Source organism: Haemaphysalis longicornis, unplaced genomic scaffold (assembly GCF_048455015.1).
Source record: "Haemaphysalis longicornis isolate Haplotype H1 unplaced genomic scaffold, Haemaphysalis longicornis Haplotype H1 scaffold_1, whole genome shotgun sequence".
NCBI lineage: Eukaryota > Metazoa > Arthropoda > Arachnida > Ixodida > Ixodidae > Haemaphysalis > Haemaphysalis longicornis.
The window spans coordinates 37078503-37150591 of NW_027526203.1; positions in this window are offsets into that span (position 1 = coordinate 37078503).

Below are 72089 nucleotides of genomic sequence, written 5' to 3' on the forward strand. Positions count from 1 at the left end.
GTGTACAGTGTGGAGTCCTGACATATTAGCTGCATTATCTGAAACATTATGCCGCCATGAAGTTCGATTTTACCTTTGTGGCACTACTAGCACAGAGCAAGGAGGGCGGGTCGAAAAGATGTGGTAATGATTAGTGCGATGTACTTTTCTCTTTTCTTGGCATATTGGGAATGACGAATTTACAGCTCTTCCGTGGCTTATAATAATGGTCCTGTACAAGCGTGGTGCTTTGGCTACCTGGTACTAAGGAACAATAAAGCTATTCATTGAAATTATTGGTTGGGGCTTCCAGAGTTCTTTTTATTATTGTGCTCTAGGCGCTTACTAAGAATGTGTTAAGAGGTGAAGTACAGGGGTTCTGGGAGTTTCAGCGCCAGCTGCAATTAAATTTTAAATCTATGGCTCAACATACTAAAATATCAGCCAGGTCATCTAGCTTAGACCAGTGCACCACTTTATATCGCCTGCGCATACGAGTGCCACATATTACTTTTCCGTAATCTTACGCGACGGCAAGATTGGAGCTATTTTCGCATCGACCGCCTAAAATAGGAGGTGCACAATATCCAATTTTCTTTTATTTGTCATTGCAATGAAGTGTAAGTATAGGTTTGGCTCCGTCTTAATAAAACTCCTTGGCTGCGCAGCAGCCCAGCGGCTAGCGGAGGCTCACGCTACGGTGGCGGGTTACCGGGACCCGACCGTGCATGCCCGCGCGGGTAGGGTGAGGAGGTTGCCCCTCAGTGGAGACAATGCGCGGGCATGGCGAAGGCCGGCCCGCGGAACTAATCCTCCCACCGGAACGAATTTTCACGTTCCCAGTCGGGCCCCGCTACCCGCCTCCGTAGCGTTAGCGGACGGTACCCGGTATGCTGAAACCGCTTATGGTCACTAGATCCAACAGGTCATTAGATCCAACGAGTCAGGAGATCCACCAGGTCACGTGATGCCCGAGTCAGAAGATCCAACTTGTCAAGAGATCCAACCGTGTCACTAGATCCAACGCGTCAATAGATCCAACGCGTCACTAGATCCAACCGAGTCACTAGATCCAACGCGTCAATAGATCCAAAGCGTCACTAGATCCAACCGAGTCACTAGATCCAACGAGACTTTACATCCAACGAGAAAACCTGCACTGCCCGTCTTTCTTGGGGTTCAAATCAATACAACATGATAGCGGAGCCATCTTTAATACACAATTACTGTAGAAATCGTTTCGAAGAAATTGAGTGCCCTTATAATTATTAAAAATGAACATGAAAAAATCTAATTCATTGCAACTCCACTATGTAGCCGTGCGGTACCTAACTGTGCGTGTAATGGTATGTTGATGCACCGAAAAGGCCTTCTATTCTATTTTCTTTTTTTGTTGTTGTTGTTTTTGTTGTTGTATAGCAAATTTTGGATTCTGGATCCCGATGGGCGTTCTCCCCAAGGGTCAGCGACTTGTCCCTCCCCGAATTTCTCTCGGCAAGTGAAGCACAGGTTTTCTTTTTTTTCTCTCTTTGCGGCCCGTACCCTCTGGGAAAGTTCAGCAAAGAATTCAACCCAGAGTGGGCATGTAGGGTGGCGTGTGTTGATAACTTCCCACTTCACGGCCTCAATAAAATGTGTTTTACTCACTTACACTCAACTATCGACAGGAGTTCACAACCCTAGACAGAAAAGTGAGGCGGGGACGTAGCGTAATAAAGTTCTTGGAAGACGGGCTACAACGAAGAACGCGGGCCCCCCTTTTCTGTGTTTTCGACCGGCTGCTTAGGGAGCGGCTATAATCTGCACGTTTTCTTTTTTTTTTTCTCTTTGGACTCCTCGTGGTGGGTTCCTAGGTGCATACAATAATGGCTTTCTAAGAAAAGGGGCGAAGACGCTTGAGCTTGAGACTGACCATGCTCCAGCACATGGCTGCCAGTGAGGGGGTTACGAAAATGAAAAAAAAAAAAAGGGGGGGGGGGCGCTTCGAACACGCCAGATTAGTCACGAGAACGTTCGCCCGCTACCGTAACATTCATATGAAAGGTGCGGGTGACGGGTCAGTGCGGGAGCGGCAGCAGGACCAGGATATTTTGTGCACGAGTTCTCCGAAAGCCAAAATTTCTTGGGGGTGTGCCTTACTGCCATTTTTACTTCGCCGTGGCGGCCGGTAAAGGGACCGGTACTGGAAAAAGGTCCATTGCGGGAATCACGTAATTTGTGAGAACAACACGTACAAATTAGTTACAATTACACTTTCTCACCCAGCAACCATTATGCAAGATGTACGAAAGATAATGAGTGATGCCTTATCACCACTTACGTCTAAAAACACACCGCAAATGTTGTTATACCGTTCCTGTGACGAACTTCCCTAAGTGACAAAATGTCCTATGACGAATGATCCTATGTGACCAAACGGCCTATTACGAGCCGGCCTATGACGAAACGCCATGTGACGAACGGGCCTACACCCGGAGGGATGGGATACGCAATGGTGTAGGTGAAAATACTTCCCCGCGAGTGGACGAATATTTCAGTATTTTTGTGTAGGGTGGGCAGCCCAATCTACTTCGCCGAACGGGTTTGTTCCCATGTCGTCAATCCGGATGATTTCCCCTCTTTTACCATCTTTCACAAATGTAAATAAGCATACGTAAATCTCGTTATTTTACTTCAAACTTCGTCTTCCTGGCCCTCATTTACTTTGGCAACGAGTTTGGCGCGCAAAGTCACCCCAACCTCCAGTTGGCGTGCAAGACGGAAGATCAACGAACAATCACTCATTTATAATTGATTCACCCCCAGCTTTCCTGCTCAAAAATATAACTGGGCAGGAGCTTAGTTAATCCGCAAGAGAAAAGTGATATTTCGCACTGAACAAGAAGTGGACTTGGATATGAAACTCCGAATAATTTGCGTGTCATTAAATATCAAAAATTACTGTTCAGACACCTATAAGGGATATTTTAATGGCCATGAAGCCTGGTAGAACAAAGTTATAAACTTGAAACTGCGCAAAAAGCAAGCTTTTGTCCCCAATATAGGCTGCGCAAAAATTCATTGCACTGCGCTCAATAACTTCATAGTAATCACATCTGGAAGAACTGCGGTAAGCCGGAAAGCGTCACCTGGTCTTGCTTTATTCAACCATTTGTTATACCCAATTTTTTCCCGAGTAGGTGGCAATAAAGTTATTTATTTTACAGCGCAGCTCGAAGTCGCTCGCTCGTGTGCATTCCTACTTTACCGTGCTATGTCAGCAGGATCGTTCAGCAGAATACGCTTTGCGACAAAGCCCCAACTTTTCAGGAAGCTGCTGTAGCGTAGACATCCCGGGAAAAACTATAGTGCGGCTTGACAGGTATTTTATTACTGATTCATTTACTTGTCGTAATTAGGTGATCCACAGTGAAATGGTTGAAGTCGAGGAATTGTCGTTTGTTGTAAACATTTGAACATGTACGGGATAAAAATGGTTGCAGAAAATGGCTGTAACGTTTGTTTTGCTGAAGAGACCCCGAAACGGGATCCGGACAGTTTATCGAACGCCGTTTTATCGAGCGCCATTTTATCGAACCCAGAAACATAAAACTAACTCTGACTACTCGCAGGGAGTTTTATAGACTATATCACGGGTAATTACCAGGCGCAGTTTTAATACAAAGAACATGAAGCAGCTGCTCCTAGGACATTCCATTAGCGTCTCGAAAACAACGTAAAACAGGCAGCGTCATGTTCACCTGTTGGAATAAAACTGCAGCAGTTTCAGATTTGATTACTACATTGAACTGAAAAATAGCTTAAGTCGAAAATAACAATAGTGTCGTGTTCCTTGCGCTCGTTCGGACTACGTCCGGTCAATGCGCTCGCAAACAAGATTGAACCGACTCTCGATAATTAAAAGTGGCTTAATTAGAATTTTCGGTTAACTTGAAGTGATGTTCTGGTCCCGGCAAATATACGTGCAATTAGGTGAAAAAATTACCCGATAATTTGAAGCCAAAACCAAGCAAGTCGGTTAATTGGGAGACATTTTGAGTAAAAAACATACAGGGGGCCGTCATTTCTCGATGAAATTCGATTTTTTTCGGCGCCAAAACAGCACCGTGAACTGTGTTGTGTCGGCGCCATCGCAACTGAGGCCACGCGCAGCCATTTCAGTTGAAACTCGCGCCAGCGAACGCATCTCTACGTACTTTCCACGTTTTTTGTTGCACACAACTCCATGTAAGCAGTTTACGTGCTTGGACGCTTCAGGCTTCAAATTTAACGATGAGTCTTGACACTCAGGACAAACCATGTCGTGCGCTTGAATTGGCGAGGAAAGACAAGGCTGTGACCAACATGAAAAATAAAGAAGTTTAGCGTAGTTATGGCAATGCTGTCTTTGTGCTATGTTTAATTGATTGATTGATTATGAGGTTTAACGCGCCGAAGCTACACAGGCGACGCGGCACGCTGCAGTGGAGGGCTTCGGATTAAGTTGAACCACCTGGAAATTTTTAATGTGCGCCGAAATCTCGAACACACGGGTGTTTTCGCTTTACGCCTCCATCCGAAAAGCGGCTGTCGCGGCCGGGAATCGAACCCTCGTCCTTGGACAACAGCACAACGCCTTAACCACAGAGCTACCACAGCGGTATTCAGTTTATTTCAAAGTTGTGTTGGTTCCAAGCTTTTTACGGTCCCCATGGAGTTCGTATCAATAAAAGTCAACTATATTGTTAAATTGCAATTCAAAGCGCTTTTGTATTTCATTTCGTAACATCATTTTCATTGGTGTCTAACAGCTCCACTGTCCAATCAGCTGAGCAGGACTGATGCTCAGTTTTTATGCGAAGCTTCCGTATTTTGGTACAAACTGTGCGCATCGCTACTGAAGTAGTTTGTTTTGGCTTTCCGCGTTTTTAAAGCGAAGCTTCCGGAAGGTTCAAATATTCCAGAAAAGATTCAACGAATAAACATATGTTTTTGCCGATGCCGCATAACCATCCGCTGGGCAAAAAATAACGCATAATTGCGAACAAGGACATCTGTAATGAATAGGTTTGATTAAATAGGTTCGAGTCAAAACGTCCGCGCACCGCGTGTTTCGGACCCCCGCTGCAGAGGAATCGATCAGGAGCCCGGCGGGCCGGGAACGGCTAGCGGGGCTTCGGCCGCGGTTGGGGTCAAGAAGACGACGTAGGCCACGTCTGAAGCCTGAATGCAGACTTTACTGTGGCACCAATAAATGTTTTTTTTACAAAACAATCGGAGATATTAAAAAAAAACGTAAAGAGAATAAAACGTGATCGAGGAACTATTCTCAATTAATAATTACACGAGAAATCGTTTCAATGAAGTCGAGTGCGTTTATATTAGGCTGTGGCTATATGCCGCCCCGCGGTATTATAAGCCCTTCACTAAAGCGACGCCCACCGGCGGTATTTTGATGAAAAATGGTCCGTCTGGCTGTAGTGCCTAGAATATACTAGGCACTGTAGTCTGGCACTACTTCGCCTTCCATTGTGGTAACGTAAGGTTAACGAATCGAACACAACCTCACTACGAGAAAAAAAAAGAACAGTGAAAACTAACCTAAGCTGTGTATGAAAACGCAAAAGAAAAATAAAGGATGGCAACGAGCCGCACTCGACCCACTGCTTTATGTAGCAAAAAGCTAAGATGTAACCGCTAAACAACAACGGCAGATGTTCTGGCCTTTTTTAGGTGCGATTGTGCAAGCTCGAGCCAATACGGTATGGTTCGGATAAATGCAAACGAAGCGTGTAGTAGGGGGCGAAAAAAATATATGCCCAGCGAAATGAAACTAAAGAAATCGAGGCTCGCTCCTCGTGCAGCCAAACATCGAACGCCTGCCGTGGGTGCCGCGCAAATAAATTCGCTTCTTACCTTGTTCCATTCCCGCCACGCCTTGACTCAACACAGCATTAATAAAGCACATGGCGTTAAATACGATTTTGGGCGGCACTCAGATTGAGGATGCGGTGGAGGCGGAGGCCTATTAAAAGCTGTTCTACTTTCCTAAAAAAACGACAACATGCCCGAAAATATTAAATTACTTGCATGCGAGAAACTTGTATGCCCTTTTTTAAAGTATGGGATGGGTACAATGGGTACAAGTTTATCTTATGAATAGAAAACAGTACGTTGATGTTAGTAATCGTATTTCAAATGTATGTGGTGTTTCTTCTGGAGTTCCGCAAGGAAGCGTACTCGGACCGCTGTTATTTTTAATTTACGTGAATTCTGGTATTCCGGCTGACGTTTCATGGCGGTTGTTCGTGGATGATTGTGTTGTTTTTAAACAAGTTTTATCTCCAGATGATCATAGTTCACTACAAGGTGCTGTTTCTGCTATTGACAGGTGGTGTGAGAAATGGGGCATGGAACTGAACAAGGGAAAACTGTACTGATGCGCATAACCAGGAAAAAGTTACCGAGCTCATATTTTTATAAAATTCAAGATTGTGTTATTTCTGAGGTCAAAGAACACAAATACTTTGGCGTCACCTTCACAAGCGATTTAAAATGGTCAGCCCATATCTCGAAAACCTGTGCGTCCGCAATGGGTAAGCTTTATTTTCTCAGAAGAAAACTCAGAAGCGCCCCGGACAGTTAAGATTTTAGCTCTTTTGTAAAAAGTAAATTAGAATATGCAGCGGTAATAAGGGACCCGCATACGAAAAAAGATAAGATTCAACTAGAAAGAGTCAACCGCAAGGCCGTGCGATTTATATTTGGGAAGTACAAAAGGGAGGACTCTCCTACCCAGTTAATGCATGATAATCAATTTCAGACCTTGGAAACTCGCCAAAAGATTAGTCGCATTGCATTCTTACACAACTGTTTCTCAGGAAAAATTAAACTAAACCTACCCGATTATGTAGAACCTCTAAAAACAAGGAGGACTCGTCACAATCACCAACATTCATTCGCTCCCATCTTGGCAAAAATTAATAGCTACAAGTACAATTTCTTCCCTCAAACAATTAAAGATTGGAATTCACTCCCTGCACAATTATTTCTTTTTTCTAATTTCATCACCGAGGTAGAAAAACATTTCCCTTTTTAAATTTTCGGGACAAACATTTATTCATTCTGGTCAATGTGTAACCTTCATGTGAATAGTGTCGTGCATTTAGCGTTGTACCCTCTCCTGGTGGGGCCAAATTTATGGCCTGCAGTATTGTAAAATAATATATGCCTCTTCCATGCGGAGTCCTCATCAGCATTGACTGAGCAAAAGATTAGTAAAAAAAATAAACAATACCAGTGCGACTATACGTCGGGATAGTATCAGTCAAAAATATCTTAAAATCATATGATCTGGAACTGCTGCAAGTCAACTGACACAAGAAGAGACTGAAAAAAGTTTGAAATTATATATTAGGGGATAAACTAAAATAAACGAAGACGCGTATGAACAACCAGCCACCAAACGAGGTGCTCCGTTAAGTTATAACGAACCGATAAGGCCTTATCTGGCTCGTCTAGACGGGTTTAAAGATCTTTTTTTCTTAAGTGCGAAATAGGCTATCGGAGTACGGTGTTCCTAGTTTGATTGTTAGAGTTTGAGCATTCGCTAGGATTGTATTACCGGCAGCACGAATCCTAATGTTCTTCGTCTTATAGTATATTGGTTTCTCGTTTTATACTCCTACCTGTATACCCTGAAGCGAGGTTTGCAGTATAAAATAAGTAAATAAATAATTTAGCAAAGAAATGGACACGTTCGATCCCCGACCGCAGCGGCCGGTTTTCTGATGGAGGCGGAAAGCGAAAACGCCCTTATGTTCGAGATTTCGGCGCACGCTAAAGATCCCTAGGTAGTCAAAACTAATCCAGAGCCCTCCACTACGGCGCGCCTCATCACCTGTGTGGCGTCGGCGTGTTAAACATCATAATAAAAGCAATGATGCAATGAAAAAAGCAACCCCAGAAAAAGACGAGGCACAGCTCCGGGTCTGTGTTTCCCTCCTTGCGTTGCTTTTTTACGATGTTTCATTTACTTCTATTGGGCACAGAACCGACAAAAACCAAAAAAATAAACCTTTTTCCTGTACCGGTCTTCCTAGCAACCGCCACGGCGAACTAAAATTAGCAGTAAGGCACCCCCCTCACCCCCCATCTCCAAAGTAAGGTTTTCGGAGAACCTGTGCACATAATATCATTGTGGTCAATCTCAAACGTCTTTGCCCCTTTCCTTTGAAAACCTTCTTTGTGTGCAGCACGAGCTCACCACGAGCTGTCGACAAAGCGGAAATAAAGGTGTGCAGCGCTAGAAAGCATTAGGGTGCCTCGATGCGCGCCCGGGCGCGCATCGAGGCACCCTAGAAAGCATAGCCGCGCCCCAAGCAGTAAGCAGAGGGGCGCCCTTTTGTTCATTTTGTAAAGCCGGAATGGTAGGCGGCGGGTGAAGGTTTCTCCCCTAACTACCCTCCTCTCCCTCCCACCCCACCGAGTAACTAGATCCAACGAGTCGTAAGATCCAAAGGGTCGGTACATCCAACCGAGTCATTAGATCCAACGCGTCAATAGATCCACCGAGTCAGTAGATCCACGAATGGATGTAATGACTCGTTGGATCTACTGACGCGTTGGATCTGGTGACTCGGAATCTGCTGAAACTCTCTATTGTGAGCGGCTCAGGTGCACTAGGGGAAACACGCTCAGCTGAAATACCTATCAAAATTTACTGAAAGTAAATAACCAATATCAAATTACCCGTCAGTGGGGCAGTTGCCTCGGAGATCACTTGTCTGGCAGTATCTCGTGACACTGGCGCTTGCTGCTTCATGCTAGTTGTTATTGCGGAAGCGAGGCAGCTCTGAGGATTGGGCAGGTGAGAAGTGCGCACAGGTGTAGCCTGCGAAAACAAAAGCGACCCTTAGGTAGCTGACGAAACACAAAGCACAACACACGCAAAAAAAGGGCACCGTCGTTAAACTAACCAATGCAGTACCACTGCACTTAACATAGCACGTAAAAACGTTAAAAAACTGCGAACTCGTGTACGGTGTACACTACGTAGTTAAAGTACCGTTATTAATATAAGAAACCAGTTTTAATGAAACAACGAAACGATATAAATTTTCAATGGCGGTGTAGTTTTATTGCGTTTTGGAAGAGTTAAGTAGGGAGTAGTGAAACCGTATTATCTTAGTTATTTAAATAATTGTAAATATGCCGCATAGCAGGTATGCAGGGCGCACTATATTACTGTTTCAACGTTTATATACTTTTTTTGCTTAAGCACGTATTTCGGACCACGGTCCACGCTTCGTGTATGGGCCAAAGCTAGTCTAGCGGCAGGCAAAAAAAAGCAGCAGCAAAGGACGGGAAAAAGCTAGCTGAAGTACGAAAACATACCTTTTCCACGATGATTCGGCCTTCCTGCAGAGGTAGCAGCAGATCCTCTGCATCCAGTTACGCAGCACCGCCACTGGACACCACCTTTAACCCTTCTTGACACGGTATGAGTAGCTTTCGTACAGCAGCTTTTCTTTCCCTTTATGAGTGCGGACAATTTCTGCCATGACTACTAGATGCACGTTCTACGTGTGAAAATGCACAGCGCAACCTCGACCTTATATAATCTGTTGGCGCAATATCCGGCACACAGTGCGGGTGCTGTGGGGACGGGAACAAATGATTTCGCGCCCAGAGAGAGAGAGAAAGTGTTTATTGAGCGGATACTATTTACATGTCGAAGTTTTGCATTTCAACAGAGAACACGGGTCTCGCCGTTGGGAAGGAAGAGCCATGAAAGCAAGGACAGTGAAAGGGGAAATAAATAGGAAGGGCAATGAAATCACAGGCTATATACAGACTATATTCATACAATTTCGCGCCAAAAACCGAAGATGTTCAAGCGAAAGCGGGGAGGAAAGTCCTCCTTGCAGCGGAGTTGTCTTGTGTGAGCGGGGATAAAGGCCGAGAGAAAAGTCATATCACGTGGGCGCATTTTCCGCTCAAAAGTTGCGTCACTAAAGGGAGGAGGGGTACCAGCCCTTTCACGGAAGAGGGGCGGGTGCCCTTTGTTCCGCTCTGAGGTATAAAGTGGACGTCGAGAACGCGAAACCTCGAAGTCGACAGTCACAATAGCGCAGCTTTCTCGTGCTTAAAAACCGTATTCAAATTTGCTTCCTGGTATAATAGAAGAAGGTGAGAAGAATTCCGGCATCCATGAGTGCTCCGGGTGCCGGTGATGGGCGCAAGATTTAATTGGCGGTGGTGCTACCGTATGCGAAGAATGCACGATCCCTTCAGGTCAGGGTTCGGCAACCTTTTGAGGTGGAGGGCCGAGTTGCATGAAGCCGACATGGCGGGGGACTTGAAGGCCGATGGGACGGGGGGAGTGATTCGGAGGCAAGAAAAAAAATTCAATGAATAGACAAAAATATTTTGCATAAATTGACAGTAATCTGGCAAAGTGGGAAGATGGTGGGCAATCTCAACTGGAAGCGATCAATTCTCTGTTCTTGTTTCCGGTCTTACCCCACTTGAGGTGGCTTGTCGGCCTTCAGTAGACAAGTGAGAGGGAGAGAAGTCGAAGTTCTGACGACGTGCTCGGAGTCCGCATAATACTTAGGTTGCGATCCCTTCTCTATATGTGGCAGTTGGGGGGCGGAGGACGCGTTAGTATGACCACGATGCTGGGAAAAGAGTAGTGAGGGAGGTTGTTCCTCAAAAGGACGACAGTGGTTCCAATGATACTGTTGTCATTGCGTGTATTCATCGGTTTTCTGCAAAGTTTTTCATTGAACACTAGAGAAGTTGCGTGAGCTCATAGTTAATGCTAGGTTTTTCTTGCGTACTTGCGGTGACGCGTCGATTCCTCGTATTCTCGTCAGATTTTCAGAGGGAACCTTTAAAGAGAGTGACCTGAATAACCATCAGAGGGTTGACTTGAATTATCAACCTGAATGATCTGAGTAACAATGAGGAATTGAGAAAGGGGATTGGCTTCCGGGACGCTGAATTAAATTGCGATAAAAATAAGAGTGAACAAATGAAACGATGGTCGTGTACAGAAGGGGGCACCACTCCGGTGTCAGACACAGGGTGAGGCAGTTGGGCCTTCGTTGTTTTCCTTGGCTTCACTAAGCAGTCTATTATTTCTAATCGCGAAGGTGGTCATCAAAAGTTGATAAATTTAATTTATTGTGTTTCACTTATTGCGCCCAATGTAGGTAAGCATGGGGTTTACATGAAGATGGGGCATATTTTATGCAGCCTTGTGAAAAGAAACTAGAACAACAAGAGAAGGATATCTAGTTTGCTAAATTATGCAAAAAAGCGAAGAGCTGCGCAGACATCTTTTTTTATTTACTTGGCTGCTATAGTCAGGTGAATACTTGGTTACATGTTTCTATTTCGTGCTCGTGTTAATTAAACGAGAAATAAGTGCACCTTTGCATGTTTTTTTGTGCTCGGCGCATCAATAAAGCGATTACCCTTGGGCTCTCTTTTTTATTTTATCATGGTGTTTTTGGACGATTCACCATATAGTTCTATTTTAAAATGTGTTAGAAGGTGATGACCTGAATATACAACTTTCGTAGCTGCACCTTTACAAGGTAGAAAGAGGTTGAGTAAAACGAGAACAGAAAAACAAACTTAGGTATATAACAAAAACATTACCCCTTTATTGTGCTCTTCTTGCCAAGAATTACATGCGCGGTAGCGCTTTACGACAGCTACTGCGAGATCTAGGTCATTTCGGCGCGAGAACATTTCGGTGCACGGACATTTCGGTGCGTAAACGTTACGGCGACCCAATTACCGGTCCTCGCTTTTTTGAAACAGTACATTTTTATTTCCACATAACGTGAGTGATGGACCATAATCTAGCGCAGTGACTGCATCGGTACAATAATGTCCTGTTTGACTCTTGCCAGTTAGAGTTAAAATTAAACATACGTATACTTTTGTTACCTACGTGGTTTAGACAACACTTGTTATACAGCTAAGTGATTGAATTCTATCGCACATGTTTTTTTATTAATGACAGGGAGTTAATTTATAACAGCTCTTTTTTTGCGGCAGGTAAATCAGCCAAGAAAATTAGTCGGCGTTTACGATGGTGTACCTGATTTTCTCTAAATCAAAGGCACACTCTCCCTATCCAAAGAAATCAGCTTTACAAACATTCCGTTGCCCCAAAAATGGAGAAAATCTAACGAACAGTTTTATGTAGGCGGTAGGCCGCGCTGTCACATTAAAATGAATTTGCAACACTGATGTCGCAGCTTTTTCAGACCAGTCTACATGATATTGACGCGGAAAAAGAACCGGCCGTTTTGACAACAGCTGCCGCTTCTATATATTCTCAATGCTGAAAAAGCTCATCGGGTTCTGCGCACAAATACAATTCATTTCTGTATTCTGGCAAACCAACCTTCGTTTTGTTTGCACGCGTACTTTTATCGCATTCTAATTTCTCCCAGCCTCCACCTCCTCCCCTACCCCAATCATTAGGTCTCAATCTCCCCCAGATTTCTTTTTCAGACATTATTTTCGGTTTCCCTTAAAAACCTTACTCTCCTCCAAAGCGTCACCGCATTGATGCAAGAAAAAGCTATACATTCACCATGAGCTCACACAACCTCTTTAATGCCAAACAAAAAGCCACCATAAAGGCTGCTAAGAACACAATGACCAGTATCGTTGGCGCCTGTCGACCTCAACGACGAACAAGCTTGCTGGCTGTATCCTTCCGCGTTTCGCGCAAATACCGACGACACCCCCTCTCCAGGAATTGGCCTTTAATCGCCTTCAAGTCGCGCATATCTTGGACACCCCCAAACATTGCCACCTTTCTTCTAATATACAAAGAAAAATATTGCATGGGCTTGTTTATCGAGAGCTGCGACACTCGTCTTGAAATTTTCCATGTCCAGTTTATACAATGGAGGAGCAAAAGTGACACCCCTCTCTCTATCAAGGGTAGCCGGCAGTGCTGAGTCCTCCCCACACCCGGGTGTAGGCCCGTTCGTTCACAAGACGTTTCGTCATAGGCCGGTTCGTAATAGGCCGTTTGGTCACATAGGATAATTCGTTATAGACAAGTTTGTCACTCAGAAAAGTTAGTCACAGGAACGCAAAAACAAAATTCGTGGCTTTTTTTAGACGTAAGTGGTGATGAGGCATGACTATAATTACTTTGCACAACTTTTCGCAGTACCGGTCCTCTTAGCGGCCGCCACGGCGATCCTAAACTGGCAGTAAGGCACGCACCAAAAAATGTTTGGGTGAGTTCGGGGAACCCGTGCACAAATTATCCTGGTCCTGCAGTCCATACCGCTCCCACCTGTCCCACTTGCCTTTTACATAAATGTCATGGTAGCAGGCGCACGCTCGCGTGACTAATTTGCAGGTGTCGTAGCCCTCCTTTTCCTTCCTTTTTTTTAATTTTCGTTGCTGCCTCACTGGTAGCCAAGTGCTCACAGCGTGGTAATTTTTGCCCCTTTCCTTGGAAAGCCTTTTTTTGTGTGCACATAAGAACTCAGTCGAACTTCTGGAAAGAAGGACACCAAAACGTGCAGCCCTATAGGAGGCATATCCGCTCACCAAGCCGGTAGCTGAAGTGACGCCCTTTTGTTTATTTTGCCAGCGAGCTGCTGCCAAGAATGGCGGACCGGCGCCCCGCCCATGCGCAGCTGGCTACTGGAGAAAGGTCCATCAAATGATTCGTTGCACCACTTGTATTAAACCACTAATAAGTGACACGAAATGGCCCATGTCAAATTTCCAAGAACGAGAAGGTCGGTGCTACCACTTTCCCTATTACGGTACCACTTAGAACCAGACGCCTGGCCCGTCTTCCAAGAACTTTGTTGGGCTACGTCCCTGTCTACTTTCCTGTCTTGGGTTGTTGAACTCGTATCTATAATCTTGTCTGAACACGTGACGCTACTTGCCCACTCTGGCTTGCATTGTTTGTTCAGCTTTGCTAGATCTAAGGCCCAAAGTAAAAAAAAAAACTAAACCTGTGTCTCGCTTCTGTCTTTCGAGTCGGAAAAAAAAAACACGTAGACATTCATTTTGTGCACCTGTGACAAACTTTCTCAAGTGACAAACTCGCCAATGACGAATTATCCTATGTGACCAAACGGCCTACTACGAACCGGCGTATGACGAAACGTCATGTAACGAACGGGCCGTATCCCCACCACACCCACTCTTATAGCGACGCCGATACAAATGTGACCGTTGCTTAGTTTTTAGGTAAAACAGACACTTAAAGACGAGATTTATAGAGAAAATAGTGGAAAGCAAATGCACACCCGCTTAAGCTAGCTCGTTTCCTTTCTTTCTTTTTTTTTCTGGTGATTTTCCAGTTTGGTGGAAGGGGAGATAGGAACGGAATAAACGCAGCAGCATCGTGCAGTGTTGGGGGATGAGAAATCAAAGCGCTTCGGTAACACTCAAACTTTTGGGTTGTTCACATGAATGTCAACATAAAAATGGTTGAACGGAAGTAACTTCACAACGTTAACTTTTAACAGCTCCTACAGAAATCGGGTTTTACGCGCTGAAGCTCCGCTTTGGTTTAGCGCTCGTTTCCGTGCATGGCAGCGCAAACACAACTCACGATCGTGAAATCATATCAACTGACAAAATTACCATATTAGAGCTAAAATGTTCAAAGAATGCCTGGGACATCCCGCGCACCTAAATTATTGCACCGAGACGTCCTTCACCGAAATGTCCCCACCGAAACGTCATGCACTGAAATGTCCTACACCGAAATATCCGGATCCCGTTACTGCGCAGCGGCGGCGCATACGTGCGCAAGGCATGCGCGGCGTTCCTGCAGTCGCGTTGAAATTCCGTAAAGCAGGTGCTGCGCCAGCTGTGGCGTTGCTGGTTGCTAGACAAAGCAAGGCGCTCCCCAAAGTTTTCGACAGTTTTTTTTTTTTTTTTCCTGAAGTCAGTGCGCGAGCCGGGGCGTACAGCGAGGCACGCGCTGACGGGCCCGCTTGGTACTTTCTCGGTCCTCAAGCTTCTCCCGAGCTCTTTCTTTCTTTTTTATTTGCTTAAGCCACTGCGCGTATCGGGGATGCTGGGCTGTCTCCGCGGGGCACGCGCTGTGGAGCGCTCAGTATCTTTTGGTATGTTCAACGGGTTGCGCGTTACGCGCAACACATAAGGGCTAGTCACAACAGCTCCGCTGTTGAAGTACTCCAAACTATCCTTCTTTCGTCAAAAAAAGCGTATAATTGACTTAAGGCCGGGGTCTCAAACACGCGGCCCACGGGCTGCATGCGGCCCGCAGACCTTTCTTTTTAGCCAGGCCAGGCCCGCTCAAGGGTGTCTCTGTTCAGTTATTCTTATTTCTTTTCTTAAGCGCCCCCAACGCGGTCACCATGTGTTGGAGCATCACCGTGCAAAAAGTATTTTTTATTTCAGAATCGGCATCCAGGTTTTTCTCATCCTGGAGATCGGTGTCAATACGTTTCTGGAATCCTGACGCCCAGTTTCATTTAGAAATGACCCGATATATTTAGAAAATGCGGGAAATGACTTGTTTTTTTTTTAAATGGCCGCATGAGCCGACATTTTGTTAACCTCCACACCCTGCTTTACAACCTTCTTCGCTGTGGGGTACTAAATTTCATGACTACGGCCCGCTCACTGAGGTGGGTTTGAGATCCCTGACCTAATAGAACTAGGTGCAGCAAAAAAATCATTGCGGAAGAAAACCTGCAGACATTCCGAGTAGTGTATAACATTGCATAGCATTTTAAGCAGCACGTTTTGGCTATGAGTAACCCAATCCGTTAGTTTTCATTGTTTTTGAGCGTTATTTTGTTTACTTTCGCCAACGATGCAAATGTACCACACTGTAGTGATGAAGTGCCTTAACATTGTCAATTTTTCCACAGATCCAAGGAGTCCTGGAGGGGTGGTTGGTTTCGCGAGTTTTATTCACGTTTTTCTTATTTATTTGAAGGCTTGTTCAGGTTAGTCTTTGATTTTGTTGAAGATCTATGAGATGCCGCTATTTTGTCTATTAGTTTTTGTAGTTTTTATTTTTCTATTTTTTGTATTCCTTGGATGTTCAAAGCATAGAGTTAATACTACTGACTCTAGAGCAAAAGCTGCCCGGCCAGCCCGTGCATTGAAACCGTGCTACACCCGGGCGCTGACATGATGCCACCCTCACAGCGTTGCCCGCTGCCTTTTTGCCTACTAGAGTTGGCGGCAGTAGTCGGTATTCACCTAGTAACCAACGCATTCCATCATGGCAGCCACCGTTGCTGTGAGTGCGCCGTGAAGACTTTGCTGTGCAGAAACGTTGTGTGAAGCTTTTCCTGTGGTAGGTAGCGAACTTTTGTGCCATGCTGCCGCGTTAGATGCAGTTTTGCATTCTCCGCAACTGAGAAGGGTAGCGCCTAGATTAGCGGGTACTTCGTACGCTCGGAGAGGTAGCTTTTGCGGGTGCGTCAGGGGAGTTCGGTCGTCGCTTCGGAGTTGAGCGGACGTGTTTTTTCGTACTCCTGTGCTTCGGAGGGGCTTCATTTCGGCGGCCCGCGCTCGCGGGCCGTTGGACGTCGCCTGGCTTTCGCTCTGCTGGTGTGGGCGGTCGAGTGCCAGCTCCCTCCCCCCTTCCCAGTACCCGTCTCCAAAGCGGTCGGGACCGCCGCAGACTTCGCTCTTCGTCGCACCATGCTCGCCTCCGCACTTCACTGTTCCCTTCGAGGTTTCTCGTCTGCCGGACGCAGCATTACGCCAGCCAACAGTGTTCGTGGTGTGTTGTGTGCGACGGAATCGACCACAGTGGAACTACTCTTCTCTACTCTTTCCTCACCTTTCTAATCTTTACTTTTCTTTCTCCTATCCTATTTCCCCAACTATTCCCGCTTGCGGACTGTGTTAAATGCAGGTGAGCTCCCATGAGAGCTTAATAATATCCGAAGTCCATTTATTTTCCTGGTTCCTTTAAAGGGAAGGTGAAGCGGTTTTAGAATTAAAAGAAAAGTTGACTAGCAGCAAGTACACATTGAATAGTTCATGTGTACGAAATATTTTCGCAATACATGCAATAGAAGCGGCGCAATGAGCAAACAAAAATGGCCCGATGCCCCGCCCCCATCTCGCCGCGCGATGCCGGAAGACCGAAGAGCGCGGGCGAAAACCGGCTGAAAAACGTCATACCTGGACTTCCGGCCGGATCGGCCGCCTCGGCCATGCTCTTTTCGCCGTGTTTCCTTGTGAATGATACTTGTTGTTGTTGTGGTTGATAGCACTCATTTGTACAATTTTCGTGTTCAGAAAGTATGCACGAACGCCAAACGAGGCATACGTTATCATACCGTATTCCTAAGCAGAATATTGCCACGCCGGGATGCTTGATAACATACGGAAGCGACAGCCGAGGTGGCTGTGCTTGATGACAGAGAATATACAAAACTTCGTTAAATACTTTTTAAACCGCTCCAATGCGGTTTTTTTTTTTTTTTTTGATGCGACGGACGTGAATGTTCACATTAGATTCTAGATTTAGGAAGGATGGGGAATACTGGTGTACTTTGGCCGGGGTTGTTTTGTTCCATTCTAGAAACCAAGTCACATTTGTTCAGGAAATACTTGTTTCGTTAAACGCGTCGGTTTTCTTTCCCTATGGGCTCAGAACAGTGTTCAAAAAAACAATTTTTTGGCGAAACTAAAACAAGGGGCCAATCCTGATAGAAGTTCTCTCCCGGCAAAGAGGTAAACAGTATTCCTACAAAGTAAAAGAACCAAGACAACCAGATTACTTATTTTGCAAGTATACATGTCACGATAAGGTGATGTTTGTCTGGAATTAAAAAAAAAACACCACTCCGAACCACCACCGTGCCATAATTTGTGTTGACTGCGGGGGCCTAATTTTTTGCCCAAGATTCCGTGTGGCTGCATATTATAACCTGGCAAGCACTTGTTGTCACTGAACCTCAAGTGTGCTCCAGTGATAGTCGGTGATATATATAATGATGATACTAAAAACATTAGGAGCGAAGAGTAAATATACGGCCTCTGTCCGACTTGCGCGGTAAATGCTTAAATCTAGAAATGCTGAAACAGGCCAACGATTCATTATCACAAACGTTTGGTGATTGTTACCTAAAGTAACATAACTACAACGTAACTGCCTTGTACGACTGGTCTGTTAATTATAACGAGGTGGCCGTAATATTGTAGCAGAATGCGCAACGCACAAGCGAAAATCAAGCCCTACTACAGCCAATAATGCTGAGCAGGCACTATTATGCTGCAGTTTTTTCAGAATAAATGCATGTGAAGCAGTAAGACGCCACTCATCGAAGTGCAGCTAGCAATCGCGGAGGCGCCGTAGCGCCGCTGCCGAAATTGCGCGCGCGTGTGGGTCTGTGTACGGGGATGAGTAACGGGGCTGGGTTGGGCGACAACGAACAAAGGAAATGCGGAAGCAGAGTCTGCTTGTTGGTTTATGCGTGTACCGGCAAGATGTGTCTCGCATATACGTTTACAGCGCATGAACGCTATTTTTTCGCGCAGTGCACGTACGTGCTTTTCGCTGGTAGATTGTTTATAAAACGCCCATTAATCTTCGGCATAAATGGTTTTGTGTATAATAAGAAACAGTTAAGGCAGTACATAATATTAACTTAAGGTATAAAATCCCCGTATGCTGGTTGCCTAATTCAAAAATATTTTGATGGAACCCACTAGTCGACGTCACAGTCACTGCTTTGGTGTTCTCTGTCGTGTAAAGCAAATTTAAGCTCCAAGATAATTGAACCAACAGCACGGGAAATTATAAAACAAACTTCCAGTCATGTGCGAAAATTAAACTGCAAGCGAAATTGCCGCAAAGGAAACCGTGCGATCGTTCGCAATGCTTCCGACAACCCGCGCGGCCGAAGGGTGTCCTCCTTTGACGTCATGACGGGCGCAACCAATCAGGGGCGTCAAAAGACGAAAAGCGCGTGTCTTTCAAACGGGGCCGCGCTTTTTGCAAGACAAATGCCACTTGGACTCATGTACGATAAATTTCAATGCGATATTCGGAATCAGCGCGCAAGAAACTATGTAACTGTTAATCTAACTCAAATTTTTTGGAAAGCGCTTCAGCTTCCCTTTAACAAGAAATCCCTTCCCCTTGATTGCTTTTTTCCCCTGATTTTTTTCCTGGTGGCTTCCCCTGTATTCGCGCATGCGCTGTTTCTGTATATATCATTTTGTGTATGCTAAAAGAGTTCAGTTGATATGCAGCGCTAGTCCTGTGTAGTCTTTTCTTTGTTGTCCCGTCTGTACAGCGCTATTTTAACATGTCTCACACGCCTCCCCCCCCCCCCCCCCCGTATGCGTCAGCTGATTGTTTTTGCAATCTATTGAGGTGCTCTTTACAACTACTTGCTTTTCTAGCGAATGGAAGTTCGAACTGGACAACGCTTCCAAGAAATGCATGTAAATGGAAATCGTATTTGTGACTGCACTTTATGCTAAACAAACATGCTTTCTGTGCCTGTTCCTGTGCCTGTCTATGAGGCCCCTGTAGCAAGCACGTGTGTCAACTTTTTTCTCCAGTTGAAATGCTTTTAGGTATTGGCCCTTGCATTAGCTTAGATTCAATAACCGTTGAATACCCAAGCCTAATATTACTAAGTTATGTGCATCAAGAAACTCTCTCAAGAGATTTTCCGTTTTTCTAGGTATACACTTAGAGGATTTGTCATTGATTATATGCTTGGGGACGTCACACAAGGTACATGATTAATGTTGTCAGGTTACATTAGGTCGCAATAATTCTATTTAATAGCAGCTTAAACAAAATCTCGACAAAAGCAAACCAGAGACTAGAAGATATCATGTAGAACGCGCATTTCCATTCTGGGTTTGTGGAACTATAGCTTTCAGTACTTCCAACTACAAAGAAAGTAGTGCAAGTGTTCATTAGTCGCTGCAGGGCTCTTTACCTTTTAAAATTTCATGCCCCCTCTCCCAGAATAAAGAAAGAGGAAAATTGTGTGAGGAACTAACTATTTCTAGCATAGCTATGGCAGGTTTAAAGCCAATAAACAGACAGGGTTAAAAGCCAAAAAACCTTTTTGAAGAAAAAACAATTTCATGATAAAAAACCTAAGCACTGGAGAAGAGGAGAAGAACGAAATAAACAAATACAAGCAGAGGCAGCATAAAAGAGCAAAAAATCAACAAAGCAAAGGCAGTTAGTCACGAAAGCTTCAACGATGGAGCAGACACTTCAGGAGAAATTTTAAAAAATTAGAAATTATGTACCCTATTTACATTATGTACACAGAAAATCAGACATGTTTCAGTGGTTTTAGACAAGATGGAGCTGAAGTAGCAAAATCAGTTTTTGCCTTGAAGAAGCAGATTGCAGTGATTAAGAGAGAAAAACAGTCACAGGTGCTGTAAGGGTGTTACCAGCATGCAGCATCCTTCGTTTGCCCATTTTGTCATTTTGCCTGCTTCTTTTATGCCTATCTTTTTTTCGCACATGGTGCTGTCTTTGTACTGGCCATTTCCATGCCATGTTTTTTTTTCTCCCGAATTTTTTATCCTTTATTTTATGCCAGTCCTTTCCTTTCAAGTTTACTGTTCTCATTTCCACATGTAGCACAGCCAGCTGGACAGTTCTTCTTCTTCTTTCCTTGGTTAACCTCCCTAGCTTTCTTCTACAGTTTCTTCCTTTCTTTGAAGTCGCACATTAGGTCATCTTAGCCTTGCTCTTACCATCACAAACTTCCCTAGAGGTCTGGGGGTATTACTGGTGGTGAAATAAAATTTGTTGGATAAGAATTGCTTGTACATATGACCCTCTTGCTTTTTCTGTGTTTATTTTTACTTGTGATACACGGACTGATGGCATTGCGATGGCCCACTATTTTTGATGAAAATAAGAATGCTGATGACCACAATCTGAATGAGCATTAGCCAGAACTTTCATAATCAGCTACAGCATTACTGGAACCCAGCTTCGGTAATGCAACTTCGTCATCATCCTTGTTGCTGTGAGCACGCTGGAATGGAAGCGTGGAAATTCTACAAGGTCTGGTGTGGCACCTTTGTGGCCACCGGTTTGATGTTGGCATAAATGAGAAGGCTGTGCTACACATATCGAATTCCTTCGTTCTATCGCATTCGCATATTGCATTCCTTCCTTTTATCTAGTGTATACAGCTGAAGAATGTCTCCAGATGGCCCTGGCTGAACCGATACGTGCAGATGTAACTGTCGCAAATAATAAAATTGAGAGTTCAATTTATTGTCGGCTTTCTTAATGACTGCCATATGCAATGCACATTGTCTGAATACTCTATATTAGCGATTTATAGTCTCATGCTAGGCAGTCTGATTCACCTGCCATAGTTATGTTTGGCAGCTGTTTCAAAATTAACCACTATGATTGAACTAATGAGCGGCAATAACAATTTATAGGTGCACTCAAATTAATTTGCTTTTCAAGGGAGACGTATATCCTTCGTCGACTTTACCTTGCACAAAATACATGACGGTCCCATCGCGACCCAAGAAAGCGCATGTGTGTGTTACCCATAGCCTCCTCAACATGCTTCCTCAACATGCTTCCTAGGCGGTCTCTGTTGACAGACAGATTTCCGGTCGAACCCGCAGGCATTTCAGGCAAAACCGCCTGCAGGCGGGGTGGTCCTGATAATTGGGCGTGAACAGAAGTGGTTTCCGTTCATTGGCGAAGGCACCCAGGGAAGGACAGAATAATTTTTCTTAATGCCCCACAACACGGGTGCCCATCTCACATGAACGAAGTTTACTCCTCCCCTACCTCCTCTGTGCAGGTATATACATGGGCCATATGAGAGCAGAGGTGCAAGTATACGTAATTAAACAACGTCGCTGATCCGCCGAATTTAAGAAATGTGTCATGCAAAGCATCAAATATATTCTCGAAAATTTCAGATTGCGTGTTTCAGCGATCGAAGGAGCATGCACCAATCGCACACACCCATACAGGAGATTTCTGCACCTACATTCGGGATGACCTTTCGGCTTCGCCTTGTCCTCCTCTAGAAAACCACCTTATCGTGCAAATAAAGTTACCATTATTATTATTAGTTGGCGGTTGTTTTATCTCTGACTCGAGTAAAAAACCGTTCAGTGAAAGTATAACAGCACCCGTAAACAAGAGCCTAGTTATACGCTAGGCATGGTAAAATGGTTCGTACATTTGTTTGTTTTTAATTTACGAATCATATACGATTAAAAGGAGCCGATCTGCCCAGACATGTTTCGCGTAACATGATATGACCGGCTGACGGCGAGTTAAAATCGGCAGCAGCCACTACAGACATGTAGAGAAGGTGTCCTTGAAGATAGGCGGCGGCGGCTTTATTCTGTATCATCGGCAGTCTTCGCAAGCGTGTCTTCGCAAGCAACGAAGTGACACAGCAGACACTAAGGCGTGTTAGAGTGAACCTTTGTAAATTATCCCCACACGACTGACGCTCCTCACAATATACCGAAACTGGATTTGGCGCCTCAGCCCGACGTCTTTTTGCTTATAATTTCATTTATTTTTGTTCGTCAAGCATGAATACTTCAACAAAACTAATAAAAAGCATACAAACTCGTAAAAAAACTCAGTTATTGCCATAAAAGTTGCCTAATTTTAGCTTAGGGCCCTAAATTTGTGCCTCATTTTCAAGAAAAATTGTTAGCCATATCTTCAACTACTGATCTGGCAACTACAGCGTGGCATCATGGCGGCATTCGTGTTTAGACACATTTTTGAGCCAGCTTTACCCGCCTGGTTCAAAGTTCTTTTCTCCCAAATATTTCTATTCACGCTATTGTAGGGTACATTTTTCAATTGTGCATTCTGGTGAAAAGGCAGGACATTGCATGGTTTCTTCAATAGCAATTTTTATTCGTATTTCCGACGTTCTTAATTTGTTATTTTCTAGTGTATTCTTTGTTGTTTTGGAGGAGATAAATCAGATGCATATTTTGATTTCGTTGGTTCCCGGTTGGAAAATTTTTATTTTTGCTACTTATTGTATTTGTGGCTTTTCAAAATTCCCTTCAACCTGTTGTGCCCACTCACGTTATCATAACAAATAAAATGGTAACTTTTGCCAAGTATTGATTTGTGGGCAAGCAATTCCTGACCGAGATGTGGATTAACTTAAAACCCCCAGTGAGTCCGGGCAGTTCATCGAACACCGTTTCATTAAAATTGCTTTTCCCATCCTTTTACCTGAATAAAATTTGCAGTAAGGTTTCTTGTTTTCACCGTGCTCTCACACCTTTCTGCAAACAGCAAAGTTTATCTGTACAGTGAGTTTGTTTATTTACAAACTTTTGGGTAATTTTATTGCGATACTATTGTTCCGAATTGCTTCGTCACTTCTGTACTTCATCTGTACAGCACTCTGAAGCCTGTGTTTCCGGTGTTCCCGCGTCTTAAGATGGAGGGAAAGCCAGGGATGCCTTATCAGTGAAAGTGATCGCCCCCCGCAACTAATTGTACGTCTCCGCGTGCGCATTGTACGCTCTGCGTTCCACAGCAGCCACTGCCCCTTTGTTCGTCTTGGCGGCGACAAAAGCCGACCCAACCCTCGTTTTCGCTGAGGAGAGGGATGAGGTCAAGGGGAAACGAGAGGGTTAGTTGCTAACATGCGCATTGAGTGGAGGGATTTTGAACACGAGCCAGTTTATTTTGAGAGCAGGACTTGGAAACAGGCAAAACGCGTTCGCGTTGTTTCGTGGTCCACCCGTTCTTGCATCAATCGTTGCATCAATCGTTGGCTTTTCATTGTACCATGACAAGTGACAGTCTTTGATTCTCGCAATTTCTGGGAAAGTAAAGCAGTCAGAAAGATGCACACGAACATGTTTATGTATTTTAGCGAATGAACTGGATATGTTTCTGCACAAATGCGGTTCCCAACAACAGAGTTTGTTGTTTATGGTGGGTGACCTGTTTTTATGAGCTCACCTGCTGCCGTCAGCAATTGTTAGGCTCCCGCAACACGCCGGCAAAATGAACAAAGCATGTTAGCCAGCAGTCTTTTAAGCCTTGCAGCAAGATAATCGGCGTCATAGATAATAGCTACATGTCATATTTTCGGGGAAAATCAAAAGTATCGAAGCTGCAAGCTGCAAAAGTATCAAAGTCCAAAACCTTAGTGCCGCTTCGCTTGATTCTAACTGCAGATATCGAAGCATTTAAGGTGAAGAGCACAGTATCGCAGCTTAGGTAACGCAATAAACCATTCATCGGGTAAAGTTCATTTTTTTTTAAATAGCGAGAAATCGGCGAGCGTGATCGCGAGTACAGCTTTATGTTGTCTGATATTCAGTGGTGCCGGCCCGCTCCCATTTTTGATACATCATGTAACCTAAATAATGTTGTGCCTGTAAAAGCGCTCACCGCACAGCCTGAATCGTGATACTCGCTTCTCAAGCGTTAATAAACGAAAGGATACAAGCAATGGAAGCACGGAAGAACATACTCGTACAACGACAAATTCGCATGCAGCATTTATTTCAAATAATTTCAGCCTTAGCAAATATATTATGTACGGACCGATGCAAATACATTGTGCACAAATATAAACAAGTAAAAACAAATAAACTGACCCCCTCCCTGCTTCCCTTATACAGGCGCTCATGCATAGGTGAAGTAGTGGTGGGACATTTTTTTCCTACTTGGAAGTTGGGACATGTTTTCCGGCACCATTTGTTCCGGGACTATCAGTTCCGGGGCCAGTAGCTCCAAGACCATTTGTGCCGGGACCATATCGCCCGCACATCGTGCGTATGGTCTTCTGCTTAGCAGTTGCACAGGAAAAAAACAAACACGCCTCAAGTGTAACGTACACTGCGATGACTAACACTGCAAACACCCCACGAGATTAGCGTTGCACATCCTATAGCAGTTTTTTTCGCAATAAGGCGGGTGTTCGCGAACCACTTCCGTGCGGCCGGAGCCATGCACAGCGGATTGCGTATAACGCGGCTCCTTTTACGCCGCACCAGGCACCCTGCAACAAATTTAACGTTCTCTCGCATTTAGCAACATATGCCTGCGTTTATCTTTAATAAAGTAATTGTTTCTAGTATAGCTACGGGCTTTTGGGCCTCTATTGATGCTGGCGCGCATGTTGGTATGAAGGCCGGATCACAGTCTGGTACGCCATGATGATTAAGATGATGATTATGATGATGATGATTAGAAGCCCTCCATCTGTATCGGGACGTCCGTCGCCACCAACCAACTTGCCTGCCTTATTCTACTCATTAAACCTACCCTTTATTACCCCAACGGGTTAGCCCTCCGCGTATACCGGTTTTAAACTCGCTTCTCCTATTGCCGTTTTCCGCAGCGCCACCTGTAGGGGCTGGAAAGAGCGGACAGCGTTGAGCCGTCGAGCCAAAGAAAGCGAGTTAGATGCCCGCAATGGTGGTTGCATTTCAAATGAAGGAGAAGAGCGAACACGCCGGAGTGTCGCAGTTTAAATGCACGCGAAGAAGTGTGAAGTCCTTCACTGCGGAGCATCCCATATTCCAAATTTAGCGTTCTGGTTGTTAAGCCTAAAAAAGCTGAAAGAAATGAAAGCTTTTGTGTGATTCTTTTATTGAGTCCGCACTGCGAATAAAAAAAAACGGCATCAAGGCAAGAAAAGACCTTAGCCCGGTACCGAGGCATGCTTTGCAGCGGCCGTGATCTTTCGGCTCCCACAAGAAGATCTTCTCTTGCTGCTGTTTTCTTTTTCTGCTGTTTCATCGAAAGTGTAAAAAAAGAACAAGTGCCAGTTGCAATAGCCATGCCTCAGGTTATCATGAGCCGCTGCAACCCAAATCACCTGGAATATGATGGAAGCGAAAAAGCCGAAGTGTAATCCTTAAGCGCTACTATTCTGGCGGATAATTTGCTTCTTACTGAAGTCCTACACCACTTAATTCTAATTTATACATGGGGTTTAATTTGTTTAGCAGCACAGAGCAGCTCTTAGTGGGTAAGAAATATTTCCGCAACAATATTGCGCGTCAAAGCAGCGTCCGGGAATATGAGCTACTATGGATCGTGGCTCATTGGAGACCCGGCAGCTCACATTCTTCACTTTAGTGAAAAAGACCGTCAGTATACATCGAAGTTTTCAAAAGAATGGCGTCAATGAGCAAATGAATAATTCAAACAACATTTATAAGAAAAGTAATTAAATAATAGAGGATCCAGGAACAATCCTCAGTTAATTAACACAGAAATAAGTGTTCACGAAATATGCAGATTCATGGCTCTGCGTTAAATTACCACGAAAAGGGCACATATGCCGTCTTCATAAAAACAGATCCCTGAATTCATGACCAAAAACCAATCAATACAACGGGATCGAGGAACCACCTTTAATAGGCTATTACTGGAGTAGTCGTTTCATAGAAATAATTGCACATATAATCATGCGTGAAAAAGAAAGTAATACGAAGAAGTAAAATTTGTAATTGATATCAACGGCTCACTATGTTGCGTTGTTTCAGCCTATCACAGGCACACCTAACTCTCTTCCTGTACCGAAATCGCCCTGCACTGGAATATGCGGGTGCCTAAATGTCCATGTACTGATATGTTCCTGCACACATAAGTGTTGTAAAAATAAGTTGAAATGAATGTGCTTTTCTATTCCTGTCACCCGCTTCCTTATTAAATTAGGGTGCACTGTCGGAAGACATGGGAAGTCGACTCATGAGAGCCAACAAACCCCACCGAATCCACAGGGCACAGGTGACAAAGGGGGTGGCCGTCTGATGTGCGGCTTTCGCCGACCAGAGCGGCAAGAATGAGCAAGAGCCTTGAACGGAAAACAGCACAAAGACTTATATTTAGACAGGCAAGTTACAAACACAAGCACGAGGTAACAGATCGATAATTACAGACAACTTAGATGGAATTCAAATACAAGAAACAGTCCAATTCGACAAAAATGATACAAACAGGAGCGTTAACAAATGAATATTACGAATCGGAGTAGTTAACTAAAAGAAAATGAACAGTTCGATGCATATGAGAGACAGAGTCCCAGCATATTCACCGACCGGGCCGGACGATGCACCGCTGTCGGAGGCGAGTCGGCTACCTGGGAAGCGTGGCTTCGCTGTAGGCCAGGCCGTCCGAGACGATCACGGTCATTCGAGGCCCGGGAGCACGTTGGAGTCCTCCAGGGCGCGGGTCGCCGATGGTGTGATGTACAAACTGGCAGGTGCAGTTGTCAATCACGACGTCCAAACGTAGCTGGTTTGTTTAGGCGCGGCTTCTCTTTTTATAGGCGCGCCGGCGCGGAGGGGGAGAGCACAACACACAACGCGCCTGCCGCCGTCAGCGAACAACTTCACTCTTCTCCCTTCTAGAAGGATCGACGCTTTTAAGCACTGGCAAGGCCACGCGCACCTCCTCGAAAGTACTGGAAGCTTCGACGAAACCGGAGCGGCGGAGGTTTTATTTTTGTTGTTTTCTGGCCGGCCAGCCGGCGTAAGATCGTGTTACCGCCTCTTCGTTCGAGAAACTTCCAGCGTTGTCTCGGGCGAATAGAACCGAGTGTAAGAAGAATTAGGCGCTGTACAATAAAATGAAAAATATATACGGTACTTTTAGACGTCGTACGCTCGAGTTTGTGACAATTCCTTACTTGCCGCAGAGTTTGGATTCCGTTCCGGCGAGTGCACTATGCCATACTACCTAGCAACGCCACCGCACCCAACTTTTACAGTGCTCATCTCTTGCAGTGTGCTGTTTTGTCGCGTGTTGTTTCGTCGCCGTGCTGTTTTGTCGCCGTGCTCTTCTGTCGCGTGCTGTTTTGACGCCGTGCTATTTTGGCGCCGTGCTCTTCTGTCGTGTGCGGTTTTGTCGCTGTGCGCTCTTGTCGCTGTGCTGTTTTGACGCGTGCCCTTCTGACGCCGCGCTGTTATGTCGGTGCTATTGTGTCACGTGCCGTTTCGTCGCGTGCTGTTCTGTCGGCAGGGGGGTAAAGCGAGCTCCGAGACCGTACGAATCGTGGGCGCTGACATGATACAATTCCCATGGTTGCCAGATCAATTGTATTCAGCCTTCTAAAAAGTTCTGCCGTAATTATTTAACTAAAACAAAGAACTGAAGCAGAATAATTACAAATTATTGCCTTAGTAATTAAAACCAGCTTCATAAAAAAACTTTTAGTGTAATTAAGCTTTAATTAGCGGATAAAGAGTAAGTGCGTAGTTCAGTTGTGGTTTCGATTTTTTTTGAGTGTGCTAGAAAGTGGCGAGGCCCTTGCGCCTGAATTGCGCAGTATGTGTGTGTGTGTGCAGTCTCCGGCTCAGATCTGCGTGCGTGCAAAACGCATACAAGTTATACAACTCGGATGCACGCGCTGAGCAAGTGCCTCCCCGGTCGCTTGCGAGGCTGTCATTCTTTCTTCACGTTAAGCACCCTATCTATTGCCCCTGAACTGACGCCGGAACAGCGATTCCGATCTGACCTTGACTACCGCAAGTTCACTACAGGCTACGGAGTGGCAGCCAGCGATCGTTCCCGTTGGAAGAGAAATAAAAGGAGCTCTTATAATCGTTCGGTTCCAGTTGTTTTATTCATGGAACTTCTTACAGCTCTTCGTGCTTCGAACTTTCGCGCAAACGTTCGTGAAGGTAGAACGAAACAATAGGTAACGAAATGCGGTTTCTTTTTTAATCAGTCACAACAAATAAATAAGTCAATATTCTCTCCTCGCGCGCTCTGTGCTGTAAATTACTGCCCATTCAATACTGCGCTTTCAGTCCCGCAAGCTTTCCCTTTGAAGTGGTGGAAAGCAGCTAGAACTTGACGAATACAGACAGAAAGGAAAACGGGACACGCCGCGGACTGTTATTTCGCATACTCCCTTGGCATGCATTCATCCACTCCGTTGGCCTGCGATCGACCGCGCTCTTTCGTTCCTGTGCTTCAAAGCGCCGCGACTCACCGGCAATATCAGCGTTGGCCCATGCGATGTTTTTTTTTGTGTGTGTGTCAATAATGGTTTTACATTGAGCTAAAGCCACAGTTCACTTCACTTCGTTTGAAAAGCATTGAGCGACTCGCAATATGTCACAGAATGGCAAATAAAGCGGCACAGCGCAAAAATGCAAGGAGATCATACGGAGATTCATTTTTCTGTGCGCCCAGTACGGATCAGCTGACTCCTCGGCGTCCTCGCGCATGCGATCAGTCGCATTCGAGCTTGCGCGCAATTGGTGTGTGAGCGTTGCCACATCTTGCTCAAATAGTCTCAGTACATATAAGTCACACGTACGCTAAACCGAGAACACGTCGGTTACCTACCCACAGGAGATAAACTACGCAATGCTGTCGACGCCGCCTACACAAAATCCGCCTGGCCAGCGGTCCGCCATGTTACAATTAATCCCGGCATGCTTTGCTAGCCGGACGCGGAAACGCCACAGTAGCACGTTGCCAGATTACAACCCATCGCTTTCGCCGTTTTTAGTAAGCAAAAGCTCAGCTGGCAACCTTCAAATCGTTGTATCATGTCTGCCACTATGTGTCGTATGGTTCCAATGCATTGGCTCAGCGGCGCGCTTTCCCTCTAGAGTCAGTATATTATCTCTATGTCTGTCGGTATACCGAATTAGCATGTTGTCGATTTGCACCATCACTTTGGCATTGTCAGCTTGCTTTACAGTTAAACAAAGCGGTTTTAGTGACAGGCACGGGAAAACAACAACCTGGAACAGAGCCCGCGATTTGGCGTGGCACGGATACTCGCGCACGCCCGCAGAACTGGTGAAATATCAGCCCAAAACTGCTGAGAGGGGCTGACGGAATGGCTTGCATGTCCAAGCACCCACGCAGAACAATAAACGTTACATCTCGGCGACGAAAAAAATACGTCGACAACCTCTTTAATCACGCACGCACAAAGCCACCTTTCCGCCATCCAAAGCGAAAAAACTGCATCGTCTGCTGAAGCAGCACACTCCCGCCAAGAGGTGCCATCTGGCGGAAGCGATGGGCTTTCATTGCACGAGTCGCCACGCTCTCCCATAGCGAAGCGCTCCGCTCGACACACTAGCCAGTATATTGCAGGCACTATAGTACGACACGTGCGGATATGGCGTCATCTCTCCCACTGCCTTTCCCTCCCACATGTTTCATGTGTCCGCAGGAGCGCCCTCCCTCTGACACTTTCCCCACACGCTGTTCCATTCTCCGCTAATCCAAACCACGTAACGTTTGCGCCATAGGTTCAACCAAGACATGCAACAACATGCTCGGTGCTCCATTGTGCGGGGCTAATCATAACCTTGACATTTGCGCGGGAGGCTCAAACACTATGTGCAAAATCCTGGCCGGCGACGGCGGTGCATTGCGAAGTAGCCGCAGAGTAGCGCACGCCGCGTTACGTTCACCTATCAGTCGAACACATCCTGAGACGCAGCAGAAATGCGCCGTGACCGAGAAGACTGCACCTCGCACTGCGCACAAATTTATTATTACGGAGTGTAGTAATATTCAATGCATTTTTTACGCCCATTCGTGCTTCTGATTATTTTAAAGCAAAGCTTTTTACCTCTACCCCCCAGGGGTTCTCTCGCGACCGTTGGTGTACAGAGAAAACTCCCCCGAACACAAACGAAATTACTGGCACCGCCAGGAATCGAGCCTGGAACTAATAGAGTAACAGAGAGCCCGTTGTTCTATCGATTTAGCTACGAGCCCACGCGGAGACGGGAAGACAGGTGGTTCACTCACCAAGCACATCTACGGGTTTACCCCCTGCATTCACACTGAATGCCACGTGAAAGTGTCACGCGACCTCTCGCATCGCTGTGCGCCCCGCCCACGGCACGTCTAGCGGCGCTGTGCGCGCCTTGCGCTTGTGCTAAGAGTTGGAAAAATTCAACGAAGCTCACACCATCTCAAGGCACCTCACTTCTAGTACGCCAATGTTCTTAAGCCTGTGGCTTTCAGTGTTCACGTAAAAAATTAGAGCTCCTTCTCGTCCGCCCTCACGCCATACGGCACATCAAGGTACACATTCAAATACGGCTTGATGGCCACACCATCACTCCAAGCCCCAGCATCAAGATCCTAGGCCTACATCTCCAGGCCAACACCAAGATTGACGCATCCTTGCAGAGCCTCAAACACAAGATCAATGAAATCATACACATGATCAGCTGAGTTGCCACCAAGAAGCGAAGCCTCAAGGAATTCGATACCTTTAAATTACATAAAGCTTTTGTCCTCTCGAGAATCACATAAGTCAACCCCTGTCTTCTTCTCGGCATGGAGGAAATAAAGATGCTTTATATAATGATTAGAAGAGCACTTGAGCCGGCCATTCGTCTTCCCAAGGGTCCGTCCACAGAGACGCTGCTTAGCTCCGGGCTCCACAACACTGTGGAAGAGCTGATAGAGGGCCATCTTTCTAACCAGAGCCTCCGAATGAGCAGAACTGCGTTTTGTCATCCGCATCCTTCGCCACATTGGCTTGGCAGCACAGAATCTTACTCCGCTTGATGTACTCCCGGACTCTTGGCGACAAGAACTGAAGATGCTCCCTTTGCTTAGAAATATGTACCCCTCACACGACCATGGTTGCCAACAAGCACTGGCTCAAGCACTCAGCACCACCCTCGGTGGGGATCATGCAGTTATCTACACAGACACCTCCCAATATCGAGGAAAGGATGGTCATATTGGGAGACAGCTGCCGATAGCCACCTCTTCTTTCTCTAATATGTGCAACATCCTCCTGGGCACGCGATTTGCACAGCAAAATGCTAAATTAAACAGTGTTCAGTGGTCCCCCGCTACTGTTTCTTCAACTGTGTAGATCTTTCTATCCTGGTCACGGCACCATATTTGTTGAAGAAACGGAAGCGGGGGACCGCGGAGCAGTACGCCATCATCGTGGCTACCTCAAGAACCAACCTCCTTTAGTGTGCCTCACTCAAGACACAAGACATCACGGCAGAAGAAGAAGCAGCGATCGCCTTCGCTCTCACTCAACCAAGGGATCGGAAGGTAGTCACCGATTCCCAACACGCCTACCAGAAATACTTGTCGGGTTCGGTGTCCCGACCTGCACTGTGTACGCTAAAATCCACTCCCCAAACGGTTCCATTCCCCTCATCTGGACACCCGCTCAGGCTTCCATGGAGGTAAAAGAGTACGCCCACCAACAAGCCTGCGCATTTACCCGCCGTGCTATGGAGCTGCACGAGGACAGTCACCCCCTTGTCTGGTTTAGAGACATAACCCAGCATTATCGCCTTCAGAGACAGACACTAACTTCGCCTTACCCTAACCTTTCCAGAGAACAACAACTATCCTGCGGCTCATACAATCCGGCTCCTTCCCACATCCGACGCGCCTTCACTTAATGCACACTAATCGCTACGACGCTGAATGTAAATTTTGCTCAGAAGTAGGAACACTCCGCCACATAATGGGGGTGCGCTACTTTCCCTGATCACCCTCGCGTCTTGCCGTCAACTACCCAACCACAGCAATGGGAGTTACTGCTGTCCAGCCCCTCTCTGACTACCCAGCTTCAGCTGGTGGACCAAGCACAACAGGCGCGGACTATGGGCTCCAGTGAAGGCGGAACTACTCCCCTGGGCCGCACTCTCGGTCGTTCAGAAATTTGATTAGAAGGAGTCCTCCTCTATCTCCCCTCCTCCTTCTCCTTCGTCTCTGCCGCCAATCTCGTCCGCAACGGCAGAGACGGAGAAGTGAGATTCGTCTAACACCGGGTTAGAGCTTACTTTTTTTAAAAAAAGAGTTTCCACTCATGCGATACACCAATACAACTTCACCCAACACCGTTCATGCATCATAGATTGATTGAATCTTACTAAGAATATCTTTTTGGAGTAATAAAGGGTGTGGTTAACTGCATTTCACTTCTCTCTTGTTTCACAGCTTGTAGTGTGACGTGAGTGAATTTTAGTGATGTCGCATAGATAATTGTTGTGGGTGCCGTTTACAGCTTTGCTTTCTTTTATGTGTTCGTGGGAGTTTTCTGTGTACACCAACGGTCGCGAGAGAACCCCTGGGGGTAGGGTAAAAAGCTTTGCTTTAAAAAAATTGACCACATCTTTCTTTGGGGGGAAACCATGGGGTGATGCGACGCATCTGGGCGGTGCTTGATACGGTTGCGCCGACCATCGCGGTAGCAGACCTGTCAGTCTCCATCCAAATCATCGGTGGTCATCGGATGTCATCGGAACGGCGGTGGTGGAGCGACTGAGCGGAGCGGCGCAGTTATCGCGTTTACATGTACCGCGCGTTAACGGTGAGGGGAATGAGAGAGAGTAGCACATGCGCCTGTGTTAACCGAGCGCTAACGCGCGCTGACACACAGCTGGCATGGCGAGGGGAGCGAGCGCTGACGCAAGATGGCGCTGCGGTGAGAGCGGCGTTACCGCGCAGCTGGCGCGGCGAGGAGAATGGGGGAAAGGCGTGCGGACTACGAATAGATGGAGGGACAAGACGAGTCAAAGAGATGCGTCGCATCTAAAACACATTTCTGGAGGTCAAATGTGGCGTCAACACCACAAGGCGATCGAGTAACATTGATCCAAAAGCGAGCCAAAGGCCGATGTCGAGCTAACGAAAATCACACAATTTTTTACCGTATCTATTTATTTCTTTCAATCGCTTTTAGTAACATAGCTGGGCTCTGTGCTTCAATGCAAGCTTTGTTGCGTTATCATCTTCCCTGCCGCCACCGCGGCCACGCCATGATTTGCTGCTATGTTACAAGTTTATGGCGTGATCACAGAAAACGACGGCCGCGACCATCGCTTGTATGACACAAAGAGCAACGAAGCGCTACGCCAGATAACTGCGGAGCGCACCGATGTCGCAGATTCACTCATTCGTCAATCTCGACTTCAATCAGGGCTGTAATCAACCAAAGAGTCACTTTTCTTTGTTATTATTCTCTTGCGTTTGATCAGGTGATCCAATAGCTTACTAGAATGAGTGTGGACATATGCCATGCATTGCGTTCTCTTTGTCATGGAGAGGCTTGTACTGCCCTCTTATGTTGCGGTTACGCCAAACAAATAATGTTTATTTTGCTGTCAAACATAAAAGGAAAATACTGCACGTTATTTGTATGCTCCATGATCACTGACTTGGAAACAATTGAAACTATAATTTCTTTCGGTAGAAAACATGCTTTAAACAGCGTGCATGCGAAACTGCGCCTGCTGCCAATTCGCGGACATTTCGTGGCACCGAAAGTCTGGGAAATTTTTTCCCTATTTTGCCATTTTTTGCGACAAAATCAGCCGCCAATTTCAAGCTGTTACGTAACGTTACGTCACTTTCACGCACACTTAAGTTGCCAATGCATGACGTGTCGTTCCCGCCAACTATTTAAATTACGTCATGTCTTTTCAGCTAATCACAGAGAGGGCGTTTATTACATGCATTATTGTTGTTGAATAGAAAGACAGGCCTACCTTCTCATGTCTAGTGCTTTTCGACTGGTTTTTCATTGCCGGCCAAGAATTGTGCGCTATCAGTAAAGAGAAATAAGGCAAACTTGAGAACTGGTGCCCGTAAACGTCATAAAACGTCAAAATGACGACAGCATACACAACCGCTTTGTCAACCGGAACACGGGACCAAAATTGAAAGCCAATCACAAAAGACTTCCTGCAAATTTTCCCAGATTTCCCGAGAATTTGTGCAGTCGAGAAGAGGGCCCGGAATGAAAACCGGGGGGGGGGGGTGAAGAGGAGGTTAGACATTTACTGCTTTGCAGTAAAAAGAGCAGCTCTCCATTAATTATTTTGCACCCTACAACAAATACCAGTTGTTATAGCCCTTAAAACGGCCAACAAGTGCATAACATTACCTTGGTACATATCGTACGGATCAATCGACACCTGCCCAACTTTAACCTTTGTCAGTAAGGCTGCATAAGCGGTTCATCACATCACACCGTAGCACGGCTGTAACCACACCCTCCTGGAGCTTCTGTCTCCGTCCACCAAAACCAAGTCCAGCATATTCATACTCAACATATATTGTCATCTCACCCAAAAATCACCCGACATTAGAGCCGCGATCAATGATGCCATCAAAATCGCCAAAAATACAACTATTTTTTTTAGGATATTTCAATGCCACTCATCCTAACGGGGGCTACCACTACAAAAACTAGCGGGGCTCCATTCTGGACAATGTTATCGACCACCTTAATCTACTGGTGCTCAACCAACCTGATTTGCCAGCCCGCACTGGTACAACCGTCGCGAGGGATACTACCCGGATCTTTCATTTCTTTTGGGCTCTCTAGACGTCCCCGGGTTTCTCCCGCAGGAAAACCTTGGATCTGATCCCGAGCTTATATTAATTACAATTAAAAACAACACGTAGAATGCTCAGGTGGGGGTGGCACCCTTACCAACTATGACGCCTTCAGAAAAGCAAATACTTCCAAATCTATTGACCCCAGTAATCCCCTATCAGCATGGATTGATGAGTTACTTCAAACTGTTCACTCAACAACCAAAACCGTGGCTATCACCTACCACACCCCTGATGTTGACCCGAAACTCTTATGGCTTTGGGAGGCATGACGGTGCCTCACCAAGCGCTGGAAGCGACATCGGCACAACCCCAAACTGCGTTTCCGAATCGCTCTTCTCAATCAACAAGCAACAGAGTACGCCAACCACCTTTCAAAATAAAATTAGCTACAGCTGTTTGACAGCCTCCAAGGTTCCCTGACAACTAAAATAAGTTGGCACCTGCTCCGGCATCCCATCGACCCCCAAACCAATAGGAGCGCTTCTCGTCGAGCATTGACCCAAACTCTTCATTCTTTTAATGGCTGTTCTGAAGCCCTCAAGCTTGCAATTAATAAATAAATAGCTCCACACAGCCAGGAATTTCCCTCCCCTTCCCTACACAGGCCAGCCAAATCCGGACCTTGATCGAGATTTCCAACTTTATGAACTCCACCCATCTCTTTACGAATGCAACAGAAACAGCACTCCGGACACGGATCTTGTCACCTATCGTCTCTTAGTCAACTTGGATGATGAATCATTGGAACAACTTCTGCAGCATATTAACGCCCATTGGAAATCCGGAAAACTTCCCCCACCATTGAAAATAGCAGAGATCCGCTATGTCCCTAAGCCTAAGAAGTCCCCCACCTGGAAAACCTTCGTCCTATTTCGTTAACCTCTTAGGTAGGTAAATTAGTGGAGCGCATGTTACTCCGACGTCTACAGTCCTACCTAGAAGCCAAGGATCTCATCCCAAATACAATGTACGGTTTGAGAAAACATCTGTACACTCAAGTCATCCTTCTTCGCATAAAGAAAGAAATTCTCAAACCAGCCTCCCGAAATTCACCCCATGCCATTCTTGCATTGGACTTAAAGGGAGCCTTCCATAACGTCTCTCATTCTGCCATCCTCTTCTGTCTCAACGAAACAGGCTGCGGCTTCCGCACTTACTTCCACATTGCCGATTTTCTCACCCCCAGACAGGCGATCCTAAAATCATGTGATTGGAAATCTGATCGAATCACCCTACAAGATCGATGTCCTACTCAAGGTTCTGTTCTTTCACCTTTTCTTTTTAATATCGCTCGCCTAGACCTCCCTCGTCAGCTTAACGCCATTGCCCGTGTTCATCACGCACTGTATGCTGATGATATCACCATTCGGACTGATAAATGTTCTTTAGGTGAAATTCAAGATACCCTTTAAAAAGCCACTGACACTGTAAAACAAACGCCTCATCAATTGGTTCTCGGTGTTCACCTCAAAAATCTGACTCCATCATTGTACGGAAAAGTCACCTGCATTCAATATAGAATCTGTTAAAATTACCCTCGATGGACAGCTTATACATCCCACACCTTCACTCAAGATACTTGGTGTTACAATCCAGGCCAATACACGAACAATCAGACAGTATTCAAGCTCACCACAGTATTCACTCAAGTTACCCACACGCTTCGCAGCATCTCCCATCGACATCGCGGCATAAAGGAGGAAGACCTTCTCCGCATTATCCACGCCTTCCTTATATCACGGGTCATTTACATCGCCCCCACCTAACTCTCAGCAAAAGTGACACGGAAGCCATTGATCGCCTCATCCGCAAAGCAATAAAGAAAGCTCTTAATCTTCCTATGTCCACCGCGAGAATTAAACTGCTCCAATTAGGCATTCACAACTCGGTCACGGAACTCGTCTAAGGGCATCTTTCCAGTCGACATCTCTGCCTAACTCAAACACCAACAGGACTGGCACTTTTACAGGACCTCAAAATATCAACTCCTCAGACCACGGAAAGAAAACGACTTCCCCATAATTGGCGTCAATCCATTCGTGTCCGCCCTCTTCCAAAAAATCTACATACCACTTTGCACTTCGGTCGTACACACGCCCGTAGCCAAGCCAAAGACCAAATGTACAGAAACAATTCTAATGTGTTGTACAGAGACGCAAGCCCTTACTCCAACCCGTCCCATCAATTAGCCATAGCAACCACTAAAGACAACATCATCACCTGTGCCTCAATCAAGGCCACTTCTCTCAGGGCCGCGGAAGAACTTGCTGTTGCCCTCACCATCACTCGAATATCCGCAACGATTCTAATTAGGGACTGTCAAGCCGTTTGTCGCAGCCTTTGATCAGGTTACGTGCCCTCAACTACATGAAACCTCCTGGCTCAACACGCCCCCAACAGGAAGATCGACATTGTGTGGACCCCGGGACACTCCGCATTATCCGTCAATAATTTTGCCCAAAGACAAGCCTGCGAACCCTCCTCCCAGGCCTCTGAGGAAACGCGAAGTCTCGTTCCTCTGCTCACATTTCAAGACATCACCCAACATTACCGCACATCAAGACAACAATTTCCCCCTCATCACCCGCAGCTTACTAAAACAGAAGAAGTAATACTCCGGAGTCTTCAAATGAACACCTTTCCTCACCCAGCTTGGCTACATCGGATGTACCCCACCCAATACCCTGCCACATGTAAATTATGCCCTAACCCATTTACCCTCCTACACATGATCTTGGGGTCCGCACATAACCCAGCCCTCCCTCCTTTACCCAGTTCCCTTCCCCTCCCTGAGCTGTAGAACAACCTGACGACCAGCGCCGGCTTGGATGCGCAGTAACTCCTGGTGTCCAGGGCTGAGACAGCCAGGTAGTCCAATGGTCTCCTGGACTGAGGAGCCACTCCCACATCACCAGGCTCACAATAAAGCTTTCCCTTCTCCACCTCCTCCCTTCATAGCTTTGCCATGTGGGATACGTGCCTAGCTCGAGCGAATCTGTTGTGGGTCTGTTCGCTTTACTCTGTGCCCCGTACTCGACTTCTGGCCACTGTGTTGTGCGAGGCCCACCTGACCTCCCCGACACCTTGGGCCTGCCTGGGATCATCTACACAACAGCCACCACCGTCGAGATTTGGCCGGCGCTGGGGGACTTCCTTCTGTATCCAGCTGCTTCTTTAAATGCTATCAATCACCTCGTCCTCAAAGCCTTCCGGAGTCAAGTGGGCCCTCCCATCTGTCAAACCTCGTTTCTCTCTTTTCCCTGCCCTTAACTTCTTTTTGACTATTTTAGTTTCACAGCAGCCAGTCAGGCCAAATGCAGTGAAAAAAGAACAAAGCAAAAATCAATGCTTCTCTTCGCGTTCAATCGCGCTTGTTAAGTTCGGGTCCCTCACTTATTAATTAAAACCACAGGGCATTTTAATATCTTCCACTGGGGTTAGCTTCTTTACCTTTATTGGGGTTGTTTCCCCGCCGGCAGAGCTCAGTTAGGCGCGAGGGGCGTAATGAGAAACCACGGAGACTTTTGTTATTCCACGCGATTTTGTGTCCACCCGACGAGCTTGCCCGGAGACGACGCATACAAACAAGTCGGTCACTCGACACTGTAAAAAAATGGCGAATTTTACGGAGAAAGCTGCTGGCAAAATGTTGCCGGACACATTTCCGTAATTTAGACAAAGGAAAAAATTTTAAGAACGGACATTCCGTACTACGGAAAGGCCGTAACACAACAAATACTCCGTTTCAAAAAGCACGTCTTTCCGTAATTGATAGAACCTTCAGAAAAGAAAAAAATACTTCGACGAGGAATCGAACCCGCGACGTTGATCGAATAGGCACGATGTTCGACACCATTGCACCACCGCACGAACGCTGCACTTGTCCTGAACAACCTCTATACTGCATGGATGCCCACCCTGCGTGTGAAATACATCGGTGTGTACTAGCTTGCTCACAGATTTCCTGGCTGATAAAGTGCGATTTCTTAAATAGCACTCCCGCTGTAAGGTTCCGCGAAGCCCCCACAATAGTTGATCGCCATCAACTCAGCTGTTTCGAGAAAGCGCTCACAAAAATGTGTGTGACTGGCTGCGACTGCGATTTCGCACTGTATGAATAGTGCTTGCTGTGCTTTGGTTTTAAGCTTTAGGCTAAATACTTCGGCCGATATTGATTCCTTAAGAACTAAATTACCTTCCCCAAGTCTGCTTCTGCACGCAAATGACCTTATATTTTCTACAAGTTTGCCGGTCACACACGCATGTGCAGTTTGCAGGTCCGGGGTAGCGACGTCGCCGGAGCGTCGTAAAGACAAGATACAGCGCTCCTTTTGAGTGGTACGGGCCTCATGGTCTTCACTAAGTTTACTACCATTTAGACCCTAACGAAACAGAGCCGCAGTCATTACGCCACGAATGTTGTCGGGGCGCAGTTTCCGCTTCTCGATCAATTCTCGACGATGGACACGACAATATATTTCTTGCAGTTATTAATAAACTGATCTGTTTCTGTTCTGCATCATACAGAGGAAACGCCCGTATTTTGCAAAGCAGAAAAAGATTCCTTTTCCGGTGTAACGGAGAGAGCATTCGTACACTGAGGGACGGAGCGCACTTCCGTTAGATTACGGGTGGTTTCTTTGTTCTGCATCAAACGGAACACGGCTCTGTTTTATTACGGTCATCTGGTCCATAATTTGTCAGCAAAATTACGGATTGTTTTTACAGTGCATAATAACTGAAAGGGATGCAAGCATTCGAAGGGGAATTTTCTTGCGTTCGTTTGGTCGCCTTTGTTCGCCGGTGGAGGGGGACCGTTGACATTCTAACGACCGCGTTTACCGCAACAAGAATCCCCGAACCGGACAGCAGCTGAAATTTGGTCAAGGGTTTAAACCTTGGGTGAAACATAGGAAGAGGTCACCAGATGTTCGGTCTGAGATACTTGCCCTACTGAAATTTAGTGGGTGAAGTTACCGTTCGTCACGCGTCTTAGCCAGGCGACTCGGCGGCTGGGATGCGTCGAAGGATAGTCGACCACGGTTGGTTGTACACTCCACGTGTTTACAAAGGAAATGAATTCTGGCGGCGCGGCGTACCCACACAGGCGTGCACGTTATGGCAATACTTTAGGGCGGGCCGCCCGAGAGCCGATTCCCGCCACTAGGTCTGATTTTAGATGCGACTGCATCTCATTCACTCGACTTGTCCATGCAGCATCGGCGTTGTTGTCGTCCGCCCCTCCCCCATTCTTTCGACGCGCGAGCTGCGCTCTCCGCCGCTCACCCCCTCTCCTCTCCGATGCCCCTCTCTCGTCCACACCCCTCCCCCTACACTATAAAAAAATAATAGCGGCGCCTGGTTTCGATCCCACGACCCTGTGGCCGGAACGCGAGGTACATGGTGCTCTTCCCACTGCGCCACAAAACCGAGACAGAATCAAATGCTACGAACGCGCCTTATATCCTTGACTCATTAAAACTACGTCAAGAAGCTACTGATACAACGCATGACGAGGCAATGATTAACAATTGCAATAAAAGAGAAAAGCTCCCACTTACAGCAATAATGATGGAGTAAAGGTCGTTGCGACAGCGAAGCCCCAAGCATACCACTTAGAGAGATTGGCCAAGATTGGCCAATAAAACATAATAATAAATAAAACATAATATTCATACGAGTTCCGGACACGTTTCACGCGATGTCAGAATCAATCCAAGGGAAACACCAAGTGAACCCCACGATGCGTCGCATGTACACAGGGTTCCCCTCGAGGGGAGGTGGGGGCAAGTTTTAGTAGGTAGGTTTTCATGCCTGTTGTATTTGTGTTTTGCGGAATACCTTTGGGTTTCTGTATGATAGTGAGAGAGGTGAGACTCGCGACTATTTTGAACCCTCCTAGCTTAGTCACGGTGAGCCATCCTCAGTCTCAAATTGTGGCGTCACTTTGGCGGGTGAAGTTTTGGTGGTAAAACCGGGGAGTTCGTATATTTATATGCAATGCATCTCTTGCTCGGGGCTATGTCCGGCGTACGTCCGGTGTCCGCACCTCTCCCCCTACACTATAAAAAAAGAAATAGTTAGCGGCGACCGGTTTCGATCTCTCGACTCTCTGGCCGCAACGGGAGGTACGCGGCACTCTTCCCACTGCGCTACAAAATTGAGACAGGAGCAAGCGCTACGAACGCGCCTTATGTCCTTGACTCATTCAAACTACGTCAAGAAGCTACTGATAAAACAAAGGCACGCTACGCTGAACGTCAATAGAAACAACTAACTTCAAACTTTAGAGGAGGATGTTAGCGTCTCTTGCTCGGGGGGATGGCCCGCGTCCGTGCCTCGTCCGTAGCGCCCATGATGATTGTGGAAGGATGGCCCTAGGGACTGGCCAACCAAAGAATCCATCCCGAGATAGCTTCGCATTCAACCACCGTCGTCATCTTCCAGTAGGGGAACCGCTGAAGACGAAGAAGGAGAACAAGACAAAGCTGTGAAGAGGAGGCCGTGTACGTTGCTCTCGCCCCGTCCGCAGCACTTCTGATGATGATTTTGGCAGGATGCCCCTAGGGATTGGCCAACCAAAGAATCCATCACGAGATAGCTTCGCGTTTAACCACCATCGTCATTTTCCTGTAGGGGAACCGCTGAAGAAGAAGGAGAAGACAAAGCTACGAAGACGAGGGCGTGTACGTTGCTCTGAGCCGGTGCAACAACGCCAACAACCTTTACCTCACCAACGCTGACGGAGACTGCCGATTCTACCACAGACACGACTACATCGACACGAACATGATGGACGAGTTTTGGCGCCTCGAGTACCACCGCCTACTCACCGTAACGGAACAGTACTTGCGTGCATTTGCCACCGGTGTTGTCCCGGACGTATAATTTCCTCTGGCGCTACTAAACACCAGATCACTAAACATAACGGCAACACGCCAGCTGCACGATCTCCTCTTCTCCACGCCATCTGCTCTATATAATAAATCCGGTCTGCTCACCGCTTCCTCAGTTGCTGCTGCGGTTGAGACACGCTGCACCATCTGATGAGCTGAATGGACGCCAACAATTCTGCTTTGCATCACCCCATAGTTCCCTTCGGGGAGATGGTGTAACTTTTTTTCGATAATGGATTGAACAGAAAAAAGTAGAGAGCGCTGCGAGCCACGCTGGACGCGGACATTGTCCGACCTTTTGTTTGCAAATCACGAGCCATGAGTTGTAAATAGATAGTGTAAGTAAATTGCACATATTGTACATTTTGAGTTTACTTGGAGTAGACCGTCGTCGGCTGTGTGCCGAGGCCAACGAGCCAGCGAGTCGTCGTCTCATCGGATCCTTTCTTCGACCATCGACTATCGGCCGACCGCTTCAACTTTTGAAGTTTAACTCCGCTACTTCAAGACAAGGCTGATCACGCATGCCAGTGCATATAAACACCGAAAAAGCCTGTGGACGCTGCGGAGTCAGTTGAAATCAGAAGTACTCGCCTTGTCCGCCGTCAATTTCGTTCACACTCGTACTTTGTGGAAGCTACATATGAAGTTTCAGCGTAATTTTTCCGAATTTAGCCGCCATGGCTGGAAAAAATTAAGCAACAGTGTTCATGAACCCTACTAAATACCACTTCCACCAGACTTTGTATTAGGAGACTTTACTTGAGACACTAGCGGAGACACTAGCGCCCAGCGACTAGGCGCAACCGAACCTGGCTCAACTTTAATGGAGCGCTGGTGGTCGCGGCCCTGGCACGCTGCTCTATGAACGGTTGTGGCGGGATCTCAGAAACAGGGCTGACGCGATCTGCTTTCACTGCTTCTGCCTTTCCGTGAGTGAAACGGTGGGCACCGCGGGTGATATCTTGGATCCATGACTGCGTAAGAATGTCCCAGCGAGCACAGCATTTGTCCCCACCCGCCATGGTGGGTCACTGGCTATAGCATTGTGCTGCAGATCCCAGGGCAACTGGTTCAACTCCCGATGCCACGGCTGCCTTTTTAATGGAGGCAAAAATCGAAAATGCCCATGTGTTCGAGATTCCGGCGCACGTTAAAGATCCACAGGGGGTCACAATTAGTCCAGAGCCCTTCACCACGATGTGGCTCATCACTTGCGTAGCCTCCTCGTGTTACCTCACAATCAACAAATAAATCTACAGCACCATTTGTCACCACTTGTCACAGAATGGTATGCAAGGTTAATTATCCTGGCACCCAGTTGACCCAGAAGCATGAAAACAACTATGTATCATAGATGAACAGACCCACATACAATACCTTTGTACTGTCGTGCAGGGAGGAACCGGAAGCAAGGAGCTATGTTCCTGAGGCGCCCAGGTGAGCATAACGACCACCAAGCACGGAAAGGGTATAACGATATCATAGTGCTCGACCCATACGTATGTACCAGGGCAATGAAAGGGATGTGGCGACTGAACCGGAGAGACATGTACGCAAATACGTGGGGACATGAACGAAACCATACAAGCAAATTAGTGACGTGAGATTTGTGTGCTCTCGCCAGGATATGCATGCATTATTAACACCCTTAGAGCGCCTATGCGGTTATAGAAACGCTAACAGTCCTTTGTTGGTTACACATGCCACAATCGCGTCATGTGTATTTCAGGCGCATATATATGCCCTAGCTCCCAACAGGCGAGCTGGACTTTTACTCAAAATGTTGACTCTGATAATAGGCAAGGTTCCACTGCAAAATTGTTTTTGCCACAAAGCGTATTTTTCGTCTACAAGATGATCAAGTCTTAATACTGTGCTATAAACAGCTCCTGATACTACATTTCTTTGCAATAAGATAGAGAGGCAGAGAGAGCATTTCCACTTAACGGACAGTTCTTGATATGCAAATACTTGTAAATTCTGCGTTGTTACCGTAATGGCACAAGGTTGTCTCCCCAGCATGAAATAAAAAGCGCAACGTACCCAATACCACACTGCTACTAAGTTCTGTTGAATCAACAACTTGAAATACGTCATGGGCATGCATATAAGTACGCCTAATTGTGGGAGGTATAGGCGAGGAGAATTAAAATCAGAATATTATACATTAACTGCATTTTAATCCGCAACGTGCACACACTCCTGCAAAGACTGCGAGCAACAGGCTCTCCGAGCAACTTAGGTTATCAGCCTACGCCTAGTTTTCTCACCTGCAGTGCGAACGCATTATGGTGTTGGCGGGGCGCCTTAACGCTATCTTTGTGGCCTCCTGTGCAATTTTTGTATTTGTATTTATACGTATTTATTGTTCGTTTGGGCAGTACGATACAGCAATGAAGGCGAGGCAATGCAAAAGGAGGTATACCCTCCTGACTAGGCTTCACACCGCTTGAGCAGCAACAGAAGCAGCTGTAGTGCACAAAACAGCATACAATATGCAAATAGTCTTCAGACATATGAAGAAAGGAAGAAAAACATTTCACTACAATACCCGTAGTATAAAGTAATACTACAATACCCGTAGTATAAAGTAATATATAGCATTCACGTCATAATTTTTAGTAAGAGCCCACATCAACTCAGGCAACATAAACCAATACAATGAAACACGAGGTCAAAGATGGCACTTCATGTACTTAACATACCAATTTGCATCATTGTAATGATAACTCTTTCGCGGGAAGAAACAGGATTCGAGCAGTAATTTTGAATTTGCAAACATTCCGGCAACTCTTGGCAATATAAATAACATCAGGGTAGTCATTGCAAAGCTTCATTATCAAATAATCCATCATCTTCATGCCGTAGGCTCGGCGCTGCAACTCAGAAAGATTATCAATATCACATTTGTTACCGATACCCCATAACAGCACGCAATATGTAAAATGTGAGTGTATAATAGAGTAATATAACTGCATCCTAAACCAACCAGGTCAAAAACTATAAAGATGGCGTAGCATGCCGACCGGTCGTGCTAACTTTACACGAATATTGTTGATGTGATTTGACGCCTTCAGGCGCCAAGAATCTTCTTAATTCGCCTTTTGGGTTTCCCCCGACGTGTTGAAAGGAAGCACAAAGGCGGCCACCTCGAGATTCAGCACCAGACATCGAACGCGCTGTTAGCGGCTGTTTGTAACTGACACCGCACATGCCGGCCGTTTAACGTTAACTGAGTACCAATAACTTCGACTTGGTCACCCGAGCTAGCTCTAAATGATATCGAGAGTTGGCAAGTCTATATAATGTGGCAACACAGTTAACCACCTCAGCTATCACCCTGTAACCTTGCTGTGTTGACACGCGCATCAGCGCCAGGACTTGTTCTTCCTCCTGCCAACTGTTTTTCGTGGCTAAAAGTATCTGTTCTCTCACCTGTGCTGTACGTGGGGAACAACGTGGGAATACTGCTAAACCGACGTTTGCAGAAAAACACCAACTCGCTGCACTCGATCTCCTAAGCACCACGCAAACCAGCAGCATGGGCGGTCGTTTTTGTCTTCGTCTGTCTTCATACCCATACCCTCTGGCGGGGCAACCTGGCCTTGCGTGCCACCACCGGACTGACGAGGCTCTATTTAGGCTATCTCCGCTGTTAAACGACCAAAGTACTACCCAAGCCTCAGTCGCTGTGGAAACGGAAGCGTTCCCCCGTGAATATTGTTACATGCTATGTATTCGATCTGATACCAAAGAAACTACAAGTACTGCACGGAAGCCTCCAACACTCTGTATCATGTGCTATTAAAATACGAGAAAAAGGCTAAGGACTCCTCAAGATTCGCCGTCACAAAAAAGACCAATTGGATGATCTGGTGGCAAGGGCAGACCAATATGTCTATCTGATGCTGGTAACCTGTGCAGGACGAGCAGCAGGGGACCACGGCTTCGTTGAATGAGGCACTCATCCAAAGCGCTTACGCAGTGGCTACCTATTAAATAAGGTTTACTGTTCCTCCTCTTTTTTCTTTATTGACTGTTTCTCCTCTATGCACTTGTGGATTTGCGCGGCGCGGCTCTCAAGCGCTGCTGCAGAAATCTCTTCATTGTAACCCACCGAGAGTTCTTTAGTTGATGCTGGCCATGTTGCCTTGGTCACGGCGCAAACGACTTTCCATCGTAAAAACAAGACAAAACGTTTCTTTACCGATCTTGCATTTTGCTTGCCAATAACTTCGGCAGCAGGAAATTCAGCCTATGCGATCTCTTCATAAAAACCCATTAGAGTGAGAAAGGGCTATTACGTATACCTGCTTCAGTAGGATAGATAGTACTGGATTGGCACTTGGCCAGCAGGGAATAAGGCTCGTGTTCATGGAGGTGCATTGAAAGGACGTCAAGTTAAATTTTCAAACTACTGTTTTTGTTTCCACTACATAGACTGGGTCAAATAAAGAAAATTTATCATTTAACCGATCTATACGTGTTTGATTTATAAAGCCTGAAAAAAGCAAAAATACCATGCGGAGTTTGCGGTGGCCGCAGCAACTATGCTCGGGTACAAGTTAAGAACGACTATAGGACGTGCACAGAATCAACCGGATTTCAGCACCAGCGTGCGCCACGTCGACGGAGACGCTCAACTGCGTGGCGCGTGGTGCCACCCCACCTATGAGGGTGCCTGCCTCGTACTCCACTTGTCGTAAGAGAGGTATTCGCACCAGACCGGGAGTCAGCTGTGTCGGCACTGTACCCGCAAGCAATCCGTGCTTATGTCAATACCACACCAACGAGAATTTATTCAGCGCGTCATGGTCAGCCTGTACACATTCTGCAACTCTCTCGTAGAGTAATGAAGGTTTCAGCGTAAAATGGTGAATTCAGTAAAGAAAACATTGATGTAGCCGAAGACTTTGCTATCCCCGCTGTTCCTTCCCCTTCTTTCCCTGATTAACTGCTATCGAACAATGCTACCTTAACCCGCGCTGTCGTAATAAACGCTTTGTCTTGGCCCAGCCACAGCCGGGAATGTTCGTTTCAGACACTACCCAACTACAAAAAAATCAAACAAACAAAACCCCATCTGCTACCAGAGATTCGAACTTAGAAATTGCGAAACTATACACCCAGTGCTTCAGACCGTTCAGCCATAGGCACTTCTTTTATTTGTTGCTTGGTTGGTGACAAAACAAATCGCACAGTACTGCACACAAATTAAATCTAAAGCTTCCAGTAGGCTGAAGTGGGTGGCTTAAAACTTCCTCAACTGTGCTAGTGCATTCAGAATAAGTAACCACTCAGGTTTTCTCCGACATGGCTTCACACATTTCTCTTATACAAGCAACACTTTCAGCGAAATACTCTCGCCCTGCACCATCATCCTCGTCCGCATTTCAACTACCATGGGAGTTTTCCTAGTATAATGCCGTCTAAGCGCCATGAACATATCATAGGGCACGCACCCGTCATTTTCCACTGGCAAGAACCGAAATACCTAACGCAGCCCTTTTTTCAAGGCTCCCTAGAGGATGTCCCAATCGAACGCCGCATCGCAACAGTTAAGAAACCTGTGCTGAGTCGTATCAAGTGCTTTCAACAAGCGGCAGTGAAGTGTCCGTCGGTGGGCATATAGCTCTTTTTTTTCCTGTACCCAGGGTGTTTCTGGGAGTGTTGCGCTATGAAGCTTGACGAAGAAAGATTAAACGGAGGATCGCACTGGCATTTGGTTCACTCTTTTTAGAACACATTTTTGCTTGAACAACTGCATGTAACTGATCACAAGAACGGGTAGACACACATCATATCGTTGCACAAACTCGTCAGCGGTACACTCCTCATATTTGAGCTCAAACAGCTCAAATCCTTAAAGCATCCCCGACTTCGCGCAAGAAACCTTGCACAGATACTCAGCGACTTTCGGAGGTTGGAATCACACAGCTTGCATCACTTCAGGCAGTAGGACATGTACCACAGTCCCTAAAAAGCAATCATTCTACTCACTCACAAACATAAACATAGAAAATATTTGTCGGATAAACAAAAGAACCAGTCCGAAGCCACCACTTTTCACCGAGCACAACAATTAGTTCGACTCATCCGCTATCAACTTGATCCCGAGAAAAAACCGTAAATACTCTCTGCAATTCTTTTAACTTCCTTCTTTACATACAAATAACCTCAAGGACGTACCAGACCTTGGCAATAAAAAAAATTACATACTGATGCTAAAGCAAACATTGACAGACCCCTTCAACAAATTTTGTTTATTTATCTCAAACTTAGGCAGTTTCTTCCTCCCAGTACTCTCTAACGCCCTGGTAATTTTCAACTGGGATACCCACTTACCTGGCCGGATTTGTCGACCAAGCCATCTTATCGAAGAACACTGGCCTTCATTACCAGTCATCATTCCAAAATCGCATCCACTTATTCCACTTGATTGCACTGCAGACTAGTCACAAAACTGCCTTAGGTCTTTCAATAGCTCACTTGCGCATTTTCTATTTCTAAAAAAGACGGCGACGTCGTCGGATAATGGCAAAAATTTAACTTTACTGTAGTGAGAACGAAATGCGTGGATGTGTTCATTTTCAAGAATCCCTAAAGCAAATGGCCCAGGTGATATCGCAAGTACCAAGGGGCTTGTGTTCATGCCAGGACGACAGACGAGGGCGGCACACCTACGTGGCAGGCACGGGAATGGGTTTATTCTATTGTTACAAAATGGGTGCAACAAAAGAGAGAGCCTCGCTCCCAGGCGAGCTGCGTTTATAACAGAGAGGGGCGCTGTGGCCGAGAGTGCAGTGACATGTCACGTGGCCCAAAGGCGCGCAATACAACATCCTTCCGGACTTAATTTAATGACAACATAACTATGGTTGGTATCTCTCCGGCGGCTGCCTCTGTCGAAGGGGTATCTCCGCTGCTGCGGTGAGTGCACGGGGGCCGGTTGAAGGTCCTGACCCGTGGCTGGCTGACGCTGGGCACCGCTGCTGTCTATGGGCTCCAATGGAGCGGACGTGTCTTTCTCGGGCGGCACGCGAACGATGTGGTTCTTGTGACGAGTCCACTGAAACACACCACGAGGGGTCATGACACTCAATTTGTAAGTCACAGGTCCTGTACGAGCAAGAATTATCCCCGGGAACCACTTCTCTCCACGCCTGAAATTTCGCACTTTCACACTATCACCCACAGTCAAATGTCTCTCGTGTCGCTTCGATGAGCCTTTGCGGAGAGTCTGGGGTGAACTGTTTCGCTGCTACCTTTGCTTGAACCGACGGTTTGACCGCATCGAGTCGGGTGCGGAGGCGTCTTCCCAGGAGCAACACGGCTGGAGCTTCGCCTGTGGTAGTGTGGGGGGTGTTGCGGTATGCCAAAATGAAATCTGAAAGAGCGGACGGCACCGGTAGCCCTGCAGATTTTCGCAGCGATGCTTTCAGTGATTGAACAAAGCGCTCTTCTTGACCGCTGCTATTTGGATAATAAGGCGCCGTTTGAATATGACGCGTACATATACTGCGCATGTACCCAGAAAATTCTGCAGATGTAAACTGCGGCCCGTTATCTGATACGATCGTCTAGGGAAACCCGAAGCGGCAAAACAAATCGCGTAAGCAGCTGATAGAGTTTTCAGCTGACGTTTGCTTCATTACAAACACTTCTGGCCCCTTTGAATGCGCGTCAATCACAACTAGTAGCATAGTGCCTTTGAAAGGTCCTGCAAAGACTACATGAACACGCTCCCATGGTCGGGTAGGCCAGGCCCAAGGGTGCAGTTCAGAGGGGCAGGGCAAATTACGTTGCGACTGACAAGATTGGCATGCGCTCACTTGCCGTGAAATGTCGCGGTCAATGGTGGGCCACCAGACGTAACTTCTCGCCAACTCCTTGGTCCTGACTATGCCAGGGTGTCCCTGATGAAGTTCTTCGAGCATGAAGGACTGGTAGCGCTTCGGAATGACCACACGGGTACCAAGCACGAGGCATCCCTGCTGCAAAGACAACTCGCACCGCCTGTGGAAAAATGGTTTCAGTTCGTCGCTTGGAGCGCGATTCGGCCAACCACTTAGCACGTAATGCAACACATTCTTTAACACAGGGTCGCGGCAATTCTCGCGTGCCACGTCCCGACAGTTCACAGGCAATGTACTGAAACGCAAAACGTTAAAACATCTCTTCTGAAGGCTGTTCGCTGTGATCAGGAAGTGGGAGGCGTGACAAACAGTCGGAATCTGCATTCTCTGCCGATGACTTGAACTTCAGCGCATACGTGTAAGTAGACAGAAGAACGGCCCAACGTTGCAGTCTCGCTGCCGCAATCTTTGGAATGCTTGTCTTCGGGCCCAAGATTGTGTGAAAGGTTTGTGGCCCGTAACGAGGACGAAGGTGCGTCCATACAGGTAGTAGTGAAACCTCTTCACTCCAAAAACTAAGGCAAGCGCTTCCTTCTCTATCTGGCTGTAGCCAGTTTCTGCCATTAGAGAGCGTACGTGATGCGTACGCAATAGGACGACACTGACCTTTGCCATCTACATGTGACAACACCGCACCGATTCCATACGCCGAGGCGTCGCACGATAGTTGCAGTGGAGCGGTGAGGTCGTAGTGCGTCAGCACTGGGGGCGCCGACAGGAGATCCTTCACCTGCCGGTAGGCTGACTCGCACTGGTCGCTCCATGACCAGGGAACGTCGTTTCGCAATATCCTATTGAGGGGCGAGACAACACTAGAAAGGTTGGGCACGAACTTTCCATAGTAATTCACAAGACCCAAAAGTGACCTGAACTGATGCCAATCAGTTGGTCGTGGCGCCTGCACTATAGCCTTGATTTTATCGTCTGCTGGTTGCACTCCCTCGGCGCTCACAATGTGGCCCAAATACTGCAGCTTATCTTTGAAGAACTCGCACTTCGCTGGTTTCACTTTCACCCCTTTTTCAGACAAGCGCCGCAACACGGATTCCAAGTTTCGCATGTGTTCTTCGTCCGTTTTTCCTGTTACCATGATGTCGTCAATGTAGCACGTCAATCCTTTCAGGCCTTTCAGTATGTTATCCATATTTCTTTAAAAATTGCCGGAGCCGAAGCAATTCCGAAAGGGAGGCGATTTACTGCATACAATCCTTGATGAGTATTCAGTGTGAGATACCCTTTTGAAGTCTCATCCAACTCTAACTGTTGGTACGCTCGCTTCAAGTCCAACTTCGAAAACTTCTTGCCTCCTGCCAGGACTGCGAACAATTCGTAGGCTCTGGGAAGAGGGTAGTGTTCAGTGTCCAATATTGGATTTACGGTCATTTTATAGTCACCGCATAGCCTGATGGACCCGTCGCTCTTTATAACTGGTACAACTGGCGGTGCGTGCTTGCTACTGGTGACAGGCGAAAGTATACCCAGTCTCGTCAGCTTCCCAATTTCCTCTTCGACTGAAGGTTGGAGCGCAAAAGGTACTGGTCTTGCCTTCATAAACCTAGGCTCCTGATTATCTTTGAAATGAAGTTGTGCATTCTCACCTTGAATTGTTCCCAGCTCGCCACTGAACAGATGACTGTACTTCTGGAGAAGTGCCTCGAGTTCTGCAGGCGGCTCCCGTGAGGCTTTCGACGCTGTCTTGATGGCATGCAGCTCCTTGAGACTTGCCCAGTCGAGCTGGACGTGCTGTAGCCACTCTCGTCCAAAAAGTGGTGGGCCTTCCTGCTGTACAATGTAGAGAGGAAGAACGTGTCGCTTGTGGCTGTATTCCACTGTGACGTTTACCACTCCGGCCGGCGTGATGAGCTCTCCTGTATATGTGCGCAGCCGAAGAGTAGTGCCCTCGATGCGCCTGCTAGGGAAAAGGAGCTTGAAAAGATTTCCTGGAATAATGGACACTGCAGCTGCTGTATCCAGTTCCATCTGCAAGGCAACACCTTGCACTGTCAGTGTTACCACTATGGGCGTTGACACTGCAGAAGTTGTCACGTCGTTCATGGACAGCTCCATGTCGGCTTTTAAAGCCGTAACCTGGAACCCTTGCTTACTTTTTCCAAACTTTGCCTTGCAGGCCCGTTGAATATGCCCTTTTTGATGGCACTTAAAGCATGTGGCTTTACTATGTGGGCATTGCCGGGCTCCGTGTTTTGGGTGACCCACACCGATAACAATTTCCTGTTTGCAACACTTTCGGTCGCGAGGTTTGCATTTTGTGCAGTTCCGCGGCTTCCCCGGGCTGTGCGTGTGTTGCCGTTGCATTCTTCAATGCCGCCTCTTAAGACAAAGCGCGCTCGACAGCTTTCTGGAAGGTCAAATGCTTATCTTCCGTGAAAAGATGCCTCTGAATATCGACGCGCTGAAGGCCGCATACAAAGCGGTCACGCAAAGCTTCGTCGAGAAAGGTTCCGAACTCGCACGTTTGCGCTAGTCGCCTTATCTCCGCCACATACGCTGATATCGCTTCGCCCTCTTTCTGCGTTCTGCGGTGAAATTTCGCACGTTCAGCAATTACAGATGGCTTGAGGGAAAGCTGATTGCGAAGAAGTTCAAGAAGGGTGTCAAACGATTTTGTTGACGGCTTATCAGGGGCGGTTAAATATTTCAGTAATGCGTACGTCTTCGGGCCGATTAGGCTTACGAAAGCGTCCACCCGCAAATCCTCGGGCACCTTGTTAACGCGCAAGTACGCTACCAAACGCTCTTCATACGAAAGCCAGTCGTTTGTAGACTCGTCAAAATGCTCTACTAGCCCGAACCCGAAGCCCATAGCGACGTTTCCAGCTTCAGCAGGAGTCGTCATTTCCACTGTTGCAGCGTCGCCGTCCTTGGTGCAGCTGCCGTGTCACCGTCATTCGTTGAAGGGGGCGTAGTCCCGTCGCAGGCTAGTTGTCCTCGTCGCCATTATGTTGTGTTCATGCCAGGACGACAGACGAGGGCGGCACACCTACGTGGCAGGCACGGGAATGGGTTTATTCTATTGTTACAAAATGGGTGCAACAAAAGAGAGAGCCTCGCTCCCAGGCGAGCTGCGTTTATAACAGAGAGGGGCGCTGTGGCCGAGAGTGCAGTGACATGTCACGTGGCCCAAAGGCGCGCAATACAACAGGGCTGAGGGGGCACCCCTGCTTGACTGACGGCATCATATCAAAACATTCTAATACTTCATACTCAGCGTACGACGTCTTTACACATTTGAGGATGGTGTATCCCACGTTCATGTGGTCTAACACTTAGAAAAGAATCTCATGCGCACACGGTCAAAGCTATTCTGCAAATATGTTTGCATCATCGTCACGTAGCCCCCTAGAGTGTCCAAACACTCTAAAACACTCCTTGTGAGATAAATATGGGTAAACAGAGAACTTCTCTGAATTGCACATGTTTGATGAAGTTCCAGTCATTGTTTTATGACTTCTTGTAATCTCCTAGCCTAAGCGTTTTTTTTGTGCGATAGAATGCCCGTTGGCATAAAAATAACGTATTTACAAATATACATGGGCCCCGGTCTCTCGAAGGAAGTCAAGAAGGGAGCGGTGGTGGGGTCCCCAGAGCTACCGCTGAAGGTCGGGGGGTCTTCCAGGATGGAGGCCTGTGCCTCTCAGGTGTCGCTTTCTGGCTGAGGCCAGTGAAGGACACGCCCATATGAGATGGTCCGCGTCAGCTTGTGCGGCCGGAGCTGTGCAGAAGGGGCAGGTGTCGTCGAACGGGGCATGGTAGCGTGGTGGCCACGCCCGGGTCACAGCAGGTGAAAGCGCCACTCCAACGCGAAGTCTGCGCAGCAAAACCTCTTCCCAGCGAGCAAGTCTACTGGGGAGGTCCGTTCCACACGGGGGGATGAGGGCACGTGTGGCGCGACGCAGATCGTCCTTCCGTTGGAGAGTTTTCTATCGGACCGGTTCTTAACATTGGCAGCGGCCGAGGAATATACGTCGGGTGACAAGCCATATCCACTGCAATGTGAGCGGGGAGCGAATTCCGCCTAACCCACACCAGCCTGAGAGGGCAGGGGTACGTGTCTAGTAGTGTGTGGATGTCCCCTGAAATGGTACAATTGTTCGATACTTGGCGTAAATCACGTATCGCTGCGGTGGAGTCCGTATAAAGATGTAGGATAGAACCCACGAGGGCGCGCTGTAGGGCCGGCGTTAGTGCCTGAAGGCCATCCCGGATGGCTGTGAGCTCCGCCAGTAGAGAGGGCAGGGTGCGTATGGTTTGGTAGAGGCAAGTTTGTGAGACGTCAGGATAAACGGGACACTGTATGGCCGTAGATAAAACGCCATCCTGGGCACCAGCGTCCACGAAGGCCTCTATCGCCTCGTACTGGGTCGCAGCCGTCAGTAGTGGTCCTCTCGCACATGCTTTTCCGGTAGTTCGAGTGTGCAGTCTAGTCAGTGGTCGGTTGTCGGTCACCTGGTGATACCGCCACGGAGGCCTGGTTACAGGGCGATCTGGTGAAGCAGGTAGGGAACAGCCCATATAGCTAGCCAAGGCCGCTGCTTCCGCAACAAAAGTACGTTTGTGTATGCGGGCTGAGCGACGTTGTTCGACGAGTTCGTCAAGCGTGTTCAGCTGAGCCTCAGCTTGGAGCGATGGTATCGGGGTCATTGCAGGAAGGCAGGAGATGGTGCGCATAGCGGCTCTGTTGATAGCCTCAAGTCGGGCCCACTCCGTCTGAGTCATGTACTGGAATTGGGCCTGATAAACCAGTCGAGGCTGCAGTACTGACCTCACCAGGAGACGAGCCATCTTAGAGCAGGAACCACCAGACTTCTGTGAGATGCGCCGAATCAGGTGAAGCATCTGTCCTGCTTTTTGTCGGGCAGATCGAAGCCACATGGCAGCCGACCCAGACGCAGAGATTTCCAAACCTAGCACGCGAAGAGATGCGGCGGTGCGTACGGTTTGGCCGGAAAGTTGCAGTATGAGGGGTGAAATCGCTAGTTTGCGACGGCCCCACGCACTGGCCACAGGCAGAACGGCTGTTTTGTCCGCTGAAAGTGTCAGTCCAGCGTATTGACACCATGTCTGCGTGTCTCTCAAGGCCTGTTGAAGGCACACGTTTTGGCGGTGCAGGTCTGGGTGTACGGTCCATACCGTTATGTCGTCCGCGTAGACGAGGAAATGCCGGACCTAAGCTTTTATGAAAAGTTTTTAATTAAACCTGTTAAGCTGACTGGCCGATACGACTCTACCGCCAACACCATTTCGGAAGGGTCAATTTTAAAGTATAAAGTATTATGGCTTTTCCCGAATGTAGGTGGCGTTCTCTTTGTTTAATAGATTCCCATTATTACGCTGAACGCAATTACTGCGATATCTTCGTTAAAAAAATCACACCATCGTCCCGAAGGGAACTATTTGGTGGTGCAAAGCAGAATTTTGGGCGTCCATTCAGCTCATCGGACGGTGCAGCGTGTCTCAACCAAAGCAGCAACTGAGGAAGCGGTGCGCGGACCGGGTCTATTATATAGAGCAGATGGAGTGAAGAGGAGGAGATGAGAGAGGAGGCGAGCTTGCGCGCTAATCGCGCAGCTGGCGTGTTGCCGTTATGTTTAGTGATGTGGTGTTTAGTAGCGCCAGAGGAAATTCCACGTCCGGGTCCACACCGGTGGCAAATTCACGCAAGTACTGTTGTGTTACGGTGAGTAGGCGGTGGTACCCGCCGCGGTGGCTCAGTGGCTAAGGCGTTGCGCTGCTGAGCACGAGGTCGCGGGTTCGATTCCCGGCCGCGGCGGCCGCTTTTCTGATGGAGGCGAAAAGCAAAAACGCCCGTGTGTACGAGATTTCGGCGCACGATAAAGATCCCCAGGTGGTCAAAATTAATCCGGAGCCCTCCACTACGGCGCGCCTCATCGCCTGCGTTGCGTCGGCGCGTTAAACCCTACAATCAATCAATCGAGTAGGCGGTGGTGCTCGAGGCGCCGAAACTCGTCCATCATGGTCTTGTCGATGTTGTCCTGTCTGTGGTAGAATCAGTCCTCTCCATCAGCGTGGATGAGGTAAAGGTTGTTGACGTTGGTGTACCGGCTGAGAGAAACGTACACGCCCTCGTCTTCACAGCTTTGTCGTCTTCTCCTTCTTCTTATTCAGCGGTTGCCCTACGGGAAGATGACGACGGTGGTTGAACGCGAAGCTCTCTCGTGATGGATTCTTTGGTTGGCCAATAATAGGGGCATCCTGCCAAAATCATCATCAGAAGCGCTGCGGACGGGGCGAGAGCAACGTACATGCCCTCTTCTTCGCAGCTTTGTCTTCTCCTTCTTCGTCTTCAGCGGTTCCCCTACGGGAAGATGACGACGGCCTTTGAACGCGAAGCTCTCTCGTGATGGCTTCTTTGGTTGGCTAGGGCAGGGAGCAAGAATTAAATAGGAGGGGAAACTGAGCCTCCTAGAACAGCCTGATAACGTCACAAGCAGTTGGCGAACGTCACGTTTTCGGCATCTGGCGGCGAGCGAAGGAAGTGCGCAGTCATCGCCACGGCCACCGCGCGTTCTGTTCGCGCTCGCCCAGTCCAACCCGGCCGCGGCATCACGTCAACGATTCGCCGGGCCGCCTAAACATTCCGTGGCTGAAGCGAGAGTGCAAGGTAAATATAAATGGTAACGAAGCTTCGGGCGAAAAGCGGTTCAGAACCTATTGCCAGGTACATCAGCATGAGGGCTTATGGGAATGGCGAATAAAGCACGACTAGGCGAGGAGGGAACAAACACTATTAACAAAAAAACAAGTCTTGCTCAACAATACAACAACATTTATATTTTGCGAACCATATTTATTTCTGAATCACATTTATTTTGGCACAGTGTGTAAATATTTTACAAAATGATGTTCATTCTCAAAAACCTTTTTTGTAGCGCCGTCCGAAGAATGGCACATGTCATTGCTCTGTGATTCAGCCCTTGTAGTGTTCGGAAAGGCGCTCCTAAAGTTCGTCTGCTAGGAAACGCCCCTGGCGTGTTTTGGTGGTGCGTATTTGCATTCGTTTTTCGTTGCTAATTTGGTGTACACTTAATTTTTGCTGTGCGTGGAGCTGCGAGGTGCGTTGTATCGCCGGTGAACACATTTAGTACCGTGCCCGGCGAGCACGGTGAACTACGTGACGATGCTGCCAACGGTTGGAGCGGAGCGGTTTCCTCGGTACGTACGGAAACGATGTGCTGTACAAGGTTTCAACAGCAACTCCCGTACGCCTGGCGTTTTACTGCACCATTTTCCTCTCATTTCCACAGGTAACGCGAAACTATAGTACTATTAATACGTGCACTGGGGTTGTATAAGGTGACGTGGTGGTGCTTCGAAAAAAATGGGTCTAACGCTTTGTTATGTCACAGTTATCTCTTGATTTCACCTCAGGCTGGCTCGGAGCAAGTTTTGTTAATTACTCTACGACTTGTCAACGTAGTACGACTCGAATTTAAACAAGTCGCTTTAATTGTCTATGTCACTGTCTTCTCTCTTTCATTACAACGCTTGTAGTGCTCGTTCCTTCCCGCACTTGTATGCGCTAGCATAATTCCCATTGCAGTACTGTGTTGTGCTGCTCCGTGGTGCTGCGCTGCTGCCAGATCTTTTCTGCTATGTGCTTTGCTTACTGCCGTCGCTTTCGTTTGCATTGATTCATTTTTCCTCTTTTTACTTATCTGTTGCGACACTTGCCCTATAATGCAACCAGGAAATTGCCGGTGAGAATGCTGAGTGAACTTCTGTAGAAACCCATGTCTACTTGATAAGACGCCGGGACAGCTGCGGTGTGCTCGCTGCACTTTCGTGAATCGGTATTCCTGCGGCCCGGTTTTCTGCGTCCAGAAGCAGTGCCTAGTTCTTTTCTCTTGTTTCGAAGTAGCTGTTGTGTTGACGCTTTCATTGCTCATAATGCTGTGTGTTACGGGTAAAGTCCAATTTTCGGTGCGTAAGGAAAATCATAATGCATGTAGCGCCCACGAACATTTTGTATTTATTGTATACGTGCTGATTTTGTCGAGTGTGGTAAAGTTGTTTTATGTTTATCCTGGAATAAAATTCAAATGTCTTGATTATAGCATGACTACGCGTTATTTCTTCACTTAGAACAGAAGTACACAAACTGAGCAAACATTATATAACCTTGATATATACTTAAGGCACGCACGCAATAAAATATGCTGTTGGGCTAGTTGGTTCATTAATTAAGGAAAAACGAGCGCTACAAACGAGGATAGAAAAAGCGAAAAACGACGAGACAGATGCGCATCTGTCTGGTCGTTCTTCGCTTTTTCTGTCTTCGTTTGTAGCGCTCGTTTTTCCTTAAGCACGCACACAACCTGCGTATGTGCGACGCAATTAAACCCAGCAGTGGCGTTGGTAGAAATTTCTGTCGGGGTAAGGAGTGGGCACGTTTTTTATATGAAAGGGGCCCGGGGACAGTGGTCAAGTGTCATTTTGTGCTCTGTATCGCAAGGCAGAAAAAAAATTCCGGTCGGAGGGGCTACGTGCCCGGTTCCCGGTTTGCCACCCACTACAATCAAAATAAACAACTGATTGCTTTTATACAGCAGTAGAAGGCATGGATACAGAATAAAGGTTCAGAGAAAATGCAAGATGTTTTTATAAACACCGAGGCGAATCATACGACAGTATGCTAAAGTGCGTTTCTCTAGTCACGAGTCTGTACTAGTTAAGCTGGAGTTGACTTAAAGGAGCCATGAAGAGAAAACACAAGTTTGGTTCATTCAAAAGATTGTCTCGTTAGAATCATACTGACACCACTTTTAACGTAAACTTCGCTCAAATAAGCTACATAATTAGGAAAAACGGGAATGGTCATGCGACCCACCAGCCCATTTCCCGCAACAGAACCTATGATGTCACATGAGCTAAGCTCTGCGATTGGCGGAGGCTGGCAGAAGCAGACGCAAATTAGGTAGAGCTTACAAACTAGACGAACGAGCGATTTGCGCTTAAATTTAGGGCACATTCTTTACAAAGCAATAAGAATGATGGGACAAACAGTGGAAGTTACGAAAGCACATGTAAACATAGAAGTACTGATGCGTTCTGCTGTTAGTACTGCGCACAGCATGCTTGGTTTAGCTGCAAAGCACTACGGGGCTTGGGGTTGTTTCAGACGACACTGGCCGATTGACGCAAGCAACGGCGTCTTACGTGACCCCATTTGTCGAGCGAGCACTGTTTCAGGGAACGAATATTTTCTCCCAGAACAAAAACAAGCCAGGTTTAAATGCGGGCAAAAACAAACCAAACGCTTGCCACGGTATGTTGCGCTATCTAGGTTACGGAACGTAAAGAAACGCGGGAACAAAACAACACCGCTGTACAGGGTGGAGACAACCTTTGAACGGTCCCGTGGCGCCGCAATTGGGCGAACGGGCTCAACGCGTTATTCTTTTTGTTTCCCAAGAGACCTAGCAAACGCGAAACAGACAATATGATTCAAACTTCTTCAGTAAACCGCGTTGCGGCGATAATTTTAGCGCGGTTTTGACACAATGACTTGCTTCGGCGGCGAGCGAGCAACCGAAAATGGCGGCGCCAGCGTATACGTGTCTCTACCCTGTACGGCGGATGCGTGAATGAAGGTACTGTAGGCTGCAGAACGGTCGGTTCCTGTGATGTCATTTGGGACCACGAAAACGCACGATTGAGCGGGAAACTCAAAATTTTAACCTAAATTGTTTAATTTCTCAGTGATTAAAGCACCGTTTGTATCCGGACAAGCACTGTGGGCACTATAAATCACGAAATCTTTCAAATAAAACCAACTTGCATTTTCTCTTCATGGCTCCTTTAAAGCACACACGCCAAGGGCTCGCCAACTTGCATCAGATGGCAATGAAATGAGCGCTCAGCGATCAGAGGCCTGCTCAGGCTATTTTAAGTCAAACTTTCCCGCTAATGCCACCAAAATGACGTCACTTTTTGACCGGATCTTGCGTCACATCTTGTGTATTTTTTGTTCCGCCGGAAGTGTTCCCTCCGCACACAGATGGCGCTAAGCCCCATGAGCAGCTTAAGAGCCGCCATTTTCTGAACGTATGGGCTTCTATGGAAGCTTCGCTACCAGTTATATATACATTGGAGAGTGTGCGCGCTCTTCTGAGCTTCCGTTGGCTAAGAGCCCGCCTTCGCGATTAATTTTCTGTCAAATTTAAACCGGCCGGTCGAAGCGAATTAAAGGGGCATTTTCTTTTGATGCGTAAGCAATCTTGCGCGAGCACCAAGCCCAAAATACAAACCTGTAAGCGCAAAAAGCCGCCCGCATCTTCCCACGGGGGGAACTCGAGTAAATGCGTCGCATCTACTCGAGTCAAGCAAAGCGTCACGTCAAGCGTAAGCCATGCAAAGACGCCCTTGACTGAATTCCGAACGCGCGCTCCGCCGCTTATATACGTTGAGGGGACTGCGTAAGCCGGTCCCAGTCGACGACGTTGGCGTACTTGTAAAGCGGCGTGGACTCTAGGTGTTTGAGCCAACCGCGGATGTTGCTTGGCCGGAGAACCGCACACCGGTTATATGCGCAGCGCGCCCGAAGGGGAGGAAACCGCGGAAGAGAGAGTACTGCACATGCGCCGGCCCAAGCGCGTCTGCCGCGGCTATGACGCAACACAATCCAACACAATCCACTTTAATCCAATCCAATCCAATCCAATCCAATCCAATCCAATCCAAATCCAATCCAATCCAAGCCAAGCCAAGCCAATCCAATCCAATCCAAGCCAATCCAATCGAATCCAATCCAATGCCCCTCGCGAGAGAGTGTTCGAATCCAATCCAATGCCCCTCGCGAGAGATGTGTTCGCTTTCGCCTCGACTCGACGCGCATGCGCAGTGAGCGTGCGGACTACGGACGTCAACGCGGGTGACATCGTGAGTTACTGAAATGCTCTGCATTTAAAAAAATGTAAAACCTGTAAACGCACGGCCTTATCTCGCGTGCGATGCGCTCGAAGCGAGTTGTGTGCACCGGCCAATTTATGATGCGCGCACGCGCTACGTCCGAGATAACCGCGAAGCAGCTTGAGCGCATAGCGATTCACGCATCGCGGCGAATGCTGCAAACAACAGTATTTCTTTTATCACATTCTACCATGTGCCGCTGTCAAATTGTTCGCCGCCACATCTGCGGAGCTCCGTAGGTACCCGGAGTTATCATTGTGACATTATCTGGTCGCTCGATCGCTCCGGCCGCAATGGGCGTTTCCTCTCGCATATATTCTTGCTCCGTGCCCTAGGGGCATCCTGCCACAACCATCATCAGAGGCACTGCGGACGGGGCACGTACGCGGGACATCCCTCCGAGCAAGAGACGCTAACATCCTCCTCTAAAGTTTGCAGTTCGTTGTTTCTATTGGCATTCAGCTTCGCGTGCCTTGGTTGTATCAGTAGCTTCTTAACGTAGTTTGAATGAGTCAAGGACATAAGGCACATTCGTAGCACTTACTCTTGTCGCGGTTTTGTAGCGCAGTGGAAGACCGCCGCGTAACTCCCGTTGCGGCCAGAGAGCCGTGGGATCGAAACCGGGCGCCGCGATTTCTTTTTTTTATAGTGTTGGGGGAGAGGTGCGGAGAACAGACGGACGCCGGACGTAGCCCCGAGCAAGAGATGCTTTGCATCTAAAAACTCTTACAACTGGACCTCTAACTCATCTGGCTACAGCGACTGTGCTTGCCAAGATGGGGTTCTACGGGAGGAACAAAATGGAAGATGATGATTGCCGATTTTGTAAAGGGCAGTGACACAGAGGAAGAGGAAAACGCTTCGGATACGAGTTCTTTCATCAGGAGGAACCATGAGAGCCAAGCAGAAAAGACCCACAGCAGCGGAAGATCTCCGGGTCAACGGACGCGAGACAGACGCACACAGTAGGCTCTAGAAACTGAGAACGAGATGAACAGCGGTACAACCGTTTGAGATCGGGAAAGCCTGGTGCCAGAGGAAGACGATGATGATAATTGTTTTTTTATGGCGCAAGGCCACCTACGGGCAAAGAGCGCCAAAAAGGAGTTATTCCTTGGCAGTAAAGGTGAACACTAGAACGTGTCGGCAAAAATAAACGCGAAATGAATTAAAAGATAATGATTATGGCTGGTTGGGGTTATGGCTGATACGACATCAGGGGTAAAATCTTGATCTCGCACAGCAACATATTGGATATGGCCGAGACATGGCATCGTGCTCAATGCTATAGCGGCAGCATTCTCCGGCACTTGACCAACACCGAGGAAATATATCCGCGACCACCGAGCACTCTTTGAAGGATAGAAGCGGTAATTCTTCGCCGATCCCAGACTGGCCAACTTCTGTCGCCAGCGTGGCTACACATTATTGTACCCGCGCTCATACGTGACCGCACAGTGCCCGTCATACCCCGCAAGAGGCACGTCTGAACATCGGTGGCATTGCCCGGACTTTACCGCGGCTCGGGAAACTGCACTTCAGTCTATCGGCGGACTCCGACCTGGCACCCTGCTGGAGTGAATCGATCCACCATCACACATTGGACCGGCTCTGGCAGGCTTTTCTTTTCTTCACACCGCCTCTGGCGGGCTTTTCTTCAATATTTCAAGGACGAGAGAGGACCCAGTCGTTTCTATGCAGAGCCCACGTCTGGACCACCCCACCTCAATGACGTGGACAGCGGCCCCCCTCTCCCTCCACCATAAATCCCCCATTTCTGTCACAAGGTTTGTAATCTGTTAAATGCAGAAATAAAGACGTAAAAACATTAAAAACTGACGTAAACGAAAACAAACGTCGTCCCCTAAAAGTAGGATGGGCGTAGTGGAATATGTTGTCTGTGCAGTTGTCGGAACCCTGGTTCTGGTTTTGTCGATTACCTCGCTTAAATGAGGATGTGGATTACTGATAGGCCGCACCCGCAACTAAGGGGCCGCAGAGATGCAGAGAGAAGGTGTGAGCGTGTTAAATGAGTTCGGCTTAGTATACATCACCTTGCTAAGGCAACTTCCTTGTCTGTTGCGTGTGTCGGTTGGTATCGTCCCCAAGCGTGGTTTTAATTCATGTAATTTGATGATGATGGTTGGGTTTTTATGGCGCAAGGCCGACTAAGGGCAAAGAGCGCTAGAGAAAAGGTTATTCAATGAAGTGAAGTGGTTACAACAAAAAGGGTAGGTAAAAAAACGTATAAACCGAACATAGTACAATCAATTAAAGATAATGGTGATGGCTGGTGTATAGGGCAAGACTTGATTATGCGTGGTAGGAAATGAGATTTAAAAACTTGACTTCTGACAAATACTCAAACACACGTTTCACGGAAACCATGGCATCGTCACCTAGAAATAACGATGGATGTAGGGGATATTGTTGTCTGTAGAGTTCTCTGAAGTGTTTGTGTCGTGTTGTGTGAAGTGCCTTGCATGTGATTAGTATGTGCACTACGGATAGGGCCTCTCCGCACCTGCTGCACTGGGGTCTAGAGGATCCCGTCAGCAGATACGAGTGCGTTGCGTGGGTGTGCCCTATCCGCAGCCTACCCAAGGCGACTTTTCTTTGTCTGTTACGTGAGTCAGCTCTGTACCTTCCCAAGTGTGGCTTTATTACATGTAGTTTTTTGTCTGTCTGTTCATCCCAGTGTGTTTGCCATGTTCTGCGCAGGTGTTGTCTTATGTGTGGCTTGAGGTCTGTGTAGGGTATCGTTGTAATGTCTACAGTGTTCCTGAGTGGAGCAGCAGCGGCCCTCTCGTCTGCCAACTCGTTCCCAGCGATCCCTGCGTATCCTGGGGCCCAGCAGAGGACCAGCTCCTGCTTTTGTGCCTACACGGACATGATAATGTTGAATACAAGATTAACTATGTGGTTTCTGGGGGGCTTGTATGATGACAGTGCGCGAACAACACTCAAGGAATCTGTGTAGATGATAGACTTCGGAATTTGATTTTCAAGTATGTGTCATACAATCAGTAAAATTCCATATGCTTCTGCTGAAACAATTGTTGTGTGGACGCTCATGGTTCTGGCTGCACTGAAATCCGGACCATGAGCAGCGCAGGAGACCATAGTGGAGGTTTTAGACACGTCACTGTAAAAATCTGAGGTGGGTATTTAAACTGCAAAGAAAGAAAGTGCTGCAGTATTGCAGCCCGCGGAACCCGATTTTTGTCATGTTTCATAAAAGAAAGGTCGGAGGACACAGGACGAACTTTCCAAGGAGGTAAAATGTCTGAAAAGGATGATCTGTACACATCTAAAAACGAACCGCTCAGATCCGAAGCTCGTTCTCTCACTCTAAGTGAAAAGGGCATAGTAACGGATGGGCGATTTACAAAAAGCACAGATGTGGATGTGTCGTTAAAGACAGGATAAAAAGGATGGTTATTCAGGGATGAAATTTTAAAAGCATAAAGTAAGTCCATGTACGTCCGTTGGTTCTCAAGGCTCCACTTATTACACTCGGCATACAGACTCTCGACAGGGCTAGTGCGAAAAGCACCCGACGCAAGGCGTAGCCCCACGTGTAGCACTGGGTCAAGCATTCGCAACGCTGTTTTAGTCGCCGACCCATATACCACACTGCCATAGTCTAAACGAGACCCAACCAAAGCAGTATAGAGCCGTAGTAGGAGTTCTTTGTCGGAACCATACAATTGATGGGAGAGAACCTTAAGTATATTCATTGTTTTCAGACATTTATGTTTAAGTTCCTTGATGTGTGGAATGAATGTGAGTTTCTGGTCAAACACAACACCTAAGAACTTGTACTCCTTGTTCACAGGAAGCGACACGCCATTAAGAGTAATGTCTGTGTCCGGATGGACCCCGCGCTTCCTGGAGAACTCAACGCACGAGATTGTTGCAGGATTCAATTTAAACCCATTCTTGTCTGCCCAGCCGGCAAGCTTCTTTACACCAAGCTGGACTTTACCTTCGCATATTGACATATTACATGATATAAAAGATATTTGCACGTCATCTAGATATATAGAATAAGAGATTGTTGGTGCCAGTGCCTTTACAAGAGAGTTCATCTTTACTATGAAGAGAGTGCAACTCAACACGCCACCTTCGGCACGCCATTTTCTTGGACGTGAACCTTTGAAAGTGCACAACCAACTCTTACTCTGAACGTTCTCTCTAAAAATAACTAACAAGGGTGTTCAACATATTACTCGAAACACCGAATGACCTGAGGTCACTAAGAATCCCATAACGCCAAGCGGTGTCGTAGGCCTTCTCGAGGTCGAAAAAGACAGTTACGCAATACTGCTTATGCACGAAGGCATCCTTTATATACGATTCAAGAGCTACGAGTTGATCGCTCGTCGATCGCCCCGCCCTGAAGCCTGCCTGGCAGCTCTCGACAAGACCATTGTACTCGAGGAAGTACACGAGCCTGCGATTGATCATCTTCTCGAGAAGCTTGCACAGGCAGCTCGTCAGGGCTATTGGACGGTAACTTGAGGGGGACGACGGGTCCTTTCCCTCCTTCAAGAAAGCCACTACAATGGCCTCCCTCCAAGAGTGTGGAATGGGCCTCGAAAGCCATATTTTATTACATAGATGTAGAAGTGCTTCAAGTGTGTCTCCGTGTAGGTGTTGTATTATTGTATATATGATGTTGTCTGGGCCTGGAGCTGAGGGTTTACACGTGCTGAGAGCAGCCCTCAGCTCATAGAGTGAAAACTCTGAGTTATAAGAAGATGTTGATCTATTGTTATCTAGTATAGGCTTCTTTTCGGCCGTTTGTTTGTGTTTCATGAAAGTGTTTGTGTAGTGTGCTGAACTGGACACGTGTTCGAAGTGTTGTGCGAGTGTGACAGCCTGGTCTTCTGGTGTGTCCCCTGTTCTGCTGACCAGAGGCAGGCTGTGTGCTTGTTGTCCTTTGAGTTTGCGTATTCTCGTCCATACTTTCCGTGTGTCTGTGTAGGCGTTTATTGATGTTATGAAGGAACGCCAACTGTCTCGTTTTGCCTCAGGGCGCACACGTTTTCCTAACGCCTTGGCCCGTTTGAACAAAATGAGGTTACCCGACGTGGGGTACCGACGAAGGATACCCCACGCCTTGTTCTGGGCCTCTCGCGCCCGCCTACAGTCCTCATTCCACCACGGCCTCCGCTGGATGCGCGGGGCAACAGAGGCGTGGGGAATGGACTTTTCGGCGGCGTCGAGGATGTGCGCCGTGAGCAGTTGGGTAGCCTCTGCAACGAGTAGGTGTCCTATGGATGTGTGGTGTAGTTTAGATGTCTCTGTAAATGTATTCCAGTTAGCTCTTGCTTCATTAAACTTTTTATGGGAAGATGGACTGCTCGGGCCTGTACCTGTATACGTTAATGAAGTAGGAAAATTGTCACTACCATATGGGTCCATGCCCACACCCCACTCAAGGCATGGAAAGAGAATTGCAGAACCAATAGCCAGGTCAAAATGTGAGTATGTGTTGTGACCTATGGTATGATATGTAGGCTGTTTATTGTTGAAAAGGCATGCTTCTGAAGATGTAAGAAATTTCTCTATCAGGCGACCTCGGGCATCCGTGCTAGAAGAGCCCCAAAGAGAGTTGTGAGCATTAAGGTCACCTGTAAGGATGTATGGTTGGGGCAGCTGGTCGACCAGCGCCTCAAAGTCAGAGCTCGAAAGTGCAAGATCAGGAGGGATGTAAATGGAGCATACCGTTATCAACCTATTAAATATTATTGTGCGGATGGCTACAGCCTCAAGGATAGTGTTCAAGGTGACAGGGTGGCATGCTAAGGATTTGCGGGCGATTATGGCCACACCGCCAGAAGAGTGTGTGCAGCCAACCCTGGCCTTTCTGTACACCAGGTAACTATTCAAGAAATTTGTGTTCTTGGAATTCAGGTGTGTTTCCTGAACACACATTACACTTGGCTGATTAGCATGCAGAATCTCATACACGTCGTCAAGGTTATTTAGAAGGCCTCTGCAGTGGCATTGAACGATATTTTCTCTTCCCATTATGATGTATTAGAGCTACTGGAGTGTGACTATTTATGTAGGGTCTTTCGGGGCTTCGACTCTTGGACGGGGTTTCTTTACCTCCTCTGGAGGTTTCGATGGAGGGACCCGCTCCTTCCGCTGCAAAACAGACGGGAAGGGTCCCACATCCAAGTCATCATCTGATTTGGAAGAGGTACCCGGCGTACCGGACCCTCCGGACCCGGCACCCTTTGCGATGCCCTTCGTTTTGGCCGCGACCGCCGAGGGCGTCAGAAGCGCCCCGGGTGGCACAGGCGGTGCGGCGGAGGTGAGAACTGCTGCGGTTTCCTCCGTCTCCATCTCCTCCGGGCCCTCGCGCGTGCTTTGGGCAGGTGGAGAGGAGGAAAAAAAGGGTGCAGCATCCCCACCGGACGTGGATGCCACCACAGCCGCTGCTGCCTGAGCAAGCGGCGCGGTGGTGGGTTGAGGTGCCGGAGGCCACCCAGGGGGGGGGGGGGGGAGGAGGGGCGGCGGGGGGACCAAGTCCGACTCGAGGTACTGGGTTCCTGCCGAAACAAGGCGCCGCTCCGCCCCCCGGCGAGCTGCGTCGGCGTACCTCCCCAGAGGAAAAGAGGCGAACCTCTTCCGCGCCTCTGGGAAAGTGATATTTTCAGTGACTTTGATGTTAATGATTTTCTTTTCTAATTGAAACTTTTCACAGCTGCGGGACCATGCTGCGTGCGGCCCCTGGCAGTTTGCACAGGTGAAGGTAGTAGAGTCACAGTTTTCAGTAGGGTGGTCATGTGCGGCGCATTTCGCGCAGGTCGTTTTGCCCCGACAAGAAGTTGTAACGTGCCCGAATCGCTGGTACTTGTAGCAGCGGCGCGGGTTAGGTATGTACGGACGTACACCACACCTAATGAAGCCAGCATTGATGTGTTCAGGAAGTTTCGATTTGTTGAATGTCAAGATTATATGCTTTGTGGGGATTTCTACATTGTTACGACGGATGCTGATTCTCCTGACAGCGGTAACACCATGATCCTTCAGGCGTTCTAAAAGGTCGGCCTCTGTTTCACTTAGCAGATTTGGCTCAGATATCACACCCTGCGAGCTGTTGAGGCTGCGGTGGGGTGTGACAGTGATGTCCAGATCTGCAATGCGGGTTTGGGTCAGGAGATTTGTGGCTTGCTGCTGCGTCTTGACTTCAACTAACACTTCGCCTGTTCGTAGTTTTTTTTCCTCAAAAGATTTGCCAATGATGCCTTCAAGAAACTTTGAGACGAGGAATACAAACTGGGAAGAGAGGGGTTTGGACTTATCTTTTGATTCAAGGACCAAAAAACGAGGATAGTTGTCAGGTTTCGGAATGTTGATGGTTGGTAGGGATGGAAAGAAAACTTCGGTGCGGCCCCTTTTCAGGGACCGATCACGTTTTGAGGGGGGTTTTGATTTATCCATAGGGAATAGGAAAAAGCAGGGAGACGGGGGTACTTTCTCCTTTGACCTTACCCTGGTAGTCAAAGAAGTCCCGGAGCTCCCTGCCTGGTAAATAGACAGGAAACCCATCCGCCGGAGCTTGACCTGGGCTCCGACGGCCACCGTTCGTGGTTTCTAAACCTCCACCTATAAACAGATCGCCATGGTTGGATCCTGCTTATGTTTGGGGGCTCGGGGTCCACGGTATTGCGAGTACCGTCACCAAGATTGCTCAATGTGGAATTCATGTAATTTATTCTTTGTCTGTTGCCCCTAGTCTGCTTGCCATGTTTAACGAAGGTACTGTCTGTCGTGTGGCTTCCCCAGACGGGGAACCTTGAGTAATCTTGGTTACGTTATTGGCGACACCGCGGACCCCGAGTCCCCATACTCACGCTGTAATCTACCGTGGCCAGGAATTAACAGGTGAAGGCAGAAACCACAAACGGCGGCCGTCGGAGCCCAGGTCAAGCTCCGGCGGATGGGCTCCCTTTATGTTTACCAGGCAGGGAGCTCCGCGACCTCTCTCGGCATCAGGGTAAACCGAGCGAAGAAAGTACCCCCATCCTCTGGTTTTTTCAATATCGCATAGCTTTTTTCTTTATCCCCTGAATTCAATGATCGCCCCCTAAAAGGGGCCGCACCGAAGTACTAGCTAAAGGTAAACTAGAACATTTCCACAAACTTCTTGTCATTCACTCTGCAGAAACCACTTCTGTTGCAAAAAAGTCGGTCATTCTGTTGGCGATATGCATTGAGTCTGTCATTGGTTCAGACTATGATGCTAAGAATCTCGCATCAAGTGATGCACTGGTCGAAGTAAAAAGAAAAAAAAACAGAGTGAGAACCTACTGAAACAGACAAGGTTGGCCGACTTGACTGTCACTGTGACACCACACCAAACCCTCAACTCCTCACAAGAAGTCATATTCGAGAAAAAATACAGTCTGAGACGGGGGCAGACATTCTTGAGGCGCTCCAACCTCAACGTGTAACTGCAGGGAAACGAATCCTAATCCGAAGAGCGAATCAAGCAACTCCGATAAAGCATCAAAATCCTAACGTTCGATCGCACAATGGAACCAGAAAGGTCAAAGTGGGTTTTCTTAGCTGCAACGTACGACCGTATGCCCCAAATCCAAGGCTGTTCTTTAAGCCTCAACTATACGGCCATGGAACCCTATCATGCAGAGGAACCTTGACATGTGCCAAATGTGCTGAGATGGGTCACTCCTCAGACGATTATGAAAGCACCACTCTGAAGTGCCCGAATCGCAGCGGACCGCACGCTGCTTTTTTGCGTGCATGTACACAATTCAAGACCGAAAAGGAAATAATCAATATAAAAGTAAATGAAAACATCACCTATCCGGAGGTGCGCCAAAAGTACAAGCTGCCTTCGGCCACATCGTACGCAGACGCTGCCAGCCGGGGGTTGGGCGGCGTTTAGTCAGAACGGCAACCCAGTGCAGCCTTCTTCTTGACATGTTGCTGTCCCAACCCCCTGTTGAGCAACCACCTGCTGCCTCTACAACACCTGTAGAGACTTCGGGTGCCCCGTCTCTTGCCCGACTGCCTTCGGTAGTCCAAAGTGGTCAGGAATCGCCCAGTGTGGCGTCTGCAGGAAATGTGGCGATTGTAATCGCCGCTGCGAGCTCTGCCGCTCTCACTGTTTCCTCTCCACCAGCCCTAGGGACACCTGAAGGCACGGAGGAGATGGACACGGGAGGGCCCAGAGCAGCACCCATCCAAGCCCCGCCGCCTGCCCGCCAGCGGCGCTGGCGGCTGTAACCAAAGGCACCTGAAAGGGTGCCCAGTTCACGGGGCCCGGTCCACCAGACATCCCCCGAACATCTGATGAGGAAATAAACGTCGGACCGTTCCTGTCTGCATCGCTGCGCAAGGAACGGTCTGCGGCGTCCGAACCAACGGAAATGACAAAGGTCCGTCTCCCAGAGTACAAGCCCCGATAGACAAAACATGAAACCACACACACATTCCAGTAGCTCTTAAATGTACATAATGGGAAGAGAAAATATCATCTAGTCGAACCGTAGAGGCCTGCCTAAAAATCTTGATGATATTAACGAAATATTGCATTCCAATCAGCCAGGTGTCATGTGTCTAAAAGTACCACATTTAAACTCTGAACACGCACATCTCCTGAATGGTTAGATGGTAATTAGGAAGAACAGTGATGGTGGTGGTACATCTTCAGGTGGTGTGGCCATCATTGCCTGAAAATCATTGGCATGCCACCCTGTCCAATTACAGACTCTCTTTGAGGCTAATGTCTTTAGAACCAAAATTTTCAATAGGCTAATAACAGTGTTCTCCATCTACATCCCTCCTGATTGCCAGCTTTCAAGCTCCGATTTCGAGGGTCTTGTAGATCAGCTACCAGAACCTTTCCTTCTTATAGGCGACCCCAATGCACACAACACTCTTTGGGGCTCTCTCGCACGGATTCCCGAGGTCGCCCTATAGAAAAATTTCTAATATCTTCAGGAGCATGCCTATTTACCAAAACCAAGCCTACATACCATACTATAGAACACAACATTTATTCAAACCTTGACTTGGCAATTGGCTCTGCAGTACTCCTTCCATCACTTCAGTGGGATGTTGGCACAAACCCATATGGCTGTGACCACTTCCCTATCTCACTAACATACATAGATAAAGGCCCTAACAGTTCACCTTCCCATGGCAAGTTTATAGAAGCAAGAGCAAAGTGGAACACATTCACAGAGACATCTCAACTACACTACACGTACATTACACACTTGCCTGTAGAGAAGGCAACCCAGCTCGTCACGGCGCACAGTCTCACCGCCGCCAAAAACTGAATTCCCCAGGCCTCTGTGGCCCCGTGACACCCGAGAAGGCCCTGGTGGAATGACGACTGCAAGCGTGCGTGGGAGGCCGAGAACAAGGCGTGGGGAATCCTCCATATAGATACCACACAAGTGTTAATCTTATTTCTTTCAAAAGAGCAAAGGCATTAGGTAAGCGTGTGCGCCGTAAGCCAAAAAGGGAGAGCTGGCGCGCCTTTATCACATACATAAGTTCATACACAGACACCCACAAGGTATGGACCCGAATATGTAAACTAAAAGGACAACACACACATAGCCTGCCCCTGGTTAGCGCGACAGGGGACACACTCGAAGATCAGGCTAACACACTTGCACAACACTCCCAACACGTGTCCAGTTCTGCACACTACGCAAACACTTTCGTGCAACACAAATATTCTGCCGAAAAGAAGCCTATACGTGACAAGAACAAGTCAAAGTCTGCATACAAACAACTCTGAATTAACACTCCATGAGCTGAAGATTGCTCTTGCCACTTGCCACTCCAGGTGCAGACAACGCTACATACACTATGATTCAACATCTACACGCAGACACTCTCGAGACACTCCTGAACCTATTCTACCAAATATGGCTATCAGGGCACCTTCCTAGGCCATGGAGAGAGGCCATAGGTGTGGCTTTTCTGAAAGAAGGGAAGGAC